The sequence below is a fragment of the Hydractinia symbiolongicarpus genome, chromosome 2 (assembly GCF_029227915.1).
Source record: "Hydractinia symbiolongicarpus strain clone_291-10 chromosome 2, HSymV2.1, whole genome shotgun sequence".
NCBI lineage: Eukaryota > Metazoa > Cnidaria > Hydrozoa > Anthoathecata > Hydractiniidae > Hydractinia > Hydractinia symbiolongicarpus.
Window position 1 is genome coordinate 5,565,240 of NC_079876.1, and position 72,089 is coordinate 5,637,328.

The 72,089-nt window shown below is 35.9% G+C and overlaps 2 protein-coding genes and 2 long non-coding RNA genes across 4 annotated transcripts; all 4 read left to right on the forward strand.

The window, feature by feature from the left end:
* Positions 1-17,426: 17,426 nt before the first annotated feature.
* On the forward strand, positions 17,427-19,309 carry LOC130626472 (uncharacterized). Its single transcript, XR_008981824.1, has 2 exons — positions 17,427-17,568; positions 19,079-19,309. It is a non-coding gene; the product is annotated as an uncharacterized LOC130626472 (long non-coding RNA).
* A 2,967-nt stretch (positions 19,310-22,276) lies between these two features.
* LOC130627706 (uncharacterized) lies at positions 22,277-25,663 on the forward strand. Its single transcript, XM_057441402.1, has one exon. It carries the CDS (start codon positions 22,277-22,279, stop codon positions 25,661-25,663), a length of 3,387 nt encoding a protein of 1,128 aa, XP_057297385.1.
* A 13,397-nt stretch (positions 25,664-39,060) lies between these two features.
* On the forward strand, positions 39,061-43,837 carry LOC130627797 (uncharacterized). Its single transcript, XM_057441407.1, has 6 exons — positions 39,061-39,103; positions 39,198-39,433; positions 39,496-40,031; positions 40,125-40,889; positions 41,424-42,043; positions 42,099-43,837. The coding sequence occupies exons 1-6, from the start codon at positions 39,061-39,063 to the stop codon at positions 43,835-43,837; spliced, it is 3,939 nt and encodes a 1,312-aa protein (XP_057297390.1).
* Positions 43,838-45,443: 1,606 nt separating this feature from the next.
* LOC130626484 (uncharacterized) lies at positions 45,444-47,545 on the forward strand. The gene is made up of 3 exons (XR_008981825.1): positions 45,444-45,525; positions 45,612-45,670; positions 46,128-47,545. It is a non-coding gene; the product is annotated as an uncharacterized LOC130626484 (long non-coding RNA).
* The last annotated feature ends 24,544 nt before the right edge of the window (positions 47,546-72,089 follow it).

Consider the following 72,089-nt stretch of genomic DNA (forward strand, 5'->3'; position numbering starts at 1 on the left):
TTTTTTATTATGAGTTTTAAATAATAAAAAAACCCCAGAAAGTGCCAAATTTTTAATATCAGCAAAAAACTTTTACATGTATTTATTCAATTTCTTTATTAAAAAATATGCCAGTTAATTAATTTGTTCCCTTAAGAAAAAAACTTGTCACATATCAACAATTTCAACAGTTGATTAAACATCTATACGATTTGTACCTTAAAAAGAGTGAACTTTTTCTAGAAAGACAGTTTTTTAAGTTGTTCAGTTATTAAATAGTTAGTTTACTTCTTCAAATAGTTACGTTTGAAATAGACTTTTCACAGCAAAGTATAACCAAATTTAACAATTTGCCGTCCATGTTGTCAAAGCTGATTTTTACCAAAAGACATATTTCCAGAAAGCTCATGGTATCGGATATTGTTCTCTATACAAAGGTAAAATTCTAAATAACTGCAATTACTCTGTTTTTCAAACATTTGATTTTTTAACATTTGCGTCTGATACTTACTAATTTCTTAAAAGTCCCAATCTTTACTTCTAAACACACAATGTGGTATGTATTTCTCAAACTGAACCCTTATTTATGTTAACACATAAATAATATTTATGTGTTAACATTTTATTGTAAAATTTTTAGAAACAAAACAAAACAAAAAAAATGGACCAGAAGAAATATCCTACACCTGATGCTCTTCCATGAACATATATTCAAAAGAAGTTTCAAATAGAACTTTCATAGCAATGCATAACTAATTTCGACAATTTGCCGTCCATGTTGTCAAAGCTGATTTTTACCAAAAGGCGTATTTGCAGCATGCTCATGGTATCTAATATTTTTCTCTATAAAAAAGGTAAAGTTCGATCGCAATTGTTGTGTTTTTTCAAAAATTTGATATTTTGAATCCTGCGTCTACTTCTTTCTAATATTCATAAAATTCCTAATGTTTACTTCTTAATAAACAATGTGGCATGTCTTATTCAAACCCATCCCTTTTTCCTTTTATGATGTTTAAGATTTTAACTTATTGTAAACATTTTTAGACAAATAAAAATAAAATCGAGCAGAAGAAAAATCCTACACCTGATTTGCAGCTATGAACATTCATTTAAAAGATTGAGTTTGTACTTGGTTAATTAAGCCACAAAATGCAATAGAAGGTATGAACTTGTTTTTCTAGTTTAGAATCCGCGATTTCCGTAAGTAAACAACTGACCGCTTGTTTGGCTTTTTATTATTCATGTATTCATTTTATTCTATTTAAGTGAGCATAGTTTCTTTAAGGCATGTAAGAATATGGGTAAGTTTTTAATTGGTGATGATAAATCAAGGGGTTTCTTTGTATTCTCTATTTCAAGAAACAGTGGAATAGTGAAAAAATTAATATATCAAAAACATTTTGCAAAATGGAGAAATACAAAAAGTGATTGTTAAAGCAAACATGTGTATATTATTTATAAATATTACTGAGTAAATGTGTACCTTTTTTTAGATCAAACTTTGCCTGCACATATAGAGATTTAAAGGTTTAAAGATGAAAACTTCAAAAGTTGCTATAATGAAACCGCTGCTAAACATATTCTTTTAATTTTTCACCTAAATCGTCAGCGAAACAATTCAATGTCTTTGCTGCTACAGGAAACCTCAAACCCATTGTATTAAGATGTTGATGATTGCTGATGCACATTTCTGTAATCACAAAACAATGTTGGCATATGGAATATTAGAGTGATTTCTAATGCTGGAGAGTTTAATCTGTCAGGCACTTTCACAGATCTTATGATGGCAGAGAGGTCGGAAGAATCATTTTAATCTTTTTGAAAGCAGCAATAAAGAAATAGTTTCGGCTACCTAATTCAATCAAAATCGTCACATAAAGCATTATCTAATCCGACTTAATGTTGGCGCTGTCGGTAGTGGTTCTTATATTGAAGGATATACTCTCATTTCTCCCAAAAATTTTAGTCAACAAACTAAATCAAATGTAAAGACTGAAGCAAAATCTCAACACGATTTTATTCAGGTAACTGGTTAAAAAAATCTTTCAGGTAAAACATTACAAAGAGAATAGGAATATTAGTAAGTATTGGTTTGTTGTGGTGTATATGTAGATGTATTCTTATAATTTAAAATCCGAAATAGAATTGAAATGTGTACACAAGCAGGAAAATATTTAACCTACATGATTGGAACATCTTAGTACTGCTAGTACTGGTACTGCTTTTGTACCTGTCATTTAGCTTTAAATACTATTAGTTACATAAGAGCAAACACTTGATTGTCGTGTTGTTAAGGGATTCATCGTTTGGTATGAAGGTATTGCTGACAAAATAGGTAGTTATTATACGAGAATGTCTCATGGAATATTTTTAGTTTAACGATAAAAGAATTAGTAATGACTTTATTTGTCAAATCTTATAATTAAAACTGAAAATCAGTTTCATTGAGGCGCCACTTCTATTGTGTTAACTCATTATTGCCACGCGAGCGCTAATCTTTGTGCCGGTTGATATTGTACTACGTCCAATCAATTTTTTTTTATAATTTAGCATAAAGTATATAAATAAATTATACCATGTTTTAATAAATTAATGGTAGTGTAAAAAGTGCAGTCCAACTTCATTGAGATATTGTTAAGTATCGTTATTGAGCGAGCTTGTTGCGTGAAGACGTTATTTGCATACGAAATATTTATCGAATGGATCTGATTCATACATTGCAATTTCGTCATACTGATTTACCTAAGTACCTGAAAAAATTTCACTAACATGTTTCCTTGATATTTTAAGAAAGAACAAGGAATTATAATATGATAGTGCCGAATATCAAAATATTAAGTTACTGCGAGTGATGATAATGCTAAGAGTATAGTACTGCACTTCATCAATTCTATAATTAAATGCTCAAAGGAGACATTCGTTCTGTCAGATCTATTATGTTGACTACTATATAGTGCTAAAGAAATGAATTAAATAAACAACTAATACAACGCTTTTAAGGTTTTATTAACAAAGATATTGCATTACAAATGCGCTGGTACTGTCGTTCGTTGTTTAGTGTTTAGTGTTTCTGCATCTACTGTAGATCATAAGGTGAAGTTAATTGATGAGATGCTTTCAGCTAATTAACTGTAAACAATTTAGTCGTGGTGCTTTTGGAATATCCAGTGTGGTAGCTCAATCCACACCCATTCGTGAAATATATCTATAGGTAAGAAATAACTAGCACTGGTGATTAACGTGGAAAGTTAAAGAGTACATGCAAACCACATTCCACAATATTTTTTTTCCAAAGGAGTTCTAAACAGAATATACTACAAGTAAAACAATCAACACCAAGTGTGACATAAATTGGGCCAAGTGTTAAAGTGTATCTATTTAAGATGAACAGTTATAATACGAGGTTACGTGTATTCCAGGTTGCTGATATTGTGACACTGGAATATAACTTGTGAAATGTTTTGCAGGCTATTTTTATTACGGCAAGATCAATTTGTTTGACTTTTAGTAACAACCGTAAATTGATAACTTATATGCCACAATAGCGGCCCAAAAAAGACTAGCGGTTGCGCTTCCAGACTTCTGAAGTCCGTTTTTTAAATAACATGGAACGTTTCTAGAATATATGTCTTTCTGTTAAATTAGTCATGTAAAATGGTGTACATCTCTTAATATAATCTGATACAACAAAGTAAAAATGGAATAGTACTTAGTAAAATATGGTATGAGAGGCTAAAATCTGACTTTTCCTGTTCTGCAGGTGGAATCCTAAAAAATCGTTAAATCTGGTTATTCACGTGTTCAATGTTTACACAGTGATTGAAATAAAGTTGTGTTCTAAGTTTAAAGTTTAAAGGATAATCTTAACGAAAGTTATTTTATTTTTCCGATTAAAAGATTTTAAGGGGTTGTTACGACTAATGACTAATATAAGGCTTTGAGAGGTATAGAATAGATAAATATATAAACTCAGTAAGTATCATAGCTATGCAGTATGGCAAAAATGAGATATTTAAAATAAACCGACCAGCGGATCGAATAGCCTTAGTGTAAGATAACAACTGGTTTGTTATATTATCTTTGAAAATCTTGAACAGTTGGGGCCGGACTGGCTTAGGTCTGTAATACTTCAACCCTTTAAGACTTTTCGCTTTCGGAACAGGGCAAAATCGTGCATTTCCCATACATCGGGGGAAGTAATTTTTCTCAATAGCATTTTTTATGAAGTGTGTTACCGCTAATGAAACTGTATCACTGACATGTTTTATAATTCTAACAGGAATTTAATTGTACCCTGTAGAACCATCGTTCTTTAACAAACCTTGTGTCTTGTGCACGAACTTTTTTACCAAGTGGAAGTCAATCTGACGAGAAAGAATTAGACGAGTCACTGTATCCAAGCACTAATGGCTGCAAGGCCATCCCTTGTTGCACTTCAGCTTTATCTGCTTCGAATACCAATTCTGTTGTCACTCCAACGACTGTAAACTGTCAACTTTTCCAATTCAATGAGCGCTATTAATGCATACAATTGAAGCGATAAAATCATCACAAAGTCATGCTCAATATCATAACGAACAGCAGCAATTTGTTTGTTTGTTTACCTGTTTATTTTTTTACTTTCTCTTGCATATAAACAGCTTGTTGGCGGTGCAAATACGACCAACGAAGCGCTAGTTTGAATCGACATTAAAACTCGACTTTATTGTTAATTCAGTAACTATCAATAATCCTACCATCGAACTTTAAGCCACAATTTGATTTTCATTATCAGAATGTTTTACTGATGTACGCATAAGTACGTTGTATTTTTTACTTTCCAATCTATATTCACAGCGCACAAGGTAAATGTATTATTTAATTGCAAGCAGCAACTGGCGTTAGTGTCCCTTTTTTTTGTTGTAGTGTTGTAATGATGTGCTAATAATAGTGTCTTCTGATCGAGTTCTATGATTAAAATGGTAGAAGTGATTTGTTCCTCGACGGCATGTAGAACGGAATATCAAGGTATTTATAATTGTATTACATCATAAAACCGGGTACAAGTATAATTTGTCTACTCTCTCACTAGAAACATATTAGGCCTGAAATATCACCCTGTCTGTTTGTCTTTTGTTTGCAAAATAGGATGGTAAAACTTCATCACAACACAAATTATGCACTTACGTACAGCGCCAATTTAAAATTTAATTTTCTCAATACTGTCCCTCACAGTCAATAACTGGTGTAACGCGCAATCAAATGCACTTCCTTCCAACGATATCCAACTGTGTCGGTCTGTATATTTACCATGGCAAAAATAACCATGTACCGTTCCACTTATTGCTAACACGCCACCGAATGTGCATAGTACAAACTAACGGAAGGAATTTAACTGTTTCATTCTGAACATTTCCCACGACAGAAAAAACCATGTACCGGCCCTCTCATTGGCAGTATGATTCTCCATGAGCTAAATATTAGTAAACAGACCAAGCCTCTATAAATGCAATAAACTACTATAAACACTGAACAATTATCTGATAATTTCAATTTCGCACGTTTGTAATGGTGCAATCGTTCTGGGGCCTGCTACTGGTATTAGTGATGGTCCCGAGTGGTGCCGAGATAGTGTAGCAGCTCAATCTAGATTTTATTTGAAAATATTTTATTAGGCCTTGCTATATTAAGCAGATATCACATATCGATCTGTAAAAATCGAAATCTATGTACTTGCTTTGCCATGCCAGAAGTAGCTACACCAAGGAAAAAGTATATCAGATATAAGTCATACAAAAAAAGGTAATTACAAAATTTCAACGCTGTAGAGTTTGTAACACGTCATATCAACTATTTGGTCTATTGCATACAGCAACCTCTTCCGAACAGCTATCAAATCACAAAAAATAAGAATCATTTCCGTATGATGTATATCTGCCGCAATATTTCAATCCAAAGTATCAAAGGAAAGGTTTTCCTAACAGACCTAAACTAGTAATCAATAAAAATCAATCATTTTAATTTTATGTATCAAGAAAACAGTGCAAACGTGCCGTGCATTCGTAATAGATGTAAATATTGATTTAACTTTGTTTACATTTACGTTTATTTTAACGACATCAACATTAAATCACCCATTGCGTAACGTTAAAAAGAGCCTTACCTTTTACAGTTTATAAAATTCTTCTCTAGATTATACACCGTGTATTTTATAAGAATAGTGAGTTTTCGTTTCAGCCTTAATGCTCGTAGCTAAATTATTCTGAATAAATTCTTAGCATGGCCATGGTCTGGAAATAAATAATGCCTTAGTATAGGGCTAGCTGAACTTCCGTGGAAGAATCCACTAAATGTCTCATGGAATTCAAGTCAGGGATACCAAACAAAAACATAGTAATTTGAATTTCTAAAACTCACAATCCAACCTCGGCTCTTCGTCTCTTTTTTATAACGGGACGGCAAGAAAAGGAAAAAGCCCTGGGATCGAGATTGCTCACAGTCTGCATTACTCTATATTTATATTCGTTAAAACAGAACGTTTGAAAATATAAGTAGGTGCAACAAAAAAGAAAAAACTGCATAATGTCTAACAAAATCAAAGGCGTCTGACTAACCTTACGTCAAAGACCAAATTCTGTTAAAACTTTGTCAAGCCAGAAGTACACCAGGAAAAAAATATATTAGACATTAAAAAATCCAACATATTTTGCTTATCAACTCACAAAATAGAAAAAGGAAAACTTGAATCATTGCTGTACATTGTTTATCTACCCCAATATTTCAATCCATAATATTAAAAGAACAGTTTGCCTAACAGACCTACACCTATAATCAAGAAAATCAATTATCTTGGTTTTTTGTAATGTAAACATCGATCATTTTTTGCTTTCTCCCAAATGGTCAATTGCAACATCATCAACGAGCTTTTTCTACGCAATTTGTTTTTTTACACGCGTTAAACAACTGAGCCATTGCGCCTTGAATAAAAAAAAATTCAAATTCTAAGAATAATCCTAATGAATTACCCCATTAAAAGGATTTTATAAGAGCTTTAAAGCGGTATGGGGCATAAAAATTTCACATACCTTTCACATAGGTATCTAATAGATAAATATAAAAATTCAGAAGAACAAAGCCATGCATCATATTATAGTCTTGACTATGATGATATTCCTCAAGTCAGGAGCAGCTGTGACTCAATTTTTTAACTTTTGAGATAACTCCGTTAATAAATTAAAAATTTTTTGTTGCAGTGACGAAAAAGTGCAGCCACTGCTCCTTCTTTTGTTTAGAATAACGACAACAACAGTGAACCACCACACTCTGTAGTTTTGAAAACTATCGCTGTTTTATAAGAATAGTGTGTTTTCGTTTCAGCCTCCATATTGTTAACCTTTTTTGCAAATAAAATCCTCATTTTTCTTAATATGTTTTTAGCATGACCATGGCCTTAATTTATATAACAAAGGCTGCTATAACTTGATAAAGCTAATGCCAAACGGCCAATTGCTTTAGACAGAAAAAAAGTTCAGTTTGTTTCATATACAATAAAAGGTAATCCTCTGATCGATTTTGTGCTTAATGCAAATTCTTACATTTGGAACAAACAATCAAGCTTAAACTTATTCTTAGAAAATTCTGAACTTCTGACTCATCGTTTAGAGTTTAATATTTTAAAAAAAGCGCTCACAGGAAATATTTTCCGGCTCAAGACACCACAAGGAATTTAATGGGAAAGTTTAGCTCCGATAGTTAAGACGGGTAAAATATTTTTATACACCTAACATCATTTTGCCTTCTAAATATTCAAACAACACACCTGCTTTACTTTCGCGTTTTCAGTAGGTATAAAAGTAAGCAACCTCGGTCACATAAAAAAGAAATGGCAAATATAGAAGAACAAATAAAGTTAAAGGCAACCCCTTGATGAGTAAACATTGGAATGCTTTGTTTCGAATAACTACAAACTAACTACAAAAGATATGAAAAAGAGACAACCTTTTTAACTTCGGTTTTCTTTCTCCAGTTAATAAACAACTAGTTTCCGTGAGATGCGGCACGCGCATAATAAACCGGGGGTAAAATTAAATTATTTAACACATTACGGCCACGGAGAGTGCTGTAGCATAAATGACAAATCGAGTCCCTGTTTCCTCGTTTGACGACTAAGTTTTTTTAGTAAATTTTAGCACAGCGTCATAAGAGTGAGCCGTGATTGCGTTTCGTGTCCAGAAAGACAGCATTCTTTAGTCTTCTTTTATGCCCCAGCCTTACCCTACTGCGGATGCTCCCCATACACACTCCTTTGCAGAGCCGAAACTAAACTCCATTTCTTTTTAATAGTACCTTGGCGGGATTTTTTGCAATTTTTTAATGGAATAAATAATTTTCATTTTACATTTGGGATAAAGTCGCAATATATGTAAACTGCGGAAGAAATTCTCGAAGACATTCTCATGAACTTAAACCTCAATCAAATTGAAAAAGATGGATGATATATTTTGCGTTAGACTTGCTATAACAAAGCACCTGGATTTTAAGATCAAACTTATTAAAATTTAACTTGAAGATGTTGTTCTATGCAATGTAATAATTTTCTTTTGTTATTAAATTTGTTCGAAAAATCTTAAACCGAAATCTCTGATATTCTGATAAAAAATGTCTTTGTGAGTAAAATTTCAATTTGTACTTACTCCGATTAGAATCTAGATCAGTTGAAATGTCTTGCACGTGATTTATTTGATGTCAGAAGGCTATTCTTACCAAGCCTGCAGAGAGCGTTGCAATCTTACCACTTAACAATTGTTGGATGATCATTCACTATTGCCGGGAGTGGACTAATGCAAGCCATGGCTTCATAAAAAAGTGATATATCGGTTATTTGCACAGAAGTCGTTTTCTCCAAAGTTTGCATGGTTTTGTAAAATTTATACCAATGTAATTTATTTGCGAACCAATTTTCGCGCCCTTGCGCACAAAGAACAAATTTTGTACAGTAATTACTTGCCAAGCATTTCACTTGAATACTTTTTGAGAAATAGAACTGATTGCGGAAAAGTGTTTTAAGCGTCGATTTTTTCTTTCTGTTTATTAAGAATCTAAACGTGTACGACAGATATTGTGATGAAATAAGTTAATAATGATATTACACAAGAATTTCCAATGCGCAAAATAAATTTTCTTCAGCTAAGTGTAACACCAATAAGATAATTCCGACAGTGGCAAGACATGGCGAATAAAAAGCTTGACTGTTATGGTTCCTCTTAACAAAATAATGTTTTTGTGCTGATGTATACAATTTCTTAACAATAGCAACCACATCCATAAGCTATCAAACATGGATGTACCAAATAGTAGCATGAGCAAAATCAATTAAAATTGTTTTATGTAAAATGGTTTGTTTTCCTTTGCACAACGCATACTTATTAACATAACTATTTTAAAAACTAGGGATCTTGTAATCGATAACACCAATAATTTTATTCATAGCAGTACTAACTGTCGTCCAAACATTACCATATACTGATGATATACGTACCTTGTCCTTGAAAACACTTATACAGAACACCACCAACACATCCTACAAACTTATCGAAAACAAACAACTGATTTAATCTCAACAATATCATAACCGTTGCATACAATTAAAGCGATAAAAAAATCACTAAGTCATGTCCGATATCATAACGAAGAGCAGCAGTTTCGAATCCGTTTACTCAGCCATCAGGTGCGCTAAGAAGTTGAATATGTGCTTACAATAGTTTCTGTAACATATCCAGGCTAACACCTTCCTTAATCATTCTTGTTCGATGATTTGTGTAAAATCACATAATGATTGTGAATATTCTGACTAGTTAGTCTTTAACAATCGCAATCTTATACACACAACCATGAGCATTATTTGTTTTTATTTCTTTGTTTTTTCCTTTATATGAACAGCTTGTTAGTGATGCAAATGCAGCCAGCGAAGCGTTAGTTTGAAATTAACATTAAAACTCTATCTTTTTCTTAATTTGCTAAAGTTTGCTAATTATCAATAAACCTGCCCTGCGAACGTTTAAATTGTAGTAGAGGTGATTTGCTTGTCCACGACGCTATTTATAGCGGACTATCAAATTAATTTAATTGTATCGAAATATCACCTAGGAGAACGATTATATCAAGTGTGTTATTTTCCCGCTGTATAAACCTGTCGCGAATACAAAAGTACTAATTTATTTGCGTCTCACATTCCAACAGATGTGTATGACAACCACTTATGCGCTTTCTTCCATTGATCATGTTAACAAAATGTTTTGTGCCATTCTCAGACGATATGTCGTCGCCTGATTTTGCAAAAGTTGATTCAAACAGGACATTTAATTTTTGTTTGCGCTGTTGCTTTGTTTCATAGTCACTCTGAGCAAAATAAGAGTTTAAGATTTAATAACAACACAATTTATGCACTTACGTACAGCGCCAATCTGCAATTGAATTTTCTCAATTCTGACCCTCACAGTCATTGACTGGTGTAACACGTCGTTTTGACTAACCGAATAAATCCAACCGTTTCAGTCAATATATTTACAATGGCAAACATAACCATATATCAATCCTCTCATTGCCAACACAGAACACAGCACTGCGCATAGTACAACCTAACAGAAAAAATCCACCCGTTTCAATCTAAACATTTCCTATGGCAAACAAAACCATCATTTCCAGTACAAAATTTTCAGGAGCTACATATTGTATAAACAGACTAAGTTTTTAAAATCGTTTTGCGGCTTTCCAGAAAAAAGGGTAATGTGGCCTACTTTTAATTTCTCCGTTTTTAGTACTGGCGAGGGAGCGCCATTCCAGTGTAACTTTATCTACAGTCCATTTAAAAATATTTCATTAGGTCGTGTTGCACTAAGCAGATATCACACATCGATCTAAATATTTATCCAATCGATGTGAAGCAACATTTTACGAAGCGCAGCACGTGGGCAATGCTACTCAACCAGCCATTTGCTAATATGGGTGCTGGAGGACTGCCCATTGCCGGGCCATCCATTTGGCGGTATTACTACAAATAATTCAGACCTTCATAAACTGTTTTTTATGATTTCCAGAGTAAGGGAAAGTAAAGCATACAGTCGTGTAGAATATTCTCAAAAAAACAAGACATTTTTTATTTAAAGTGTTTTGGCCCGTTCGAAAAAACAAAATACGCCGATGTAGTCGTCCCCCATAATAAATTAGCCTGACGCCAAAATGATTATCTTTTTCTTTTTAAGTGGGACATACCATGTTTTATATTTTTATTTGATAGGTAAAGTAGAATTTCTTTTGTCTTGCCTAATATGGTGCGGCAGTTCCGAAAAAGTTGGTTAATCCCTTGTTTTATGTAGGAAAATAACAACATTCGAATTTAATGCAAGCAACTTCCACAGTCAGTCTGATCGATATCCGAAGGTGGATATATCAATTTTTTTACTCTCTTTTTCTGACAATTTTTTCAATAAAGTCATTTTCCTTGGATTTCACACAAATTGGTTTAATTCCATGATTTAGAGATATACTATGTATACTTTTTCTTCCGTGTAGGATAATATGGCGTTGAAGATTCTAAGACGTCGAGACAAATATTTATTAGTCCATTTATATTCTCTAACTATGTTATTGTTTATAAGCATGGATATCATTTCTTTTATGAAAAGGCACTAATAGGAGTATTAATATTTGTTGGTCGCAGCATTCCTGTCTAACGAAACTGGACTTATCTCAAAGACTTCTGGTGACAAAAATTTGGTCAAAAAACCCGAAAACAATACAAACAACACAGATAAAGTTTCTACTTTCTTCTCATATGGAATCCATCGGGATTTAGGAACGTGAGAGGTCATATCCTGGACAATCACTAGTAAAAAAAGTAGCTGGTAAATGCATTGTGGCGGGGTATCTGTGTATTATCTCCCAGTTAGACAAATTAAGAAACATGGAAAACATACACTCAGCATATAATTACAATCCAGTCTTAGCCAACAGACAAAATACAACTGTTATTACAGGAAAGACTTACTTTAAGCGTATTTAAATTTGGGTAGAACTCCACCTGAATTTGCGCAACTTATAGGATCACAAAAGAAGTTAATTACTTTATCATAGATTAACATTAATCAACGACGATTTCCAATTCCAATAAAGAAATGAAGTTTAAAAAATTGGTTATCAAACTTTTTTGTTTCGCATGTGGTCATAGAATCAATTATACTGTTTTAAATCTGTTTTTTGATTTTTTCCGTGATATATTGGAGCACGTAGCCCCCTCTCGATGCACTACAAAAATATAGAAAGCGTGCAAGCTATCAGTTGTTTTAACAAATTATAGTACTTATAATTATGCTACTTGCTGACTTGTTTGTGTTTTCTAGTCGAAGAAAAAACCCAGAATAGTAAGTTAAGGAAAATGCGAAATTTAAATTTATCAAAAATACGACTCGGTAATTATGCATTTACCTATTTTACCTTGTTTTCTAACGTAGTAGTAGTAGAATTTATTTTCACCAACAATCTACAGTGAATCTCGTGTATATATGGGCCTAGACCTAAGAATACAAGTTTATTTATATACATATATAAACATAGCATAAAATGTTGGAGGGAGGCTACCATGATAGCTAAGAGCTAGGGGTATGATAAAATAGAATTTATATAGTTTGAGACAAACCTTATCTATATATAGTAGGTTACAAGAATATGAGGCTCTCTTTGAGCTTTTTATAAGACCATCAGTGTGGTGCGGGGGTGAGTGAAGTCAACAGCCCATGTAGAGCAAACAGGTACAGGAACTGTCTTTTGATACAACTTGAGTAGAAGAAAAACATTATTCATATGTACAGTGTCAGAAATTTTAAGTATATTAAGATTTTGAAGTGTATAAATCCGTTTTACAGAAGCACTAGGTTGACCCTAGATTTGAGAACAATAAAGCAGATGAGAATGAAAAATAACATAATAATGAGGACATCACGTGGTAAAAAATGTCTAATCTTGGCTATTGCATCGTAAGCGCATTTCAGCCTAACTGCAATTTTAGTAATTTGCGATTTCCAGCTAAGGTTTAAGTGTAACAAAACACCAAGGTACTTGTGTATTCACTGTGAGAAATTCTTTTCTCACCAATCTTAAATCTCACAGGATGATTCAGAGGCTTGTTGACGTGTTTAAAGATGATGTATTCAGTCTTACTAGCATTAAAAGCTATCATATTGGCGTTAAGCCATTGCCAGAGAAACTTCAGGTCAAGATTTACCTTCTTTGTGAGACTTCTGAGGGAACTATTTATGTGAAGAAGATTGGTATCATCTAAAAAATGATACACCTCTGAGAATTTTATTGCTGAATGAAGATCATTAATATATATCAGAAACAGAAATGGACCTAGTACTGAGCCTTGAGGCATTCCATGATTCACAGGGACCTTTTCTGATATGGTGTTATTAACAAATAACGAATTGTTGTCGCCCAGAAAGGTAAGACTTAAAAAGGGGAAAAGCTTCACCTCGAATACCATAATGGGATTGCTTTTGGAGTAATATATTGTGGTCAACGGTATCAAAGGCCTTCTACAGGTGAATAAAAATAACACAAGCATAATGACCCTTATCGAGCGCATCAAGAATTATTTGGGAAATGAGGGTGTGAGAAGTAGAGTAATGTTTTCGAAATCCACATTGATGACTATCAAAATGACTTGACATTTATATTGTGTAGCTATGTGTGCATAATTCTTTTTAAATTATATCTTTAAAAGAAGACCGCATTAAACACGATAAGACACGAAAGTCACTATTGTTGTTAATTTTTGATGCTCATTTCTTCGAAAAGTTCGGGGTTATTAGTACTAACCATTCATTTTTGTTTACATTGATCACATATTAGAATTGCTAATTTATATATATATAACTTTATTTCGAGATTTTGGGTACAAAACGTTTTTTAAGAACTTTTAAGACGCATTGTGCTAAAATTCAATTGTTATCAATCGTGTTTTTGCTAGCTCTATATTATAGGTGTTTTACGGCGAATTTAACCCTAACTCGAGACCGCATTTACCCAGGGTAATTTAGCCTTGCAAAAAAGCAAAATTTTATCCCGACTTTTCGCAATAATATTTGTAGAGGTGATGATTTTGCATTCTGAAGCCACCGTTAGCTACTTGTCTTGTGATGTTAAAGTAAGACGATCCAAGCATCGATAAAACTATGTATATTAGCTAAGCCATATAATCGGAGTGGTTGACTCCTTCTCCTTAAGAATCGGATTATTTTCATTCTTTTGGGTTGGAAGGACCTTTTCAAATTGCGTTTAATTAGGAACATACTCTGATTTGTAGATGTAAGTATCAATCTTTATCAAATATAGACCAACTCCTTCATTAAAGGAATTGCTAAAAGTATTTTTAGGTAAGGTTGCAAGTGATAACAGTTTCATCTACCGTTTTGTGCATGCACAACTTGGGAGGTGTCGTACTTGGGAGGTGTTTTTTGAAAATACAAATAAATAAATGTAAATGACCAATACCTATGAAAGCCAGGAGGGGCCAAACCAAAAATCTTTGTAAGAAACCGCTATTTTTCTAAATAATCAAAAAATCTTTTCAAGAAACCATCCTTCAAAATCAAACCGAAATCTTAAAAACCTTTTTCAAAACCAAACTGATAATCTTTTCAAAAAACCATCTTTCAAACCGAAAATCTTTTCAGGAAACCATTCTTAAAAATCAAACCGAAATCTTTTCAAGAAACCATATTTCAAAACCAAACCAATAATCTTTTTAAAAAACCCTTTTTAAAACGAAAATCTTTTCACAAAACCGTTTTCGCTTCGGTTTATGACCTTTAGACAAAATAAAATTTAATTTGTTGCGACACAGTAAACAAACATGGCGCCGCACTGTTCAAAATGTGGCAGCAAAGCTGAACCTACCCACAAGTGGTGCTGAAAATGTGGGGGCAACTAGAAAAAGATTTTGAGAATAGCAAGGAAGATGACGGTTCAGAAACAATAACTCTTAAGCAGTTTACCACAACAAGTGAAAACAAGCGAAACTGGCTGTTGCGAAGAAAAATAAAGATCACCAAACGGCTACTAAGAACAAGAAATCCAAAAAAGAGAAACCAGTCTTTATTGAAGTGGGTTTAAAGAAACGAGAGCAATCTGTACTAAAAAGAATCAGAGGTCGCTTGCCTGTTGAAGTATACGAAAGGTGTAATGTCATTGACTTAAAAGCAGCTGCTATTGAAAAATATGGGAACCACGACCAATATTTTTGTGCGCTAGATGAATATGTTTTATTTTATCCAGACATGAGTGAAGTTGTTCTTTTACCAGGTAGTGGAAAAAGTTTTCGTTTGGATTTATATAAATCAGAGCTTGGAAAGCCGTATGCCAAATGTGTATTTTATCTACGCTTAAACGCAGCATTCTTTCAACAAACAAATGATTCATTTGAGGATTCGCCTAAATTGTCAATGAAAAACATTCTATCGTCTCAGTTCGACAATGAATCAGATGAAGATATTCCAGTTGTTTCAAATTTATATCCGGAATTATTCATGGAAAGAAATGATGAGGACAATAATGCAGCTGAAAATAATGAAGATATTAATAATATGTATTTTTCAAGTAATCAGAGTGCCATATTTTCAAATTCAAATGCTGTCACTAATACATCCACACTTATAGAAGCTTCATTTTCAGAGAAACTATCCTTTCTTAAACAATTTTTTTCAATGGACACTGTGCCCATTGTTTTAAATATCCGTCGTCGAAAAGTATTTTCAGATGCTAGCTATGCAGAAACTTAAATTTATTTTAAAAATGGTGTACCCTCGTTCAAAGTAAACTTCATTGGAGATAACTTAACTGATGGAGATGGCCCAAACAGAGAAAATTTTTCTTTGTTTTTTGAAGATGCTAAGAAACACATCATGCATTCTGGAGCCTCTGGACAATTTACATTTCTACACAATACTGAAAAAATGAAAAGTGGAGAATTTTCTTTCTTTGGCAATATGGTTGCAATTGCTCTTATAAGTGATGTGCTGGCCCAAGATGTCTTCTCCCTTCTTGAAAGACTTATTTGACTCAAATGATGAAAAAATATTTCAACAAGTTGTGAGTATTTTTACAGAGCGATTTGATGCTGGTGTTACAAAACCATTTCTCAAGTTGGAAGAAAAAAATGCAATTATTGAAGATATATCTTATCACTATTGTTTGTCCAATTGCAGTGAAGAAATGCAAGCAGTGCATTAGGGTATTGATTTACTAGGATTGAAAACAATCTTACATGATCATTACACAGACAGTGTGAAAGAGTAATTAAACATTGTAGGCAAACAAACTTCACAAAATGTACTGTACTGAAAGTGTTTAAAAATGTGTCCTACACATTCAGTAATGGAGGTGACGAGATCGAAACTGAAAAAAGATCTAGAGAAGAAGATATAGTATACAAGTTCACAAACTTTGTTGACAGCTTAGATGTAGAGGACTTATGCTTGAAAACCATTGCAATCGATTCAGACAGCGATGAAGAAGAAGAAGATGCTTCTAATAAAAAATTGTTGAAAAAAATTTGACAAAAAGAATCTCTCTGATTTATTGCATACAGTTCTGCTCTGGTTCAAAACTGAAACTGTTTATGTACCCGGACAATGCTTCTCGTGGTAAAAGAACTGTTGTTAGTACTTGTGCGTTGGTGATTTCATTCCCTGTGACAGCCAGATATTGCGGAACATCAGAGGCTTTGAACGAGCATTTCTTTGACGACATTGTGTCTTCACCTGGTTTCGGAAAGTTTTTGCGAAGCAATTGAGCTTTGCGAGCGAAGCTAAATTGTGGAGCACGTTTGCTACACGCAAGGTATACCAAGAGAATTATTGAGATTCTCAAAATTTCGATAGAAAAAAAGTCATATAAAATCAGCGTAAAGAAATAGGACTGATATTTTTGCACATACAGCTAGGGTATTTTTTTTCTAATAAAACAAATAAGTTTGCACCGAGGGGTTAAAGTATAAGTTTAGTAAAAAATGCAATAAGTACGGCTCGTACCCCCCACCCCCGGATTTTGACCCCCCCCCCCCGTCGTTTGGTCCAGATTATACGTCCGCCGAGCTTGAACACACAAAGAGGAATATGCCGTGAACAAGAAACGGTAGTCGGCATATTAGACACGTATATTTTACAGACCCAAAATGTGCCTTATTTCTTTGTATTATAGCTAATTATTGTATAAATAATTAATTAATTATTTTGCAATTTTGCTTCTAATACTATTATAGTTGTATTTTAATGAAACATAATAGTATTAAAACGGTTTTCTTCTTTTGAAATAATTTATTGCTAGTCCTGTTCCTAATCGACTTTACTTGTGTATTTTAAGCCTTTTTGGTGCTGTGCTTTTTCTGGATATTTTAGTTGGATTGGAAAGCCCCTGTGTAAGGTACCCTTTTCTAAAGAAATATTGAAGTAATTTGTACAATTATAACGCGCCGAGCTGTGTTTTATTTTATTGTTTCTAAGAAGATGTAAGAATACAATATTATCAATTTTAATTGGTTTTATCCAAATCAAGGTAAGGCTTAATCACACGAAAGGTAGCTAGAGCTCAGTTTTGTATAAAAGAATTAAAAGTAATTTGTAGAATACATATGGAGAAGCTGTATTACTACCTAACTGATAGCCAGATATAGGAAAAGCTGTAGCTAGGGCGCAGACAAAACAAATAGCTCTGGGTGCTAGAGTGAGCTGACCAACCGTTTTTTATCACAGTTTTTTATTTATTATATAAGTAACCTGTTACAGTAATTAAAAAAAAATATCCACTTTTGCTATCAAACCAACAGCAATGTAATTGTCAATAGGAATTAGTTGTCCGTACACCCTCCCTGAGAACAAGGTATTAAAACATTAAAACTGTCATTAAACAGAACTTCAAGGATGCCCAAGCCGCACACGTCCTCTAAACGGCGTGGCCATCTTCGAGACTGCTTGTAATTTTAGAACAAGGGTGCTGATACGCTGCATACGCTGAAAAACGTGCAGGCGTTTTTGGGTAAGTTTAGCGTTTAGCAAAAAAATTGAAGTATTCACCCGAAAAAACCTGCATAGACCATAAAATAAACTATGTGGTAGTAAAGTTCTTAAAAGAACTGTTTTTGATGATTTTTGATAAAATTTACTTTATAAATAACTTTTAAACTTTATTAAATCCTTTCTCTTAAAGCATCTTTTTCCAACTATCGTCCACAAGGTATGTTACAAGGAATTGAATTTTGGAAATGCTCCAGGCAAGTTTGGGAAAGTGTGGGCGGTTTTGGAAGACAATCACAATTCAATTGGAAAAGTTGCCCGAACTCGCCATTATATATGTGGCCGTTTGCAGCTTATTGACACCCTCTTATTTTAGAATATTCTCAGGAATAATAGGCCAAGAGAAATTATATCAGAGTTTCTTGTCACCCACCCACGTGTGTTTAAGAACAACCACATAACAAACTTCATTACTTTTTAAATTATTTGTGTAAAAATTACTATTTAATTCACGATAAACCGTCCTATCCAAGGTGCTTTTCTATTAGTGCTGAATTTAATAATTGACATGATTCAGCATAGTTTTTAAAAGGGTCTGAGTCCAAAATATGATTGCCAAAGTTCAGCACTTGTAATATTTGTGTATTTGTGTACTCAGCTTCTAAAACACACACAAGAGACATTATAATTTCCTCTGGGTGATTACATTAATGTTGGTTGAAAAAAAACTGAATGATGAGAAGCATATGTTGTTGAATGGGTCCAGGACAATAAACTTATTTAATTTTCCTTGGCCTTGCATCAATCAAATTCTGAAAAAATAAACACTTCTAAAATGATTTTGTCAGATTTGGAAACTGTTGGTATGGTTGGAACTTTGCATATAAAATTAGTAAAATTGCCAAATTGTTTAGTTTTTTTCTTTTATACTTTTCCGAATTAGCCTTAATTATTTATGAGATGAAAAACAGTGCTTTCAATTCCATTGACTTGGCCATCCCTTAAAGGCACTGGAAGCTTCACTATATGAAAATGTTTTCTTTTTCTTTTAGATTGTGTACAATGGGAGTGAGTGATGTAATCTTCTAATGCGTGTGGTGAAAAGAAGGCGAAACCGTTATTGTTTTTCTGCCCAAATTTGAAGCTATTTAATAAATCTTGATAAAGTTAAAAAACTGTTTTGATTTGTTTGTTTTTGTTTTAATTGTTTCCCGTGAGTTTTCGAAATTCGTTCCAGCAGATTCTGTGGCTTCTACTGCCGGTATTTTTACGTGATAAAAATACTGTTTTGTTGTAAGGTCATTTACGAAATCGTTAACGTTAGGACCAACTTCTTCGGGTTGCACAACTCGATGTATTACATATCTTTCGGAATACTGCTAAAAGTGCAATTTTGTATTGCGCTCTTTACTTTTATCATTCTGTGGGAACATGCGGTATATACAAAAGTTTAACACGCGTTATTCGTTTTTGTTAGTTTCGCGTAATCTAATTTTCTCGCACATTTTAAAAAGAATATCCCACGCTCATCAAATACTCGCGCGGTCTATTCGCCAAAAAAACATGTTTTTGCGCAACGAATTGTTCTGCAGAGTGTTCATTTTCCTACCTCGTCCCCATGGTTCTTCTAAATGATATTCAATTTTGATGTATTTCGGAAGATGTTAGCGCCAAAGAAACAAGAAGCGCTAGGGACAAAGTATTGGATAGTTTAATTTTGCTTGCAACTTGCGAAATGCTTCGCAACCTTTTATTAATTTCTAGTAAATTTTAGGCATTTTTAGTTTTAATTTGATATTTTGTTTCTGGAAATATTAATTTTATATGTTACTGATCCTATTTTATTTAGCTTGAAATAGGAATCTGTTTTTATTATATATACATATATACTTGCATACTGGCTATCAATTGCTAATTTTTTTTTTTTTATGAAAATATTTTTTTCTGTCAACGTTCTGTTTTATTGTTTTCCTTGCTTGCTTCTGTTTCTCTAAGAATAAAAATACAATGTGCACAATGTGATAAACAGTTTACATTGAAACATATACAGTATTATCTCTCTGGAGTCTTTATTTTTATGTTATATACAAGATAATATATTTTTAGCTATCACAGAGTTCAATAACACATTTTAGTAACTTTCTTGCTTCCATCCAGTTTGTTGGAGGATGATTTAGTTGTTTTTTATTCACCACATAATTGAAATGCTCAAAAATATCTGCATCTGAAGCCAAATATGGTTCGGCCTAAGAAATTACATCCCTCTGCTGTATCAAATGATCTAGGTGATCGCTGCTGATTTTGATACCCATATCTTTGTGACCAGGTAATGCTGGAGCGTAATAAAGTACATCAGGGATCCCTGGTGTTGTATCATGCCTTGAACGCCTAATATAATGCTTGTTCCATTGATGTACAATATAGTTTAGCTGATTCTAGAAAAATTTTGAATAAACAAACCAGACACAATCTGCGTGAATTAGATTTCCAAGCATCAAAATACCTGTATCCACCAATTCTCTAAAGTAATCAATAACCCATACTGTAAAAGACTTTTTGCAATAACACCCCCAAGCCTCAATTCGCCGATTTGCTGGAGATATGACGTATCGATGGGCGTTTTTATATTTCGCCAAGTAGCATTGAGCGTCTGCCATCACGCAGTTCTCTGTACCGCAGTCTGTACGAAGCAGTTTAGGGCACAACTTAAATTCTTCAATTGATTTTAGGTAGTAATAAGCTGTAACAAAAGGATTGTTGTTGCTACGCTTTCAGTCATATTATTTTGCGCGAAAAACCATCTATACAACCATGTATTGGTAGGGCGTACGGTTTCAGCTTATCGTACCCGTCCACGTGCCAACAGGAATTTGGACCTTCTGACTTGTAAACACGGCGGTTTAAACGACAAGCCCTTTTTTGTGCTGTGCCGTCTGGATCAATACTTCTAAGTAGAAAACATTGTTAATAAGAAAAATAAAGCACTGCTTATGAATGCATTGTAGGAACAATGTCATTTTTAATTAATTTTCAGTTTCTTCGAAAAAAAAATTCCTTTTGCAAACAAAATTTCTTATTTCTTACAAAGATTTTAAACTTTTTTTTCGGATTTTAAGTTTATGTGCAAAACATTGGGTTTCTCTGGAAGAATTTCAGTTTTGTAAAGAAATATTCGCTTTTCTTAATAGATTTTGGGTTTTCCTCTAATATTTTAGGTTTTCCTGTAACATTTTAGGTTTCTTATAAAGTTTTTCGGTTTGGCCTCTCTCGGCTTCCGTAAATACCGTTAGAAAAGCAAAATTCTATTTCAGGTGATATATATTTCTTAGTCCGAAATCTCTGATGTTCTTAATAATAATGTTCTTATAACAAATACACAATGAAAACGGAGCTCTCTAGGACACTTTCGACTTATCGCCGTTTTTCACTTAAAACCCTAATTTCAAGGGTCTGAGACAGCACTGTTACCTCGCTATATTGATCCTCTAGCGCACTCACCGTTTTCCACCCAAACCCCAATTTCAAGAGCCTGAGACAGCACTGTTTCCTCGCTATATTGATCCTCTGCGCAAAGGGGTCAATACCGCGGGCAATTACCGCTGTGCTGCAGCACTCTCGTACGAACGCAATGTTGTCACCCTGGTTGGGGTCACAACATAAAATAAATGTCCAGCGTCCCAGAAAATTTTTTTTACAACATATAATAAAGCAATGAGTTTCTTTAGAAATGCAATTAGTAAATTATATAGCGCTGTCTCAGCGCCAGTGGCAGCAACACGTGATGCACTCGCAGAGAGATTGCAGAGTGTGCGTGAAACTGTTTCTTTATTATACCACAAGGCTAAGGAGAGGCTTGGTTACGGTCAAGCCCTGAGGAAGACTGTCGAAGACGCTGTTGTGGAAGAAGAACAAGTGGAAGAAGTGGATCACAGTGCTGTTGAAACGGAAGGTGGATTTGATGGTAATTATCGACATTTCCGAAGTGAGGGAACACCAGAAAGTCAAGTGGTGAGTATTGAACAGTACCTGGATCAACAGAAACAACACGTGGAGAAAGTCATCACAGACTTGCAAAACACTAGGCAGAATTGGAAGTTTCAACTGAATCTCGTGGTGGAGTTTGTGCACAGGGAAAATCCTTCTGCAAGTTCACAAAACCAATATGGAGTGAAGCTGTCACACTCATGGAAGGAAGCGACATCGAAGAATTGATCGAAGAGATGTATAAAAACCTGCTAAAACGCTTTGAAATGACATCGGAGAAACTCAAAAAAAGCGACTACATCTTCAACCGAATCACAGAAATGACGTATCACTGCCACATGATTGACCTCATGAGAGGTAGATCATGGTTCAAGACACCCGAATGGCTGCAAAAAAAGCACTGCATCATCAATCCCAAAAATGAAGACGAACAGTGCTTCAAATGGGCCGTCATTGCAGCCCTCCATTTTGATAGCATTGGAGCACATCCTGAGCGCATCTCGAAGCTCAAACCATTTGTTGAACAGTACAATTGGAGTGGCATCGAGTTCCCAACTCCCAACACACACTGGAAAAAGTTTGAAAGGCAAAACCCCAACGTGGCGCTGAATGTCTACTTTTCTGAAGAAGATTTTCAGGTCAGACAGGCATATGTTTCGAAACATAACACGACACGTAAAAAGGTGGCAGATGTGCTAATCATTCAAGAAGGAGGGAAAAAGCACTACGTTGCCATTAAAAGATACTCTGCGCTCATGCGCGGTTTATCATCTAGACATCGAGGTGATCATTACTGTCGAAACTGCATGCACGGATTCCGCAGTCAAGAGACACGAGACAATCACATGAAAGTGTGCATGGACCATGATTTTTGCGAGATTGTCATGCCTGAAGAAGGAACAGTCCTCAAACACGAAGATGGGCAAAAGTTGCTCAGAATGCCATTTGTCATCTATGCAGACACAGAATGTATCTTGGAACCTGTTCAAGGTTGTGATGGAGACCCTGAAAAATCACACACCAGAGACGTCAGCAAGCATGTGGCTTCAGGATATGCCTTCATGACCAAATTTGCACATGGAAAAGTTGAAGAATCATCCGACTGCTATCGTGGAAAAGACTGCATGGAAAGGTTTTGCAAGGGACTTAGAGATCAAGTCAATAGAGCTATCAGGCATCCACAGAAGAAGATTATCCCGTTGACCCACGAAGAGAAAGAAGCCCACAAGTCTGCAAAAAGATGCTTCATTTGCGAAGGAGTGTTCAAGAAGAACAACGAAGACATTACAATGCGCAAAGTTCGAGATCACTGTCACTACACTGGTCAGTATCGAGGAGCTGCACACAGTTCGTGCAACCTAAAATATCGCATCCCCAACGAGATTCCGGTGGTCATGCACAATCGCTCACGGTATGACGATCACATCATCATCAAGCAACTGGCCAGGGAATTCAAAAGCCACGAGTTTAAATGTCTGGGTGAAAACAGCGAAAAATACATTAGCTTCTCCATCAAGCAATCCGTCACATTTCAAGGAAAAGACGGCGAGCCGCTGAAGCAGATGAAGAAGAACAAAAAAACCAACCAAATGAAAGAAGTGGAAATCAACACGACCTGCAAAATCAAGTTCATCAATAGCTGCAGGTTCATGCAAAGCTCACTGTCAAGCCTTGTGGATAATTTAGCTGGAACCAACAGTGAAAGTGTCAGCTGCAACGACTGCAAATCAAACATGGAACTCATCGAGATTGACTCAGAGTACAAGGCGCAATTCAAGTGCCAAACCTGTTACTGCTCTTACAAGACGGTGGAACTGAATGAACGTTCCATGAAGAAGAAATTTTCCAACACATTGAAGCATGCAAAGGGCAATGACGAGCACTTTAAACTTTTGCTGCGCAAGGGTGTTTACCCCTACGAATACATGGATGCGTGGGAGCGTTTTGAAGAGACAGCACTTCCTCCAAAAGCACAATTTTACAGCAGCTTGAACCTTGAAAACATCACCGAAAACGACTACAAGCATGCTCAAAAGGTGTGGAAGGCTTTCAACATCAAAAACCTTGGGGAGTACCACGATCTCTACGTGATGAGCGACACGCTTCTTTTAGCAGACGTTTTTGAAAATTTTCGAGACACTTGTCAAAACATCTACGAGCTTGATCCAGCGTATTTTTACACTGCTCCAGGCCTCGCATGGCAAGCAGCTCTAAAAGTGACGGGTCAGGTGCTCGAGCTTCTGTCAGACATCGACATGCTACTGATGGTTGAAAAGGGGCTCAGAGGTGGTATTTGCCAAGCAATCAAGCGCCATGCTAAGGCGAACAATCCGTACATGGGGGAATTGTTTGATGTCAACCTGTTGATCTCGTATCTGCTGTACATCGATGCCAACAAACTGTACGGAGGTGCCATGTCACAAAAGCTGCCAACACACGGCTTTAAGTGGCGTGAAGACCTCGAAAATTTTACTCAAGCTTTTATAGAAAATTATAAAAATGGAGATGATGGCTATTTTCTTGAAGTGGATGTCCACTACCCGAAAAAGCTGCACAAACTCCACAACGACCTTCCATTCTTACCTGAAAAGATGCGTCTGAACAACGACTGTGAAAAGTTGACGTGCAATGTGTTTGACAAGGAAAAATACGTGCTGCACATTCGCAAATTGCAGCAGGCACTGCAGCATGGATTGGTTCTCACCAAGGTGCACCGAGTCATTGAGTTCAAGCAAAGTGCTTGGCTGAAGCCCTACATTGACTTGAACACAAAGCTGCGAAAGGATGCCAAAAATGACTTTGAGAAAGACTTTTTTAAGCTGATGAATAATAGCGTGTTTGGCAAGACCATGGAGAACGTTCGCAAGCACGGTGACATCAAACTGGTGACAACGGAATGGAGGCGCAAGAAGCTCGCATCAGTTCCAAATTATCACAGCACATCAAGATTTGACAAGAAATTTGTGGCAATGGAAATGAACAAAGTGAAGGTCGTCATGAACAAACCTGTCTACCTCGGCCTCTCCATCTTGGACTTTAGCAAACTCACGATGTATAAGTTTCACTATGACTACATCAAGCCGAAGTTTGGTGCAGGCGCAGAGCTTTGCTACATGGACACAGATAGTTTCGTCTACCACATCAAAACAGACGATGTCTATAAAGATATCGCAGGTGACGTTGAATCAAGGTTTGACACATCGAATTACAGTCCCGAAGACAAACTTTCCTTGCCTATTGGCAAAAACAAGAAAAAATTGTGCTTAATGAAGGATGAACTTGGTGGCAAAATCATGATCGAATTTGTTGCATTGAGGTCAAAAATGTATGCGTACAAGACACTCGAAGGATACGTGCAAAAGAAGGCAAAAGGTACAAAAAAGTGTGTCGTCAAGAAACAGATCACGTTCGCAGACTATTTGAACAGCCTGCAGACCTATCAAAATTTGTATCGCACGCAACTGAGATTTACCAGTCGAAAACACGAGATTTTCACTGAAAAGCTGAACAAAATTGCGCTAAGTGTTGATGATGACAAGCGACTTCAAGCTCAAGGTGGGTTCACCTTTGCACATGGAAGCAGTCCTGGATTGGTTTGCAAGCAAGAATTGCTCACCAGGGTGTGGCATCCCGACCATGTTAAACTGTTTTGAGTCTCGCGGGATGCTTCAAAAATTTATTTGCATCTCACACGTCTCAGTGTTTTCAAAATGTCAAAATTTTCTGTTTCAAACGTTGCATTCAGCATGGTCTTGATCACGAAAATGCATTAATAAAAATGATACTTGAACTCTTGTTGGTAATGTTGTACGTAAGTTTTTTGTACGTCTGCTGCAAGTTTTCCTCTGTAATAAAAGTTATGTCAGAACTGAATGAAATTTTAGACGTCTTAGACACACTGTCACCAGCAATGAGAAAGCGGGGAAAAGTCAAGCAAAACTTGAGTCTCGTCAACTCTCAGGGAAAAAAGCAGTGGACGCCTGAGTTGCTGGATAAAGCGACAGAGAAACAACTTGACAACCTGTTGAAGAAGCTCGAGACACAAGCGCAAGAATCAGCAGCAAAAAACTTGGTGTCGAAAATGTCAGGTGTTGACAATTTTCAGACCATGATGAGCGATATAAACACAAACTTTCTGATTCAAAACTCGACTTCAGAGTTGATTGGTAATGTAACGGAGAAATTGTTCACCACAGGGAACTCTCCGATGGAAGTTGTAGGGTCATACATGTATGAAAAGTGCGGGCTGTGGCTCGCTCCCGTCTCTCTGTTTTGCACAGTTTTCAACCATCTGAACTGGAAAAAATTCAGCGAAATTGCCGAGGAGCGTCAAGCGCAAATCAAACTGCGAAAGGATTTTCCGGATGAAATAGAACCAAGTTTCGCAGAGCAGAAGCCGTCTTGATGTAAAAAACGACTTACAAATAAATGAGTGAATCTAACCAAGTCATAACCAAGAAGAATGAGGGTCGTGTTGCTGCTGGCAAGAGACTTGCTGAATGGAACCGCAGGAACAAGGCCATGTTGAAGCAAGTACCTCCTCAGGTCGAGACAAGTAAGAATTCAAGTACCTCAGCAAGTACTTCGCAAGAGGGTCAGGAACCTGTCGCAGGTCCTCACAAGTTCAGTGCATATCTCTATGGCGCTGGAGGTATTGCCGTTCTTGCCGTTTGCGTGGCAGTTTATTATATAAAGCCTAGCGTCGCCGCAGGAGTACGCGTGTCAGCGGATCGCCTGGCGGCTCAGCAGCAAAAGCCTTCGAAAATTGACATTTTTCACATGCGATAAACCTTAATAAATGAGCAAGTATGAGAAAGAAATAGTTGATTCCTTGTGGGAAGCTGGTAGACTAGTATCCTATACTATTCTCTTGGCGCTAGGCGCGAAAAAGGCTCTGGGAGTTTCTAGACCGTGGGCCAAGATGGACATGGAGGACGGCTTGAAGCTCGCTGGCTATATGACAGGAGCAATATTATTCGACGATTACGCGATAAAACAAGGGTGGTATAAGCGTTCCATGATGCCTCCGAAAGTCTAGCCTTGAATAAATATGACTCTTATTAAAGACCCGCATACGACAATCTTCACCGGGCCTACAAGTTGCGGCAAGACGCAGCGTGTCCTGGATTTACTTGAGAACGAGTACAGGCATCATTTCGACAACATTGTAATTCTCTGCCCTACAATTCGCTGGAACAAGACCTATCTCGAAAGTTCCTCGCTGTGGAAAGATGACTACGTGTCCTTGGTGGAGCCCAAGGAGCAGCTGTTCGAATGGATCAAAAAACTGTCGTCGTTGCTGGCGGGCGAAGAGACGCTGTTCATCATTGACGATATGATAGCCGACGAGAATCTCGACAAAAAACGTCAATCCCTGCTGGAGCTTGCCATCAGCGGTAGACATCGCAAACACAGTCTCTGGTTACTCACTCAAAGCTACACGGCCATTCCGAAGAACCTTCGAAGGCAAAAAAAACAGCTATTCATGTGGTACCCCTCGGAAAGGAGCGACATGAAAATGGTAGACGAAGAGACCAATATGATCGAGGACTGGGAGACTATCAAGACTGAATGGAAAAAGTCCAAGCATGCATGCTTGTACGTAAGACTGGAGCATCCTAGAAGTTACAAGATTGTTGGTTAGACTCTTAACATGTAAGAAAAGATGGATGATGAGAGAGAAAAGATGGATAATGAGAGCGTAATTAAAGCTGTGTATCAAGCTCTTTTGAGAGCCTATGACAGACTGATGATGCAAATAGATGCAGTGAATGATGACGATGACACCAAACTGATAAACACGACTCGGGATATTGATTGCCTGCGGCTCCGTTCTGACGGCAAGAGTTATGCAAAAAATATCCATGGCTTCCTCAGCTTGGTGTTGGTTATTGGACCTCGTAATTTTGTGATATTTTGCGAATCACAAAATCCCTAGTTGAGCCTTGGCGTGTATAAGATTTGCTTGTCTTCCATTTTGAGATCACTAACCATTTCCTACTTGGAGCCAGATATTTAACAAAATGGAAAAATTGAAAATGCAGTATTGGATGGTAGACGAAGATGAGTACCAGAATGTTTTGAGAAAGACTGCGACGCTAGCCAAACTCTCGCGAAAGCGAAAAAACCACGCATACGTAGAGGCGTTTTTAAAAGGGTGGGAAGTCCTGTTCGCGTACGGAACCTACGCATCCGAAGGAGATGTAGACCCCAACGTTTCAGCATCTGAAGCCTGGAACCTGATGCAAGATCCTGAGGAAGCACAGGGCAAGACGAAAAGTTTCAAAAGGCAGATGATAAACTTTATGCGCGCTCTAAAATGGATGAAGTGCTGCGGGCGCCTCACGCCTGACAAAATCCAGACTGTCCATGAGATCATGATGCGCGGAGAAAAACACAAGAGCGGCAAACCCGTGCTGACGGGGAAATACAGGACGACTAAGGTATTCGCTGGTTTTCACGAATTTGCCCCTGTTTCTGCAATTCCAAGGTTAGTGACAGACGCCCTGGATCGATACTACTACTCTACAGAGACTGACGATCCGATATGGAACGCAGTGAGGTTGTTCATAGACTTGATTAATATCCATCCATTCGAAGATGGGAACGGGAGGCTATGTAGGCTCGTTATCTCACATGTACTTGTGGAGAGTGGAATGAGTCTCTTTCCAGTTTTACTTAGTTCGTTCCACAAACGCGGCAGGCGCCATTACATTCAGGCTGTTAAAAGGTTTGAAGAGAGACCGTCCTTACTTTACACGATGGTCTGCAAGTCTTTGGTGAAGGTATGGGATAATTTCGAGCAAAAATTGGCTCTACTAGATTCCTCGTTAAGCCTTGGCGTGTATAAGAAAGATGTCCTTGGTCAGTAATTTTTTCGAAGGCAGCAAAGTTCGTTCTTTATACATTAAGGAAGGAGGCCAGTGCCTCGTAGCCAAAGACGTGTGGAGAGCTGTCGGCTATAACGATAATCATAATGGTAGAAAAGCTATTCAGGCACATGTACCGGAGAAGCATGTAAAGCGGGCCTGGGAGGTTAAAAGTACCGCAGAAGACAAGGGTGTCGATATCGACCCCCTTCATCCAGACATGATGTTACTGACAGAACCCGGTCTCTATTGCTTCCTTTTAAGGTGTAAAAAATTCAAGGCAGAACCATTTTTGGATTGGGTTGTTGAAGAGGTGCTACCCAAAGAAATGCGAAAGCTTGCCGCAATCATCGAAGAAAAAGATATAGCCCTGGCGCTCCTTGCGGATGATCTCGATCAAAGGGACGTGACCATTGCCAACCTAGAGGACGACCTCCAGGAGAGGGACGAAGAAATCGTTGAACTACGAGAAAGACACGTCCCGCATCGGCATCAATATGACAACGTGCTATGTGTGGTTGACAAGAACCATCCTCATGATAAGCATCCCTACTACATGATCAGATATCAGCGTAGACAGCTGGGCAAGAGCATGGGTATACTGATGACAAAGTACCCCGAGAGCACTATACTCGGGAGATTTGACGATCCTAACGCGATACACACCTGGTGTCGGTTTAAGGAGGACACCCTAGGGTCTGCGAACTCTTACAAAAACCACTTTACCCTGCCCGACGGTGATACGCGTGAGTTGTTTTAGGGAATGTTCGACATTGACATGGCTTAGCCTTGATAACTACTCACCAAGGCTGTAGACGAAGCTTTCGTGACCACTTCAAGTGTTAAAAGATAGTTAACACTTTAAGAAAAAAAATGGAAAAGTACGTACAGAGTCAGCAATTTACAAAGTCTTACGATGTGACGGTACCGGTTCTGCGATGCTGTATCAAGGCAGGATCTACTACCGGTTATTGTTCACAGTGTTTGGAAACTTTTAGATTTAGAAATGGACCATACTACGAGGGTTTTATACATCCAGATGATGACGAGCTTTTAGACAGAGTAGCCTCGGGCGAAAAACCATGGGCAACAATTCCCTGTGAGGAGGAAGATGAAGTGCTCGAATACGATATCGAGGATCGCAGGGGTCTGCATATTGTTTCCGATGAGGTGAAGAAGTGGGGCATGCTCTGCTACGAGATTATCAAGGATAAGGACTTAAGGCTCTCGGATCTAGCAGATCTAAAGAAAATTGGTGACATACTCAACATTCAAATCGAGGATAGGCGCCTAGTTGATATCAAAGATCTTGATAGCGAGCCAAATGTTATCAAGGGAATCGTCTATGGCTATCCATTCTATACCCTACATCCTGATGATTATACCCGCCTTCATCCGATTGACGACTCTGAGGAGGATGACTAAGACTTTATGTTGGTAAGTATAAACGTGAGCCACAGGTTCACATTAGCCACGCTTATGGGTATCAACTGAGAGGTTCCCCCGTAGCGGGGGACTAATGGCTCGTGAAATTTACCATTTTTTAACATACTCCGGAGGCAGCTTCGTGTCTTCAGGAACCCGCAAAAGCTCTTCTTTCACAAACACACGCTCTGGCGCTCCTGCGGAGACGCTAGGCGACCCATCTGCAAGGTAGACATCGTTCGGTTGTCTGGTTCGTTGGCGATGCGGTCCAAACGGAACGTTTTTTTCGACCAAATCATGTCAGTTGCACGTCTTCTCTGATCTCCATGCTCTTCACCGGGTTGCAAAAAATATCGGTAGAGACCATCTTCTGAAAGAGGCTTCTTGTCAGGCTTATAACTCCCTTTTTGTGGAACTTCGTCAAGTTTGACTGCATCGATAGGTTTCATCTTGATTCCAGCGGTTTTGGTGTTGTTCATCTGATCGACAATTTTGTAGAGTTGCTTGACCCATATCGTCGAGACCTTACCCTCTTCGTTGAGCTCTTGAGCATCTTGAGCCTTGAAGAGACGTCTCGCGAGCTGCTTGTTGAAGTTTTCCACAAAGGCAGTGTGTCTATGATGGTACTTTGTCACCGTCCTGTCGATCTTGACGTCATGTTTTTGAAAGGTCTTTGTAACGTCTGCAAGGAACTCGGTTCCTGCATCTATCATGACAATCTCGGGCCACGTCAAGGGTCTGGCCTTGTCTCCGGGCTTTGTGTAAATGTCCTCGATCATTTTGGCCACTTCTGCAGCCTTTTTCGTTCGCAGGGGTCTCGCCACTTTGAACCTGCTGGCAATGTCAATTCCAGTAAGAATGTATTTGTATTGCGAGCCATACAGGCGATCATGAGGCATGCTAAGCAAATCAAATTGATGTACTGCATTTGGAACGGTAACGGTGTAATGAGGATGTTTTACCACCTTTGGCCCTGGAATGTGAACCTGCCAGAAGGCCTGGTGGGCAAGGTAGATTTTGACCTTTTTTATAGACAAACCACTAAGTTCAACAAGATTTTCAATGGCTTCGTTTCCGATCCAGAGATGTGTGGGCTGATAGTAAATACTGCTTAATTTTTTCGCTTCTTCTGGAGTAATGATATGTTTCGACATGTTTATTTTAATATTCGACATATCGAAAACATTTGAACTCCTGTGGAGACGTTACGCCCATTTGTACACTGCAAAACCAAGGAGGGCTAGTGATCCAACGATGAACGTCAGTTCACCGTCTTGTTGTTGCTTGCTGGGCGTGTAGAAGTCGGATAACTTAGGAGCCTTCTCGATCGTTTCGATGTAATAGTCTCTCATCTCTTCATCGAGCTCCTTCAAGCTCTCTCCAGCTTGCCTTTTCAGCTCTCGTTGATGGTTATACCAATCTTTTACCTGCCGATCTCTTACCCACTGTGCTTGTTGAGCAGCTTGCAGTTGCTCAATCGCTTTATTTTTTTTTTTACGCCCGGCCTCGCCATGGTCTGACAGCGTACTGATTAAGTAATTCGATCCGCTAAACGCGAGGGCATTGATTATAGCCCCACCCGTGAGTACTAATATGCTTGCCATCTTTATTTTAGGATTCTCGTTTAATATTCGACACTGTGAAAACGCCCATCTAAGATGTTCAGCTGAGCATCTTGAAGTAGGAAAACGTAGCATTTAATATCCCCCGTTGTTCCGTCTGCTTTCTTTGTCATATGCAAGGTTATACCGTCTGACAATCTCTGTAATGGCCTTCCCGAACCATGGAGACTATGATCAGGTGATGCTCGGAAATCAACAAACAGCGCATAACGCTCAGTCATGAACTGCCCAATTGTCACCTTTGAATCGTGGCTACCGAATAAGTTTACGATCTGCTCGAGGTGATCTTTCGGGAGCATCGCGTGCGTGTAGAGCTCATTAGGCTCTCCCTCGACAGTGATCGAGATTTTTTCGATCTTTGGGTTGTAGAAGACCTCGTTAGCACCCGAGTAAGCCTTCACTTTTCCAGGATCTACAAAGAGCAGTAAAACGCCTTTTAAACTTTTTGCTGGAGTATCAATTTGCAAATTGTAGCTGGTATCAGCCTTTTTTATTGTGACAACCTTGCTACGAAGTACCCTTTCATAGGGTAGCGCCAAACGACTATACCGTGACATCATAGCGCTCGCGAGACTCTCGTTATTAACCTTGTCAAACTCTAACGCGATATTAGTGATCTTGTACGCACTGTCTGCGGGCTTAGCTGCCGTGCTTCCTGAAGACACCGTACCACCATCTTTGATAACGTCACCATATGATGCAAAATGTATAACGAATTGCAGCCTATCGTGTAGCCCTGGCTGGTAGAACGGCAAGTCTCGTGTCAATTCAAACATTTTACCGATAGGGATGCAAAACGTGCTGCCATAAGCTGCGACAATCGCTTTTTCCTCGTCCGTTCCTACATAATCAGTCGCTTTGACCTGTAAGGCGCGGATTGTACCATCATTAGGGTTGATCCCCTCTAGGATCAAGTTGTTTTCCCGATCAAACCTGGGCAACCATAGGTCCTTGTAGGTAGCGAGCACCCTGTAGTCGCTAATATTTTGCACCTCGTTGCTATTCAAAGTGATACGAAGATTTTGCACCAAGGATTTACCTATATTGCTGACGATAGTGCGCTTCGTGTTTGTTCCCGTAAGTTCCAGATCGAAAAGTAGTTTAATACTGCCTGGGAAAATTACATCGTTCTGCCCCATGTTGGGGATGTCAACATACAAGTCCTCGTTCTGATTAATCGTACTAGGCACATGACTTACTTTTACACGCTGCTTCTTCCCTTTCATAGCCATCATTGTTTCCATCTCCGCGTAGGGATCGAGCTTAGTTCCGAATATGTTACTCATGCTTTATTATTAGCTGATTTTCATTTCAAATAAATGCCGATTAATCCAATATACGAAGGAGACGACTTTACGACAGAGGAAAAAATTTCAGACGAGGATTTCAGTAGGCATGATGCCAATTTAACGCCCGATCGCCTGGCGGCTCTGCAAGAGCATCAGCAGCAAGATCAGGAACAATCCAGCTCAGCACGAGGCGACCTCACTGACACCACGACAAGACAGAGGGAAGAGCTACTAAAATCAAAGGTCGACGATCTTTACGAACAGCTTGGTGAGGAGCTGGGGCAGCCAATCGCGAGATTTTATAACGAGTTTGAGGTACAAGGAAACCAGCTTCTTTTCGATGGTATAGAGATCACTAAAGCAAGCAAAGGCACTAAAGCAATGGCTCAGAAACTCCTTAACGAGATTGTTCACGTTGATCGCCTAGCGGCTCAGCAAGAGAAGGCCGATGATATTGGGATGATGCCGCTGCTCGAGAACGTCCTTGATGAAACGGAGAGCCTGATCGAAGAGACTCCTTTTGGCGCCAGCTTCACAGAGCGTGAAAGAAGAGGGCTCAACCTCGAGCTTCAAACACTAAGGGGTAACCTGAAGCACTTGAAAAGCAAGATGATCTTCTACGACAGCGAGATCGCCAAAGCAGAAGCCAAGGTGAAAAGGCTTGAGACGAAGAAAGCTACACCTGGAGTATCAGAGGAGCAGCTAGCTATCTGGAACGAGGATATCGCGAGGGCCAATGAAGAGCTAGAACGACTCCAAGATCAAAAGGAAGCAGTACGAGAAGCACACGGTTTACTTTCCTCAGATACCCAGAGCCAACTGAAAGCAATTAAGGAAACGCTAATGAAAATCACAGAAGACGATAAATCTCTAACTGAAAAGCTTAGAATCTTCAAGGAGCAAGGGATTACTATAGCAAGCATCGTCTCGGCTGTTGGTCTACTGATTTCCACCATCGTACTCGCAGTTACAGGTGGTGGAGGTGTTGCAGCGGCAGGAAGTGCCGCAGGGAAGGGTTTTATACAAAAACAGCTGGAAAGGCTTGGAAAATTTTTGAAATACTTAGCAGGTAAGGCAGGTGCAGCGCTACCAGGGATTATTGGCACGGTTGTCTCGTTCTTTTTCAGAGTGGCTGCAGAAGTGGTCGAATATGTAGCCAAACATCTATACATGATAATCGCTGCTGCCGTCGCTCTTGTTGTGGCCTACGTTGGGAAGGGTGGCAGGAGGTCGTAGATGATCTAGTATGTTGACGAACATATTAGATCGCCTTGCGTCTCAGCATGAGCACCCTTATTTAAGCCATAGATATGCTAAGATGAGACCCACCCCCGCAGTAACCAAGGTGGCCTTGGTGTCCTCGTGAAGGTTTCCATCTCCTAGATCTGACCGAGGTATCTTTTCAGACCCCCCGGTTAGGGACCTCGATAGCCCAGGTGGTGACCTGACTCGTTTTAAACCCCGAGGCTGTGTGGGCTTGTTGTTTAGGTCTAGCCTTAGCCAATCATCGCACTCGCCGGCGCAATCAAGATGTTGTTGTTATACCCCACAATTTTACCAATACGCAGGTTCATATCGGATGGTAGCATGTACACGTGGTGCATCACGGCAAAATTGACGGGGGTCCTGGCATATTGAAGCACCTTTTGAAACTCTGTGATATCGTGGCCTACGTTCTCCTCACGTTGTACCATGGCTTCGAATTTCTGTAGTAGTATCTGTCTCGCTGCAAAATTGTCAGCATCCGAACCTATAAGGGATGCCTTGGCATCAGCTTGGGACCCTAGTAGTAAAATCACGTAAACACGAATACTCTCGCTAAGCTTCGACAGACCTTCCAATGTCAGGCCTTGGCTCGTAGGCATGATAAACTTGGCCCAATCACCATCTACCTGCGGCCACCATCTACCATTTGTGAGCGAGGACATGAGAGCTTTAAACATGTATTGGGTATTGGGGTCGGCACCATATTCACGACAAATCTGGGCATATCCAGATGTAGAGTAGGGGTTCTCGTATTGGGAAAAGCCGTCATCGTATGGCATGGGTACCTTCATTCTCGCTAGGATACGCCGCATGTGGTAATAGACGTGGAATTTAAAGATACTGTTGATGAGAGGCACGGAGCCATTCAAGTGTTTGGCGGATATACCTAGGGCGGTACTAGCGCAATGACAAGCGAAATTAACTTGTATATTCCAGTAGCCAAGGGCTTGACCGTAACCAAGCCTCTCCTTAGCCTTGTGGTATAAAAAAGAAGCAGTTTCACGCACACTCTGCAACCTCTCTGCGAGTGCATCACGTGTTGCTGCCACTGGCGCTGAGACAGCGCTATATAATTTACTAATTGCATTTCTAAAGAAACTCATTGCTTTATTATATGTTGGAAAATTTTCTGGGACGCTGGACATTTATTTTATGTTGTGACCCCAACCAGGGTGACAACATTGCGTTCGTACGAGAGTGCTGCAGCACAGCGGTAATTGCCCGCGGTATTGACCCCTTTGCGCAGAGGATCAATATAGCGAGGAAACAGTGCTGTCTCAGGCTCTTGAAATTGGGGTTTGGGTGGAAAACGGTGAGTGCGCTAGAGGATCAATATAGCGAGGTAACAGTGCTGTCTCAGACCCTTGAAATTAGGGTTTTAAGTGAAAAACGGCGATAAGTCGAAAGTGTCCTAGAGAGCTCCGTTTTCATTGTGTCAAATTCTTGACATATGTATCTGATCCTGAACATGATTTATTTGTTGTCAAAACACTTTCTCAACCAAGCTTGCAGAGACCGTTGAAATTCTTGCTACTTATTAAATGTTGGACTTTGATCATCCCCTATCAATGGGAGTGGGATAATACAAGCCATGGCTTTATAAAAGAGTGACATCTCGGTTATTTTGTCCAAGGTTTGTATGCTTTTGTATTTTAAAATTCATAATTACTCATTTATTCATTCTTTAGTCAAATCCATATTTTTAGTTAATTATGCGCGTACCAATCTTCGCGCATTTGCGAACAAAGAACTTGGTTAGTGCACAAACATAGTATGGAAATTAAGCGCCCATCATTTTACGGCAATATTTACACGCGTCACGACATTTCTTTTTGAAACCCCCAATTTTACTACTTTTCCTTGTCATTTATCGAAGATATAAGCGTGTACGTAAAATAGTACGCACGAAATACGTTCATGATGCTATGTTACAAAAATTAATTCGCGCGAAGTACTGCGCGTAAAACGATAGGAAAATCATAAAAATCAACACAGATTAAAACAAAAACATCTACAACATACTTTCACTTAAATTAAAAATAACAAGTCGTTTCATTCTGAACAGTATAATTACCGTGACATGCAATTCAACCAACAAAACTATCACAGCATGTAAAAACATGACAAGCAGCAGTTTAGAGTCATTTTACGGTTTAATTGCCTCTCTCAACTTTAGATCAGCCCCTTAGGTCCATGCTAGCAGGCGAAAAAAGAGATATGCACTACGGCCGAATCCCCGTAAAATTTTCTACATGATAACGATTAGCAAAAAGAATATTGCAGAAGTATCTAGAATATCTGTAAGCACAAGTCGTTTGTAGTTATATTATTCTTTGTTTTTTGCAACATATCCATGTTAGCATCAATGAGTATAATATTGTGATAAGCAGGAGGAGGGTTAAAGGTGTCTACCATATGTAATATCCGACAGTATGGTGGCACATATTTTTCATTGTTCCCAGGTTAACAATGTTTAAAATAAGTAGTCCACTCACAGATAAGGACGATAATTCTATTATTATAATGTTGTTTTTTTATTAGTTTTCTCTTGTTTATTTGTTTGTTTTCTCCTTTATAAATAAGAGTCGGTTAAGTTGTGCAGGAAAGTGCCAGCTTGTAATTAGCATCAGTTAACAATTCACCCGTTGTCATAACCGTTCCATCAGTGCTAACAACGAGTTGTGGAAGGTCATTAGTTTTACCTCTTCCTACGTTTGTCTTAACTGTACCGCAGCTTTATCAATAAATAAATCCCTAGAAATTTAAACTCATACATTAAAATTTATACCCGGGTCAGACAGAAGTCTGTCATATAATAATTGCTCTTCTTCTGTAATTTTTATTGTTAAAAGCTTTTTTACTGACCATCTTTTGTCTGCCTTAGAAAATGTGGCATAAAACTTTGCATTTGTTTGCACTGTAATTTTGTGTTAAAATCAATAAACTTAACTGAGTTAAACTTCCGAGTTAAAAATCGAGTAAAATAAAATAGAGCAAAATTTTCATAACAACACAATTTTTGAACTTATGTATTGCGCCAATTGCGCTACTATACTTGAGATATAATAATTTATTAATACATGCAATATGCGAATTGAATAAACCCTGCCATTGTCAACACACTTACATAGAGCGCCACCAACTGCACATATAATGAATTAACAGAAAGAATCCAGTCGTTTGAATTTGAACATTTACCATGACAGATATAACCATGTGTTGAACATAGAAAACGTCAAGTGCACATCCTACAAGCAAATAGAAAACATCAAATACTTTCGATTTGAACATATACCATGAACAACTAAGAGAGGACATCAAATTCTTCCGATTTGAAAATATACCATAACAAACAACCACACACTGACTTCCTTTTCCCAATACACCCCTCTAGGACAAGGCGCAAATATATATTCTGTAAAATAAAGGAGAACAACTAGTTAAAATAAGAAAAACATAGTATTTATTTATACTTTACTATATGACGTACATTTTCACGTGTTATTGGAAATCTTAGATGCATGTTAAATGATAAACCAACTGTCGGGACATTATGTCCATTATGGCTTCTAAATCCACTGTTAGTACTACCATTGCTGGTGATAGTCCAAGCATTACCATGACAGTGTAGTAATAAGAAAATTTTATCTGCGGTTTGTCTCGTCAATATCAACTTCAAGTAACATCACTGATGCTTGAATACTTTATTATTTTGACTATAGACTTATTTAAGAATGATTCACGAGAAGAATCGTGCCCCCATTATTTTTTGCCCTTGCTGTGCGATAAACCATAATGTCACATACTCAAAGATTCAATTTCAACCAATTTCATTGCAAGGTAATGAAACATATGTTGTGGTTACCATGTTTGTTTATATCTTCCCCAGTCCTCTAGCTGCTTTTATTGTGTATTTATATTCTTGCACAAAATATAGTCACGTTTTAAAATAAAGTTTTATTTGTATCCAAATTTACCTGGAAATTCATTGGAGCCCTAAGAGAGATACTTTGCTTATGTATCTATGGTTGTATTTAGTGGTTTTTAGTTGTATTATATTTATTGGTTTGGTTAAAAGTTTGGTGTTGTTTTGATTTTAAAAATGGGTGATTTCGCGAAGTACAACAAAGTTAGAAAGTCTGTTGTTAGAACTGCAAACAATTTAATTACAAAGGGAGAGACAATTATATCGTCATATACCGATAATGTTGCAGATGTTCGTCAAATTGAGTCGATCCGTGATACTTTGATGGAAAAAATAGCGAAAGTTGCAGAACTAAACGAGTCGATAATGGGTTGCTTGACAGAGCAGGATGATATCGACAAGGAAGAAGATTCTAGTACGGAAGAAATGAAGATGTTAAAGGATAAACTACGTCTGTTTGAATCATTTTTAGTAAAACGATCAGCCAAAAAAGATTTTTCTGAAGCAGGAAGCACTTTCAGCCACATTAAACTAATAAAATTGCCTCCCTTACATTTACAGCCCTTTGATGGGCATCCGGAAAACTGGTCGACTTTCTGGAATAGCTTTGAATGTGCCGTACACACTAATGACGATATTTCCGACGTTTAAAAAATGACCTATTTAAAAAATCTAGTAGAAGGTCCCGCTGCAAGTTGTATCGCTGGGTTTAGACTTAGCAATGAAAATTATAAAACCGTCGTTGATTTACTGAAAGAGAGATATAATAATAAGCAGTTACTTAATTTCAGCACATATGAAAAAATTACTGAAACTTGAACAGGCGAATAACTTAACTAACATAGAAACATTGCGTAATGTATTTGTCAACGTTGAGACACAAGTGAGAAGTCTGGAAAATTTAGATGTCACGTCTGAAAATTATGGTCCGCTATTAATACCAGTACTTATGTCGAAACTTCCAGAAGAGCTTAATTTAATTATTACTCGTCAATTTAACGACAAAGATTGCTGGGATATGAAGTTAGTTTTAAGAGGGTTAAAATCGGAGATCGAAGTTCGTGAGAAATCTGCTATTCTTTACAACAGCCACACGATAACAACCCGTTTTCATCATTGGCATTACCAGTTCACTATTCACATCAATCGAACCGCGATCTTCCGCACAATCAGCATAATTATCGCAATCATCAGAATAATCAGAATAATTATAGATGCATATTTTGTGACAAATCGCATAAATTACAGCAATGCCGAATAATCACTAATTTCGACGCAAGGAAAAACGTGTTACGTGACAAGAAGAGATGTTTTGTTTGTTTAAAAGGTGGACATTTAGCCAAGTCTTGTTATTCTAAGATTAGTTGTTTAAAGTGTTCGGGTAGACACCATGTTGTTATTTGTGATAAGAAATGGGACGTTGACCAAGGTCGTAGAGATAAAGATGAACCGAACAAGAAAAACCAGAAAATGTTGCTGGTGCCACTTCGTTGGTTACAAGCTCAAATTCGTTCGACATTCCGAGTTCCGTTATGTTGCAAACCGCTAAAGTTAAAGTTGTTAATACTACTGATCCTTCAAAAATTGTTCGATAACTGTTCCCACTTAAGTTACATATCGCCAGAGTTATGTGAAAAATTGCAATGAAAGGTTGTTGGTAAGCGTGAGATTTGCATCCGTATTTTTGGTAAACCTTCGTTCAAAGAAACTTTAAATAGGGTGCAGTTTTCAGTGATTGGTTTAGATGGAGATAAAATCAAAGTTGATTGTGACGTGAAAAATATTTGTCATCCTTTAACAGGACAGAATTTGAAGAATAAACACTTGAAAGACTTACGTTTAACTGACAGTAACTGCAATAATAGAGATTTGGATGACTTGTTGGGTGCTGATAATTATTGGAAATTTTTTTATGGTAGTATAGTTCGGGGTGCGGATGGGCCAGTTGCTTTAAATTCAATGGTTGGCTACATTGTAAGTGGGCGCATAGGGTCGCGTAAACGTAGTAGAAGTGCAGTCTTGGTAGCAAATGTATTGAAGATTAGGGCTGAATTTGTCGAAGATAAGTTGGATAATCAGTTGGAAAAGTTTTGGTCCTTCGAAAACGCTGGTATCGAGAAACAACCAGCTGTTAAAAATTTTTGTGAAAATGTTAAATTCAGCGCGCAGACTAAACGTTATGAGGTGCGGCTGCTTTACGATGTGCTCCCTGATAATTATTGTGTTTCTTTAAAGAGACTTGAATCATTGAGGCATAAATTGAAAAATAATCCCTTATTATTGCGTAATTATAACAGTATGCTCAAAGAACAGCCTGAACAAGGTATCATTGAAAGAGTTACCAACAACGATTGTGCCAAAAGACAAGTTCACTATTTACCACACCGACCAGTCCTTCGTTATGATAAACCAAGCATCAAAGTACGCATGGTATTCGATGCAAGTTCAAAATCAGTGGGACTGGCTTTATTAAATGATTGTTTGTATGCTGGACCATCTTTAACCGAGCCTTTATATAACGTCTTATTGCGCTTTTGATCTCACAAAGTAGCCTTCATTACTGATATCGAGAAGGCATTTTTACAAATTAGTTTACATTCAACCGATCGTGATTTTGTTCGTTTTATTTGGTTTAAAGACTTACATAATTTATCAGAACAAAACATTGAAGCTGCAGAAATTGGTATTTATAGATTGAGTAGATTATTATTATTATTATTATTATTATTGTTATTCCGAATATTTATACAGGATATAGCCACTTCAGTGATTGAAACACTGTTATCAATGTGGGTCCTGTGTTCGGAATGTATACATTAAGTTTACACCGGCATTACCTACCCAATTTCCCTCACATGGCATGGGTTGACCCGTAGCTGTAGTAAAGACACTTGCTAAACATGCCCGCGCTGTGGACCGAACCACGGACCTTGTGATTACGAAGCGAACTCCATAACCACAAGGCCACGCGCTATAATAGTATTGTTTGGTGTAAGTTCGTCACCATTCCTCCTTAGTGCCACTCTTATTAAGCATGCTGAATCATTTAATCATGTTGATCCTTTGTTTGTACAGAAGTTATTGAGTTCACTTCACGTTGATCATCTAATTTCCGGTGGCGCTACTGTTAATGCAGCACATGATTTTTACCAGAAATGTAAACAACGTCTCGCTGAAGCAAATTTCAATCTGCATAAATTTCATTCGAATTCCGAAGAGTTGGAACAATTAGTTACCAAACCCCATGTTGCATATACCGGACATGTTACCAAAGTTCTTGGTGTTTTGTGGGATAAAAAGAAAGATTCGCTCTTATTCACATTCGACGACATTTTATGGTTAGCGAAGGACATAGCGACAAAACGACAATTGATTAAATTTACCGCTTCCATTTATTACCCTCTTGGTCTTATTAACCCTATTGTTATGCGATTAAAAAAACATTGTTTCAAAAAAACCTGTGTAGGTAAAATTGGTTGGGACATCGAGTTGAGTGGACAGGTTTTGGACGAGTGGCGAGTTACGCACAATGATTTTAAAAGTGTTTCACATTTGAATATACCACGATGTTACGATGGGGAGAATATTGTTGATGTACAATTGCATGGTTTTTCTGATGCTTCTTTGAAAGGTTACGGTGTGTGTGTATTTGAGGTTCGAACATGCTGATGGTAGTTTTTCTACGAAATTAGTGACGTCTAAGTCGAGAATCGCGCCAATCGAACCGGTCACGATACCTCGATTGGAGCTGTATGGTGCAGTGATCTTAGCGAAGCTGGTGAAGTATGTCCGTGATGAGTTGAGTTTGGTTTATGATATTACTGTGACACGGTGTTGGATTGATTCGTCTATTATTCTATATTGGATTAAAAATGTTAATAAGAGGTATGAGGTGGTTGTCGAACGGCGAGTTGGTATCATTCGTGATTTAGTTTTACCGGACAGTTGGTTTCATGTGGAGTCAAAGGCAAATCCTGCGGATATTTTGTCGAGAGGTTGTTTGGTATCTGAGTTGGTGAATAACTTATGGTTTTCAGGACCTGATTTCTTGCGCGACACTAACATCTTAGCTTCGAGTTTTAATTTCAGTAATTTCAAGGTTGATGATGCGACTTGTTTAATTGTTGGTAACGACAAATCAGAGGAGAGCACCGAAGAAGAAGTTGATTTAAATTTTATGAACATTGCACAATATTCCAATTACACACGTTTATTGCGAATTACCGCATTGGTTTTACGATTTGTTGGAAACCTCAGAAAAAAGCGTCTTAAGGAAGAATTGGTTTTACATACATTTGTTACAAAGGACGAGCAATTGCATGCAGAAAAACTGTGGATTAAATATGCTCAAAAAGATATAATTCAACTTCCGAGTTACAAACAGTTACAAAAAGATTTACGATTTCAAAATATTGATGGTATTATTCGTTGCAAGGGACGCTTAGAAAACGCTCCTTTAGACTTTGATACTAAGTTTCCGATATTTTTACCGAAAAACAATCCTTTAACAAAGCTAGTCATTTTGCATTATCATGTTCAAGTTTTGCATAATGATTTGAAAGAAACACTTAATGCCATCAGATCGAAATTTTGGATTCCAAAAGCACGAAATTACATAAAGCAGTTAATCCGACAGTGCCATTTATGTCGTTATTACGAAGGGAAATCTTATGCGTATACTGTTTCACCAGCATTACCGAAATCACGACTATCCAATCATCATCCGTTTAAACATACTGGTCTCGACTATGCCGGATCTTTATATGTTCGAAATGTTTATCATGGTGGAAGTATGTATAAAGCTTGGGTGTTCTTATTTACTTGTACCAGTACCAGAGCTTTACACTTGGATTTAGTTCCCAATGCTTCGTCTTCAGGTTGTATTCGTAGTCTTCGCCAATATTTCAGTGAACGTTGTATTCCCTCTGAAATTATTTCTGATAATGGTAGTCAATTCATTGCCGAAGTTACGCAACGATTTTCGTCAAATCGAGGAATTAAATGGCATTTTAATTTAGAAGCCGCTCCTTGGTGGGGAGGGATGTTCGAAAGACTTGTAAGATCCGTTAAACGTTGTTTAAAGAAGACTTTACACAATACCAGATTATCGTACGAAGAACTACTGACTGTTCTAGCTGAAATTCAAGCAGTTATTAATAACAGACCGCTGACATTTTTGTATGAAAACATAGGTGAGCAACCATTAGCACCTAACCATTTACTCTTTGGGAGAAAAATTAATTTGGAAGCCTCGCATATTGATAGCGATGAAAATGAAAAAGATTTGTGTCAACGTTATGATCATTTGCAGCGTATCATAAACCACTATTGGAATCGATGGAAATGCGAATATTTGACAGAGTTACGCGAATATCACAGAGTTGGAAAATCACGTGTTGAAACTTCTGTTCGAATCAAGATGTTGTTTTAATTGAGAAAGCAAAGCAACCGAGACAAAATTGGAAAATGGAAGTCGTTGAAGAGTTCGTACCATCACGTGACGGCAAGAAACGGGGAGCTGTCGTTAGATATGTTCTCAATGGAAACACACATACAATAAGAAGGTCGATAAACAAACTTTATCCTGTTAAATTAGTGAAAGACGAAGCTGAAAGGAAAGAAGAAGTAGATATTACATTCATTGACGAAAATGATATCATAACGGACATGTAAATAAGAAACATTGAAGACATTATGTTATACATTTGTTGACACTTTTATAGTTTATCACGTATTTGTTATATATAGGAAATTTAGGCAGCTAGGGGGAGGATGTGGTTACCATATTTGTTTATATCTTCTCCAGTCCTCTAGCTGCTCTTATTATGTATTTATATTCTCTCACATGTTAGTTTTAGATTTCTTTCTTTAAAAAATAGTCACGTTTTAAAAGAAAGTTTTATTTGTATCCGAATTTACCTGGAAATTCATATGTTACCTTGCAATAATTCATAATTGCATTCATAATCTGGCGTGGAAACCTTACTGAATTTTTATTGACAATATATGAAAAAAAGAATAATTAAGTTTTCTATATTTTCTTGACAATATATACTCTGTGCGCTTATTTGGACCGAACGATTATTTGGCCATTAAGCGCTTATTAAAGAGTTTGCAGAATAAGCATTCTAGTACTTACAACTATTTTTGAGATAAACATAAAAAAATATTTTTTTATCATATCAACAACAAAAACACTATCAAGAACAGTGCACAGTACACATTGACCTGTAATGCAGCGTTATCGTATTTGTTAAATTAAACATTCGAAAATTACAACATAACGGATAAACATCATTTTGTTTTTGATCAGTTTTCGCAAACCTTACCCAAATAACAAAAAATTGTTATCTCCCTGCAGATACAAAGTCCATTTACTTTTAATTTAATATAATAAGGTGCTGAAGACTTGTTCTTACATTACATAAGAAAAGAAATGATAAGATAATTTTTTTTATTTTTTATTAAGAATTTATAATTTTTTTATTTTGTTGTGCAGAATTTTTCCATGGCAAAAAAAAATTTAAAACATCCTCTTTTGATATTACACATTACAGTTAGCCAAAAATAACGAGAACTCAGAATTTCCCTGGAGTGCATAAAAATAACGATAACACATTTTCTAAATTTGGGTATTCGCAACTGTTTTGAATAATAAACAAATATTATAATCTTACTGGAGCAATAAGGTTATTGCATGTTAATTTAATGTTGTATTCTTAAGGACAGTTTTAAAAGTCAGTGTTATACAACAAATTCGATTAACGTTTTTTATTTTGCTGTGCTGAATTTTTTGGCAATCGAATCTCAAATTACCAATATCCTCTCTTGATAATATTGTAACTTATAGATACAATACATTATTAAACAAAAATGATGAGAAGTTAAAATCTCTCTGGAGCAATAAAGCAATAAGGTATGTTTTTAAACAACTACATAATCTCTTACGGGAATACAATTACGCCAATGCTGTTTAGAAATCCCTTAATTTGTTTTATGTAAAACTAACCAACAAAAGCATATTTATCCAACATGTGTAAAAAAAAGTATTTTCAATGTTACACAAGAAGACGTTGAAAATGTGGAGAATTTTACATCTGATTTTGAAATGAAGTGTAGGTTAGCTGAGATATTTAGTTAAAAGCGTGGCAAACATTTTGATAATTTCATTGACAAACTGAATTTCATTAATTTCTCTGTTATAGGTACCATCAGGAGAAAACTGATGTTATTCAAATACAAATATATATGAAGACACTGTGCGGTATGAACGATTTTTTTACTACAATATGATTCTGATAACTTTATTTCTGATACTGTTTTCGACTTATTTCTTTTACCTTCACTATGCGCTATTGAAGCTGTCTTATAAATGTTGAATCTTTTTACAGTAAGGCGTTGTCGGTTATTTGTTATTTCATAACATTTAAATGTGTTCTTAGCAAGCGTAGTCTGCGTTGTTATAATAAGTTTTCCTTTGCTGTTGCGAGGTTTTAAGTTTCAGAAAACAAAAGCAACTTCGTAATTATGCCACTTTTCCAAGTGCCAAACGGCGGAAAAATTAACCCTGTTATCGGGCGTGTAAAATCGCCCAATTTGTATAAAGCCGGTGTGTGAAAGATCTACCTGTTTAAAGTTGGTAAAATTGGTGACTTAAACGTTTTCCACAAAAAGATCACTGCGGAATGATTTTGTCGCATTTGTTTATTTTAATATTTCAGGAAATTCTTGTTTCGAGCGTTAAATATCACAAATAGAAAAATATGTTACACAACTCCTACAGCATTTATAACCTTCGTCAAAGCTTGTCATTGAAACAATGTTTTTTTTCATCTTTGGAGTTCGTTTTCCGCAACATACTACGTGCTTCCAACGATGAAGTTTGTTATGACTATATGGTGCCAAGTTTAATAAATATACAAACCAGAAACATTCCTTAAATTAACTTTGTTTTTAGTGTTTTCTCATGTTACCTTCTTCAGGTTAACAATAATTTTTAACTAGGTTTGAAACTTCGTGAGAATTTAACATATGGGGGTTTAAAATAATGTATGATAGATTTATTTTGATTGTTCATTATGTCCATTAAAAAAAAGGTATGCTGTTTAATGCAATGCATTGTTTTCTCATGGCTAATTTAATGTTAGGGTGTTATCTGCGGTAAAATCTAAGTTTTTTGTTGCATTTTTTATGGGCATCCATAATGATGTTAGCTAAGATGGGTCCTGGTTAAGAGCACATGGTCACGCCATCAATTTGATAAGTAACTCTGGTTCAGTAATTTCGATGTTAGGATAGGATTATTTTCAAAATCTAATTTCACTGCTATGCAATAGTTTCATGAAGAGTTACGTTAGTAAATAAAGTCACCTGATTTAATTTTGGGTATTTCTGAAAGACCATAAATGCGAACAGGAAAAGAACCAGAAGAATAAAATTTACGAACCTGGTGATCGTTAAAGTTCTTTTGTTTGAGTGTTAGTAAAAACTGTAACGAAGCTTCTCTCTTCAAAGAAGTATCATTTTTAAGTTTTATGAATTTTATTTCGTTATTACTATGTTTGATACGTTTTATCATACATCTTTCAATCCAGGGTCACAGTTCCACAGTTAGAGTGTAGCTTACGTAGTGTTCGATGCTGAAGAAGGACACGTGAAAAAGGTTGATAGTTGTAGACATAAGAGTTAGTGAGATGTGAAAGTTCAGCTTTTAAGAGGTTTTTGTTGTTGTTGTCATTAAGGTATGGTATCGAGAAGTAAAGTTCACATTTCAGCAGGTCGCAATCTTCTTGTGAAAGCTTGCGAGATTTCAAGTTAAAATGATAGTATCGACAGAAAAAATGCGAAGATCAGCATTACTAGTGAAGTTACGAAGTTTATTTTGGTTGCATTTGTAAGCTTTATGTCCAGTGTCTTTCTAGACAACTTTAGAGAAGAAGTGAAAATTAATTTAAGCTGGGGCTTAATAAAATGTTGAAGAGTTTTATATTGTGAAATGGTTCCTTGCTTTTTTTTGAAAGATAGGTTTTCGTATCTATTTTGCAAAAACCTTTGTTTAATTTCCATATGTAAAATTCATAATTACGTTGCCTGCTTTGTTGCAACGATCAGAAGTCAAACTTTGTCACCTTTCAAAAAAATTTATTTCAAGTTGTTGAAAATAACAGAAAGATAAGTATTATTTAGTTCTTTATCAATTTTATTCATGACTCAAGTTCTGACAAAATATATAAAATAAAAATTCCAGCTAAGTCTTCCGATAGGATATAATTCAGTTTTTAAAAAACTGCTCTTAATATATGTCCTGTGAAAAATAAAATTATAAAATATTGTTATTATACTAGTCGATAAAGCCCGGAAAATCCACTGAAGCAGGATAAAATTGAAAAATAAAAAATAAAAATAAAAATAAATTTTGACGTCAGCAACCCATCTGCAAAAAAAATTGAAAAATTAAAAATTAAAATAAAAATAAATATTGACGTCACCACCTCGTTCCCAAGTTATTTGGCCTCAAAATTTTAGGTGCACTGTAATGGCTTCATTAATTTAATATAGGATATTGTAGTGTTATTAACGTCGCGCCGTAACGTCAGAAAATTTAACATATTAGACATAAGTTTTTCGGCGACATCAAAGGAAAATGACGAAATTTATGACAGGTCAAAATAGCTTTTAGTGTTTCTTACAAAACTTGGTAAAGTATCCAATTTTCGAATTTCGATTGGCAAGTCATTATAAATCTTTGATCCCATAAATTTAAAACCAGTTCTATTTACTTCAAGTCTCACTCTAGGTATTATCAGTAAGTAATTGTTGTTTCGGGTGTTTCTACTGTGCAATCATATCACGAAGAAATCTTCAAATTTGCTACACACTGCTTTGTCCAAGCATTTTCTGACAAGCATGACAGCATGTTTCTTTATTTTATTCATAATTGGTACTTGACGTTTCTCTGTCACCTTAGCAATTCTTCTATTAAGCGATTAAAGCTTATTTTGCTGGCCGTTGGTAAGATTCAGGTTTGTAGTACAGCAGTAAAGAAGCGTTGGCAGCAGTATTCCGACATAGATTTTAGTAATGGCATTGTTCGTTGGATTTCAATGAGAGTAGTAAACGAAGCTTGGCAGACATTTTCGTGTAAAGACTTATAAAGTAATGGTTCATTGACAAAGTCTGGTCGAGAACAGTCCCAAGATATCGATATTCGGTGGTTGCGTTAATTAGCTTTCCGTTGATTTCCAAGTTCAAGGTTGATCCGTTTTTATTCAAATTTTTGCGAGTGCCGCATATCATCGATTCGGTTTTTCCAGCCTTCAGATTTAATACAAGTTCGTTTTCAATGAAGTACCTGTGTACGTTTTTCAATTCAGCGTTGAAAGCGATCTCAAGTTGCTGACTTGTTTTTCGTCCAATGTATAACACGGCATCGTCCGCAAAGTTTAGTACTCTAGAATGTTTCAAACAATTTTCGAAATCATTGAAGTAGATTAAAAAGAGACAGGGTCCAACAATGGACCCCTGTGGTACACCAAAAGAAGGGGGTTGGGCTTAGACCATGGACCATTTACTTTACAAATCTGGGCGTGGTTAAACAAGAATTCTGCGAACCAGTTTAGTGACAAACCTTTGACTCCATAACTTCTTAGTTTTGACAGGAGAATGGAGTGGCTTAAAGTATCGCAAGCCTTCGACAGGTCAACGTAAAGCGCACCTGTTAAATTCCCTTTGTCCATCTCCTTCCTGATTTCCTCTGTCAGATAGAGTGTAGCTAATTCGGTGGATCGTTTTTTCCTGTATCCGTATTGGTTGTGTGTTAAAATTTCATTTTCTTCAAGATAGTTCACAAGTTGAACATAAACAGCTCTCTCCATCATTTTAGATATGACCGGTAGAATAGAGATCGGTCGATAGTGTGACATTTTGTCCATTTTCCCACCCTTGTGGAGTGGGATGACTTTCGCCAACTTCCATTCAGTTGGCATGGTGGCTGTTTTTAGCGACAAGTTGATGATGAACGATAAGGGACTTGATAACGCTGTGGCTCCGTCTTTTAAAAGTCCTGATGGTATTTAGTCATAACCTGTAGCTTTCTTGCGGTGCAACTTCTTCAGCTGACTTTCAACAAATACATTTGAAACGTAAGTGAACGCAAAAACAGAATTCGTACTTTCATTCACTTCACTTCGCTTACCCCATATAAATTCCTTCATTGGCAGTGCAACAGATTTAAGTTTATTTTCACATGTGGAAAAATATGAACAAAAACTACCAGCTTTTGTTAGGTTTTCTGCAGCCGATGTACATGTGCCATTGTTTCCCGACTTCCCTTTTGTTGGAAAAATGCTTTTAATAATAATAATAACTTTTAATAATTTTCCAAAATTTTCTTGGGTTATTCTTGTTCTCGATAAGGAGGTTTTTGTGAAAACTGTTCTTTGCATATTTTATCATGTTATTGCATCGGTTCTTTAGGTTTTTATAAAGACGCCAATCAGCCTTCCTCAAGACAGTATCTCTCCGAGACATAAGTCTCCTAACCTTCGTACCTAACCACGGGCACTTGCCTGCCTTCACTCTCTTTTGTATGAGCGGCGCGTGTTTATCGATTACGGTTAACAAAATATTTTTAAAATAACTCCACGCACTAATTACATCAGTCAATATGTACAGATGCTTCCAATTTTGTTTATTTAATTCTTTTAAAAAATCATCGTGGTTGTAGTTGGTGTAATTACGACAAGTAATTACTTTTGGTGGAAGTTTTTGACCAGTGTGTCTTCGAACGCAAGCGACGCAATCGTGATCGCCAATACTCAAGGGTATAACTTTTGTGGAACGAATTAGCGAGTGATTGTTTGTATAAATCAAATCTATAAGGGTGCTTGTTTCTCTTATTGTTCTCGTAGCCGCTGTTACCAACTGGTTAAATTCCTGGACAGCCATTAGCTCTTTAAATTCTGAATGATCATTTTTATTTTTATAGTTAACATTAAGGTCGCCCATAATGATAACTTCTAGCGATATGTCGTTAACGGTCTCAAGCGTATATTGAAAATATTCTTTCCACTTCTTGTGTAAGTGAAGTGAATTGTCCGGGGGTCGGTACATACAGCAAATTAGATAATGCTTCGCTTTTTCCGGGCGTATTTCGATCCAAATGTTTTCTAAAAATTCACATTCAAGGTCTTCTTGTCGTTTCCAGTTTATATTCTCCGATACGTATATAGCAACACCCCCCCCCCCCCCTTGGCCAGTTTTTTGTCTCTTTTCTACAAACTGGAACCCCAGAATACAAAACAAGCTATCGCTTTCGTGTACAATATGTCTCTGAGAGAGATGAAATTGAGTTTTTCTCTCCGAAAATAAAGCCGTAAGATTTGGTAAACAATTCGTCAAACCTCTACAGTTTTGGTGAAACAATTTTACTCCTTTTCTGAAAGTAAAATCTGTTAATCTACCAACATTTCCATCGGCTTGTGGTCCTGGGCACGTTTCATTATCTCCTGCTATCACTAAAAGTAGCGGTAAAAAACAAACTGCGTTTTACATAAGCTAAATTCCTGCTCTTTTGATACTGCCATAAACAAACAAAAGAAATTGCAGCATCCACTCGTGTTAGATTTGTTGAAACTTCACTATTTGTGAACAGTGGCTTCTTTACAAGTATACCAATAATTAAAACAACAAAAATCTTTGTCAAGAGCCAACTTGCGTCCGCTCTGGCCGCCATCATCATAAAAGGGCCAAATATATCAATCTTAGTAAATTAGTAGAGAAAACATTATACATACGGAATAATATTAAACTGCTCAGCTACTGCGGGCGCATTAGGAGCTGCTGGTGGTGGCGGTGGCGGGGGTGCAGCTAGTGCAGTCGCTGCTATTGCCGGTGGAACTGTCGATGCAGTTCATGGCGCCGTTGGTGTAGCTGGTCGTGGTGGTTCTGGTGATGCTGCTAGCTCTGGGGCAGCTGCTGGTGGTGGTGCAGGTGCTGCTTGTGCTGAAACCAGTGCTGCGTGACCTCCCCGTAGAGCTGGTGCTGGTGTCGGTGCCGCTGGTGCTGGTGCCGGGAGCAGTTGCGGTGACGTTGACAGTGACGGTGCTGCTGGCTGTGCTCTATTAGAAGAACAAGAAATATTTTTGTTCATGTGATTCAAAACATTTTAAGTATGCATGCTGAAAAACTTTTGGTGTTCCTTTCCATTCTATTCCACGGAAAATTTTATTGAAGTGGAAAATAGCATTTAGCTTATATCCCTTAAGTACATATACTTCCACTTATAATCAGATTAAGGAGGTATTAAAAACAAGAGTAGAAAATTAGTTCTTACAAAGTATAATTCTACCAGTTTAGTCTGCCCATCTCTTCACTTTATTGTTTTTTTTTTTCGTAGGATTCAAAACGCCACAAAAATAAAAACATTTTTTCATAAACTGGATTTGAAATCTAACAATAAACTATCTAAGTCCAGCAAAGAAAATTTTCATTCAGGAGGTAGCTAGCTAGGTGGATAAACTTCGGTTCAATGCACAGTCACACAATGAAAGCGATCGCAACACTCATTCTGATCGGAGCAATTAACTTTAACAACCCCCGCATTTTTATATAAAGGCGGCTAGAACAGTTTGACCAGATGATGCAGGAGAATTAATATTTTTTTGAACTTGACTTTGATAAGCATAAAATATGCAAGGGATGAGTCAAGAAAAAAATAACAGATTTGATAACAATGTCAATTTTAATAAATTTTCTCTGTTTAGTATAGTTAAGGATTTCGCAAAGTTGTATTTCATCCGTTTACTTTTCCAATTATCTCACGAATAAAAGAACTAATTTGAAGAAATAAAACAAGAATTTGTTTAGTATGCTTGCACTGTCAGTTCTTTCATCTCTGACATTACAATCAATTATTCGGCGAATAATTTCCAAACGTACGTGTTACATGGTGACAATAAAACTTTCTAATCTCGGATGTCATTTTTAATCCCAATGAATCTTAAGATTAATTATGCGTAATTCTTTATTCCTTCTAAAGTGACACAGCTGAATTTGTAATAAACAAGCACATGTTGAAATGAAAACTATAATTCAAATTGAAGGGTCATATATTTGAAAATACATTTTTTTAATTTTCAATTCAAAACTATTTTCCTTCTAGCTGGTTCTCGTTTTTTTATTTCTTATGAAGTCAAAAAAGGAGCAAACATTTTTTAAAAATTTTGAATCATAGCAGAAAATCCATAATTTAAAAGTAAATGAACGTACTGTCAATAAATTACCGTACTAGCTCTGCCGCTCGTGTTGTTACAATTTCTTGTAAAGTGTAGTCCAATTGTGCATTCAACGTGCATGGTTCAATTGTGCCTTCAACTTGCGTGGTTCAATTGTACGTTAACGTTTTTTAAGAAGTTATTATCTGTACCATTCTGAGTTCATGGATGCTACAAAGGTGAGAAATATTTTTATATGCATTTTATATATTTTTATGCAAATATTGTTCATTGTAAACCTATCTGATGTAGCAGAAAGTCTCCTTACAATACCTTTCGTTCTGCTCAAAATAGTCGCGCACAGCTGAATTCCGAACGTCCTGCATGGTAATTTATTACGCTGACGGGCAGACCTGTCGCTTTTTTTCTTATTTCTTCATGTCAAATTTGTTTTTTGATGAAGTTCTTTATGAAAAACTAAGTATATTATAACTCTGTATTTTTTTAGATCGATAATAAATGACTCGTTGAAGGACAACACAATTCATTCAAGACAATTATATGAAGGACTACAGTTCCTTGAGTGATGGTAAAACATATTCAAGAATATATTAGAGATAATGTTTAGTTGCTCTTAATTGACTTTTATGGGACAGTCTTGATGTTGGTTCAGCTGAAATTATTTTGCAGAACTGAAAGGAAATCATCAACCAATTAAATGAAGCAACCTATTTTTGTATCAATGTCTACTGTCAAAAATTCAAAAATCTGATTTCAGATGACATTGTTCTTTACTTACTGAATTTGAACAAGTTTTCTTACTTTGTGGAAAGATAGAAGATCAAGACATTTTGAGATCGTATTGAGATGAAATGTTCATTATACATTCAATATGGACAGGCTTTCCTGGGATTTTACTCTGAAGAAATACGCTTTAGTCAGCTAAACAACTTAATATTATAACTTATAATTTTTTTGGTTTAAACAAACAGTGTCCATGAACTGAGAGGTATATTGTAGAAACTTGTAGACTGATATAAAGTAGACACCTCTTTCACAAAACAACGTACTGCTTGGGCTACATTTTACAATCGTAACACCTGAGCGTGTGTTATTATGTAGTTTGATCGTTCACCAACATACAAATATTTTTATTTTCAATGATCCTTTAGTCATTTTATCAGCGTTTTATTAACATTCTAAAAATGCGTTGGTTCGTCTTTGGCAACTTAAGTTTAGTAAACAAAAAAGCGAGAAATAGCGACACATGCTTATAACATTTTTTCTGAAAACATTGTCAATGAGGTCATTGGGATTAAATTATGTCGCATAGCTAATTAAAAGCTTTTGGAAATATCCCATTGTCAACAATCTAGAAAACTATGATAAATAATAAAAAATTGAACTATACTTGTACTAAAGCCTTAATTACGAAAGAATAATGGAGTCAGCTTCTGAACTAATTTAAGTCAATAAGATATAGAAAATTGTATCTCAATAAGCCAATCTTCCATTTTTTTCTATAACAACGCAACGCATGATTTCCGTGCTTCTAACTTAAGCAAACAGAAGTGTTCCATTTTTATTGCTTTGCTCACTGCGCAATTTGAAATAAGATGGATAAAGGCGTATAATTCTTTTGTGCATTAGTTTAGAACACTAATTTCAGTTTTGTATTTTTTTATCCAAATGTATTAGTCAAATTCTATAATTAGTGCTCCTTTGTTTTAGTCATATTAAGAGATGTTTTTTGCCCCAATTGTGTATATAGTATGCTTTGCTCCATCATAAGCATAACAAATTAACAGATACGGTCCAATAATCTTCATTGTAAAAGAGCGACTAAGCAATACAACGCGTAATCAAAATTAATTTATTACATAGAAGCAAAAAGCACCACGGAGAATTGCAGACTAGCTGACGTTTAAAACTTGAGCAGTAAAATGCTCTACTCTTTGAGGGTTTTTCATAAATTAAAAGTGGCGACAATTAGCTATGCTAATAGCAAAAGGCAGTAGACGGTGGTACTTACATTTCATTGTCGTAATGGTTGTTGTGTTGATGGCCTTGGCAGGGGTGGTTTTAGTCTTAGTTATGGCGGTGGTGGTTTTAGTCTTACTTGTGGTGATGGTGGTTTTAGTCTTAAGCGTCAGCGCTGGTCGTGGTTGAAGCGTCAGTGGTGGTCGTGGCAATAATGATAACTGTGTTGGCGCTGTTGATTGTGGTGGAATGAAGTGAAACTTCAGAAAGGGATGGGTTTAGATGGAGTAGAAAAAATGTAGGTGGCCGTACGGAGAAAATGGGAGCATATAATGGTGTTGTTATTAACTTAGTAGAATCAGTTTAATTTAAGTTTAAAAAAACCTTAAAATCTGTAGTGCTATTCGCATATATTCTTATGATTATAAATTTTTGCTCCCTGAAACTTGAAACTTTTTTCCCGTATTTATTTTGCGGAGTTTATGATCATTTGATTCGAAATAGCTATGAAATTAATTACACATCATCAATTAAACAATTTCGTACCATCTTACATGCAATTCTCTTCTTTCTACTTTTGATTCTTGTAATGTAATGAATTGGAAACGGAATGTGAGCATGCCCTGATCTGTTCCTTGTATCAAGGCTCTGATCCATTGCTAAAGTTAAAGAAAGAAAGTTAAAGGTGTTTTAAAAATTACTTTTTTCTGGATTCTTTTTTCCTTTAAAGAGATTCCTGGGATACATACGAAGAACAATATCTAAAAATTGTAAAATGACGAACCTGAGGTTTTACTTTGCGCTTAAGATGTTAGTTGCCTTGTCATGAAGCTCTGACAAAGTTAGTTAATAAGCAATGTGTAAACTAGACATGTTAGAGATATGCGTGCAGCATTTGTACTGCAATATAAAGCTTTATATAAGGATGCAACACAACAAAATGCAAGGTATTGGTAAAACGTCCAATAGCACTCAAAGTATCCTAATTCATAAAAAATCTAACGCCTCGAAAATTCAATAACGCAATCACGCTGGTCCCGTAGTGCTTGGCCAACCAACCAAGCCTTAGGATAAATAACAATGGTACGGTGGTATGACGGGGTCCAATGTGTGTGTGTATAAAACGGCGAGGAACAACATGGGGTAAAAGACGTGGTTGTGGTGGTGGCCTTTGTATTGGTGGTGGCGATTGCCTTGGTAATAATTATGATAGTGGTAGGATTGGTGGTGGTGGTGGTTTTGGTTGCGGTTGTGGCCAGGGTGGTGGTGGTGACCTTGGTAATGGTTGAAATGGTGGTAGCCTTGATAGTGTTGGCTGTGGCCTTGGTGTAGGTGGAAGATGGCATCGATATGTTGAATCATCAGCTTATGTTAAAGGGTTCTAAGTGCACGAATAGGAATTTTAGGAAGCGATGGAGTGGAATGTTGTGAATCGTGGGTGGCCGTAAGGGGGAACGATAGGGGAATATGGATATCGTCGTACAAATAGGGTGATTATGGACGGTAAGACGACTGATACAACGTAGACGAAGACGAAGACAGCAATGATACACCACAATGAGTTGACGGCACAAAATATGTTAAAGAAAAGGAAGAGGAAGGCAGGGAGGAAAAGAAGTGAATGAAGGTGTTTGAAGAAGTAAGAATGTAGAGGAGGTGAAGATGAGGACGAAGAAGGTGATAAGGAAGATAAAGAGACGAAGTAGTTGAAGATGAGGAGGAAGAGGTAGAAGATGAGAAAGAGGATGAAGAAGTAGATAAAGGTGTTTAAAAATTGAAAAATGTAAAAAAAGATGTAAGGAAGAATATGAAGAAGATAATGAGGGAGATAACGAGAAAAAGGACGAGGAGGGGGAGGAAGAATGGCCTGTCAGAAGAATCATACAAAGATGAGTTAAAAACAGAATGTAAGCGTGTCCTAGTCTGTTTCCTGCGTTAAAATTTCTGTTCCATTGCCTAATTAACCTTATTTAGGTTGGGTCTGAGTGACCTTGTCAAAGGTTTGGGGGATGCCCTGCACCTATAATTTCCAAACTACTTGCTTACTTTGAAAAATACTTAGCACAAATGTTAACTGACATAAAATAAGTAGCGACAAATAGTTTAGTTTTGGTCAAGTGAAATTTCGAAATTTTCGGTTTATTTCTGAGCCTAGAATATTGGATATTTAGTCTTTTGTTTTCATTACAGGTCTACCTATTGTTTTATTGAGGTGCCAAAATGAATATTTATTATTATCTTAATATCTTATGTTGACTATGGAAATTTCAAAACAGGTTCTATATAATACCTAACACCATTGTGATCCAATGTTATTCAGGCCAACACTTATGTAATAGGGTGCCTATTGTGCCAAAAGTGTTAATTAAGCCAAAAATAGGGTGTCAGCAGATAAAAATTACAAATTATCGTTGAAAACCTTTATAAACAAAAATTATATAAAAATAATGTTAGATCAAGCACACTTGTTACAAATGTAAGATGGTTGTTTCTTACTTTTGCAGGTTTGCATTCCATTTTAACTTTATCAATTCATCTTTTTATAATCCTTTTGTCCTCTGATGTTGGCAATGCAAACATGACAACGACTGCGGTGGCTGGGCGTTTGTTCGGCAGGATCTTCTTGCTGTTGATTTTCTGACACTTGAAGAAATTCCTTAATTTTGTCCACCACAGAACTTTGTAAGCCAATTGGATTGTTGAGTCGATTTTTCATGTGATCTGACATCAAAGATTTGCCCAGTATTCTTATATATTCAAATGAACTGATGGATGAACCAGTGACTTCTTTGAAAAGTATTAGCGAATTTGTTCGAGCAGTGTCTAACTGGTAGGCGAAAGAATTCATTGTCCATTTTTGAACTTTCTTGTGTACTTTCCTATTGTCATATCAACAACATCAACTCCACCTTTTGTTTTATCATAGAAGCAAATGCTGTTAGGCTTCATCCTTGCTTGTAGAAACTTCGCCATGCGTTGTGGAAAACAGCAAGATATTGAGTTTTTCTGATATTTTCTTTACTACAAAGGAAGTAAGCAATATGTTACTGCGATCTGCGATGTCTTCTCAACCACTCTACGGTTAGCGCGTAATGTACCAACTACGGTAATGTGTTTCTCAAAACAGTAATCAGTAATCAATATACTTAATAATTAAGAAAACGATCCATTGAAGTATTTCGACCAGACAAATTTGTGAATTTTTCAAGGTTGTTCACTAGATATTTTGTACATGTTGTACGTGTTCCAGTGATATAGGATATACTGCCAAGCTAATCTGGTTTCTCAATGTATGGAAGAGTGAAGTATGTGCACGGTCCCCTGTTATCCAAAATACTTCGATACAGTTAACCGTACTTGGCAGGTTTATTAGGGTTATACTGTTTCAATTTCACATGTTCTCTGTACAAATATAGAGTTTCATCAATGGCTAGGTGTTCGGATGAAATTCGGTTAATGGCACATTGTTTGTTAAACTTTTCGAATATTTCCCGAAATGCTGCGAACCGATTTTTCGGACGTTTGAGCAATACTTTATAAGTAGTATTTTTTGACATTTTTATTTTAAATGATCTGACGTAACCAAAAATGTGAAAATAAATATTTTAGAGTCAAAGGATGTACAAAAGGGGAACTAACTGACGTCATCTCCTGAGTGGGTAACAAGGCAGTACTATAAACTATAAAAGGACTAATTATCTAACGCTGAGTCAACAAAACCTTTTTATGTGCAGACGAATTGATGACGGTATTAAAATATTCCTAAACTCCATTCTCTGTAACCGATTTAAGCTCTACACACTAGAAGCAACAGCTATATAAATCTAACAAAAAATGTGCTTTGGCAGTCTTTACTGACGTCAAAAGATTTAACCCTTATATGAAAATTGCAAGGCACAATGAAATCTCAACCTGTTAAGTTTTAGGGTTAAATCATAGAGGTTTTGTTCTTCCAAAGTACTGGCAAAAGGAAAGTTAAACTTTCTTTTCGCAGGATACACAATATTAGTGAAAAAAAACACAAACACACACACAGACACACACAACGAAGATTGCACAATACCAACCTTGACACCAAACGGTTTCGCCCCAAAGCCTTAACTAAGGGGTGTCAGGATTCCAGGCGGGCCACCTCTAATCCGAGGTCCACTTAGTCATCAGGAGACCCTTCTTATCTTCGTTAAAAACACATGATCAAGCGTTTCAAGCTATACACATAACAGAAAACGGCTAAAAAACCCTAAAAATGAATCTTTGTTTCTGCACTGCTGACCCCATCAAAACTCTCCATAACAACGTATATTTTTTCCATTGTTCTCCTGCCTGTTAGTTATCAAATTAACATACGACAATATTTAATAAAGTCTCATCGCACTCTTCATGAATCGCTACAGTAGCAAAAAGAAAAATATGTTTCAATTTGTTTACATTTATTTTATGTGTAATCACATATCTATTTTTATGTGCATTTGAAGATAGCAAAAATACACTTGAAGTTGTGCATGATGCAATCAAATAATGAAGATTTTAATGTATTAGAAATTTTGTATTTCGTTAAGTTGAATGTGGTGAAAATACTTGAAGTGCCAATATGAAATTTCTCTTTTAATAATAAATCTTTTGAATCATGTTATTAGCCCATAATTTCATAGCATCAATTTTAATTATCAATTTTTCACTCTGCATAATCGTAAAATTGTTTCTTGCATAAACTACTCAACCAAAATCAATCGTAAATTAGTCTGCTTCATGTAATTACTACTGCAAACGAAACTTTTCTAAAGTAGTATTGTGTTAAGATTTTATCGGTATAATTCGGATTATTTAAGTTGCATAAGAATAGATTTTCGAGAAAAAAAAATTCTTTGTATTAAAGAGCTTGTGTTGATGTTCCTTTTCTTGACCTTGGACAAAAATAATGTATAATATATTTTCTAAGGTAAATTGATTTTGATTATAGGAACTTTAAACATAATTGATAGGTGAATGCTAATTTGTTCTTTCTTTGTTCTTTCTCTGAACAAAAAATAATTTCTTGAGTTTTAAATATTATAACTAGTTGAAATGTAACAAGGTGTACGTTTACAAAACAAATAGCTTAAAGGATTTTCATTTCCACGTTTTATTTTTTCACAAATTAATTGTTTTTTGACTTATTTACTTTATTACTATTATTTATTACTTTCTTTTCAAAAAAAATTCACCCCAGTTAACATACATTTATATTCGAATTCATTCGAACGATTTTAATGGCTTTGGTATCAAACAGAAATGCTGATAGTTATATTAAAATTTCCCTCTACATGCTTCCTGAAAAGCATGAAAACAAAGCGACAGGAAGATCCCCACGTTTAGAAGTAACTTTATTTCACAAAACTTAAAAAAGTTTTATATAGTAAAATTTGCCATTATATAGCTATAGTCGATGGCCCGTTGAAAAATCCACGGGTCCGCCCATCCTTTTTATACCACTTACCCCAGTGTCGAAACGTCGGGGTAAGCCAAAGTCAAGGTGTGACCTGATATTAAGAGCCGTAAACTGTGCCACACGATCAGGTTGAGCGCTTTAGTACAGGTATACAGTATGTCGTAAATTAAGTGAAGCGCATACGGCGACTGTAACATATTTTATAAAAAATATTCCCCGCAACGATAGCTGAAATAAAAACACAGTTTACAAACAACAGTCGGTACCCCATCATAGCAAAAACAATCAGTCAATATTATTTTATTTTGCGGAATAAGTTTTTGTGAAAGTTAAAGAATTTATCGTGACACTGGGGTAAGCGCTTACTACAGTTAAACCGTGTTGCACAGGCATATAGGAATAATACGCCTTTGGAAAAAACTTTCTCACATATTCTCTGTTAAAAAAAAAACAACAGGACTGAGCGGTTAGTCCAGTAAACATTGTTGCACATCCGTACAGACGTAATTTTGTCACATTGGGTTGACCCCTTAGTACAGGTAAACCACGTTGTACATGGTGCATAGGCGTAACAGCCTTTACCAAAAACAACAGTCTGTTGTTAACATTGGGCTAACCGCTTAGTATAGTTAAACAGAGTTGAACAGGCGTATAGGCGTAATACCCCTTTCCAAAAAAACTTCATTGCAACTTCGGTTTTAATGAAAACACGGGGAACAGCCTGTCATTACCGGTTCAGCTAAAATAATCTGTCAGTCATTTTATTTAAACAAAAAGTTTTTAGGAAAAAATAAAAAATGTAGCTACCTAGCTAACTGCATTTAGCATAACACAAAATAAATGGTGGGTAGGATAAGAAGCTCTTATACCATACAGAATAGTAATAAGTAAGGTTCTAGCTAGCTAGCCTCCAAAATCTTCGTTCCTAGCCAAAAATCCTAAAACTGGTGCGTTTAAGATCTGTACGTGACTAAAAACGTGACAATATATTTATCTTAACATTTTAGAACATAGAAAAACAATATTACGAAAATAAAAAGCTTATAGGAGACAAAAAGGTGAAAGAGACTTACAAACAGCACTGACCCACTATTACTTTAAAAACAAAAATGGCCATCATGTTTCGGTCCTCATGTTTCTTTGTTGGCATGCCCAGGCCGCGAAAGTCTTGGATTGGTTTTTTAAACAATGAAGCGTTTTGATTGGTGTATTATGTGCGAGCGGTCAAAACAAAGTCAGTAAACTGTCCCATTTGTTTTCTGTAGCTTCTAATTAAGATCAATCAATAATAAGATTTGCGATTAAACAACCCCCTGGTTTCTAAAAATCGCGGAAAGATCAAAGGAATATCGGTTAACCGTTTGAACAGACAGACAGACGGAATACGGCTATTATTATAGAGATCAAAATTTAAAATTTTTGTCGCAAACAAAAAAATTTATTATTCGAATTTAACACCCGTGCACAAGCAATTTATCAGTGAATTTTTTGTAATTGTGCTGAAGTACATATAAATAATGTATACAATATTTACTTATTCCATTCTTGGAGAGTTCCTCTAAGTTCTATTTTAACCCAAAACCACTTATAATTTTTTCCATAGTTCTGCTGCTTGTTAGTTTTTAAAATTAAATTACCATAGTATTTAATACTCGCAAGTTCTTAAGTTCTGAAAAAAGTAGCAAAACGTTTTAGTTGTTTCGCAATTTAAAGAGACCGATTTATATATTCGTAATTTCTTTACATTCGTATGAAACATTCACGTTCCCTTTTATGTATGCATTATGCATATGTCGTAACTGTAAAACAATAATAGCGGATGTTTTATCATACAAATCTTATTAAGCAATTACATAACACATACGCTGGTAACGTTCACGAGGAAGAATTTAAAGAAGAAGAATAAAGTGAAGTGAGTGGAATCAAAGTGGACGAATCCGGGGGAGGTTTTTTCTGTACCATCTGGTAGTTGTTGCTTCAGAGTCTAAATGTAAAAACATATGTCGTTTTGATTAACAGGAGAGTTTTATAATATAATGATGAAAGATATATGGAGTATGGTACTTAGTAAAATTAAAAAGTGTCAAAATATGTTCCACGTTTTTTTAACTAAGCAAAAGATTTTTCTATTGTGCGCTTTTTCATTCTCCTTTTTCCTGCAAAAGTAAGTACAGTCAGGTAACAGATTAAGTATTTACATAAAGTAGTTTAATTTTTTAAAACAAGCTATGATAAAACTCGTAAACACATTGCATCTGCAATTTTAAACTTAGCAACATCTTAAAATTTAACCATTTTTGTGACAACATACAATTCGTGTGCGCATAAGAACTGTGTACATCTTGGGGATCAGTATAATTATATTTCTATATATTTCTATATATCAGGGCATGAAGGGCATAAAATGCACAACAACAACAACAACATTTTGTGCAACAACTCATCTAATAAGCCCACTTCAATAATAATCATCCATATTTATGTTACTATTAAAAAGTAGCAAAATTGTCTTGTAGAATACAATAAACATGCTTGGACGAGTAACCTGTACACTCATACAGGGAGAATGCAATGTGAGTAACAATAAGCTATGTTAGACTCATGTGACAATTGCATCCCCAATTTTAAACGTAGCAACATTCTAAAATCTAGCCACTTTTTTGTGACAACACATAATTCGTGTACGCACAAGAACTGTGTACATGTTGGGGATCACTGTAATTATTTCATGTATTTTATGTGGTAGATCATATCTCTTTATATTACCACAATGAAAAAGACGCGTTTGCATCTACATAATCTTAGAGTTAAGATAAAATATCAGGCACAATTACGCATGACATGAATATCACAATTACAAAAGCTTTTCTAAAACACAATAGCCTAGACACAGACTGTTTTCGCACAACATCATGCGTTAAACTGGTGCGCCAACGATTCACCTTTGCATTTAAGGAGGAAAGGAAGGAGATGTGCAATAACAAAATGTTTAACTTTAAAATCCCAACTCAATTGCAATCCCTATTCTGACCAGAGAAACAAAACTTCTTACCAACCGCTCTCCTATATTTTTTCGGTATTTTATTTTTTCTATGAAAGTGTCAAAATACGAAGAGCTAGTATGTATTCTATTAAAGTTATTGCTTGGATAGTGATTTGAAAATGAACGGAATTTACAACAACAAAAACATTGCTCAATAAAAAAACCCGCAGCGCAATTGCACATATCATTCTTAGCGGTCGACCAGTTTCGATATAAACCACTTCGTAAATTACGCCTCAAAATAAAATTAAGTTGTGTTTTATGTTTATTTTGGCGAATTTTACAGTTGCTTTACATTATTTGCAATAGTGTCACATGCAAAACATACTCGCAGTAGCACCTGTTTTTGGTAATTGTCACATTCTGTCACAAGAATGCCACATACATCAATTCTAGCTCAATACGCGAAGAGACACTAAATTGCGTACTGGAAATTTTATTTTTTATAGTTACTTATAACTTATTATACAACAAGATTGCCTCTACAAAAGTACTAAAAAATCAACGCAATCAATTTTGTTTCTGTTTTTTGTTTTGTTTTATAATATTTTAGTATTAAACTTTTACTCACAACGAAAAACCCAATTACATAAGTTATTTGAGTGAATGTTGGCGTATTTACGCGTTTAATATATTTTTGAATTTTTTTGATTGTCACACACGCGGACGTTGTCTTAATGCAAAAGAAGCAATTAAAAATTAAGCAGGTCTCAATGGACAAATATACGATGCGCCAATAAATGAAAGTTCTTGAATCCTGCGTGGTGTATTACAAATTGGTACCCAAGCAAGTCATCTTTGCCATCCGCAGAAAGGATGCAAGATACACACGAGCACCAAAACAATGTTCTGTAATAAAACCTTAAAGGTAATTGCAATTCCTGTTCTCATCCGAGTAATCAATATGCAAGATGCATAAGAACATGCTGTATTAAAATAAAACCCTCAATACTATTGCTGATCTATAAAACCATATCAATAACAACTGCCATCTTTTCACGTTTATATTTTTTAAACGTGAAATTGCGCTTATACGTTTTCTGCGCTTTAAAAGTTATAACCTAATTTTTTTTCTAATTTTGAAAAGTACTGTGACATTAGATCGCATTGTACATTATAGTTTTCATGTAACTAGAATGCACATTTTTTGTACGTTTTTGACAACATTTGCATAAAATCTAAAGAAGTTTTATGACAATACTTGACATACCCATGATGTTCTTCTACCAGCTTACTTGCTCCGTATCGTCGTGATCTGTTATAAAAGAGTGGAAGATCATTTCACGTATCGAGGTCTGACATGTAAAACAATCAAATAACATTGCAACGATAGGATTATATAAATGAGATACATCATTACAGAACTTACATTTTTGTAAGTATTAGCGGAAAGTAGCCCAAGTACTTCATATTATGTATGTATGTTTCTTTATTTAACGTTAATTCGATCAAATAAAACAAATAGGCAAAGAAGTTGATCAGAAATATGTCTTGCGGAATAGAAATGAAATAAATTGCTTGTGGCCACGTCTAGGAAATAAAACAATTAAAGTACTTTGTCGTAATAATGCTATACACGTGGATTATGACATAACCGGGCTCACATTGTCGTAAATATGAGTAACAAGTAGCCAAGTACTTGATGATTTCTACACGTCAGAGATTACTTTATTCCATATTAATCCAATACTATAAAACAAGTAACTCAACTTGATGCTTCTTGCGGAAAAGAAATGAGATACTTTGCCTGTAGCCAAGTTTAGAAAATGAAACAACTGACATAATGAGAATATACAAGTGCAATATGTCATAACGAAACTTACATTAATGAAAATATGACTACTACTTCATGGTTTCTGCACAGCAGGGATTGCTTTGTTTCATTTTCATCTAATACTAAAAAACAAATAACCCAACTTTATTCCAAAACAATTCTGAAACATTTTAAACAGAGGCAAAGAAGTTGATCAGAAATGTGCAAACTAATATGTTTCTTGCGGAAAAGAAATGAGATAAATTGTTTGCAGTCACGTCTAGGGTCTAGGAAATAAAACAAAGTACTTAATGGTAATAATGCTATACAAGTGGACTTATATTGTTGTAAATATTGGTGGTACAAGTTGTGCAATATAGAGATTACTTTCTTCTATTTCATATCATGCTAAAAGGAAAATGGCCGAACTTGTTTGTAACGTAATTCAAAACATCAATGTATTTACACGCAAATATTGTATTTTTTAATGTGGAACATACAATTAGAAGAATTTCGTAGTTCCTGTACTGTGAGTACGGCTTGGTGAGTTTGATCAGATGATACAGGTGAATTAATACTTATGATACATTATGAAATTTGGATAATGTTGGATAAATAACACATGATAAAAAGAAATGAAATATGGAATAGATAAGTTAGCAAAAAACATAAAACAAACAAATAACAGAGCACAGAATGAAATTTAATAAATTTTTACTTTTCTTATCCTCTCCAAAGCCTTCGAACCCATCCACTTAGCTCCGTAAAGCATGCCTTACACACCAAACATTGTCTCCGCTGTAGGGACCGGGATAGGCTGCGAAGCTTTTGGAGTCGATGTGGGCCGAAACTAGATAGAATAAGGTGAAGAACAATGAATAGGACGGCGACGCGTTACACTTAACGACATAGAACGAACAAAATTACGCGACGGCACAAACGACACTGGTGGAGGCATCGACAATAACAAGGATGGAGACACTGATGGAGACACAGAAACCGACGTAGACGATGAAGAAGACCTTATTGGAGACACTGAAAGAGAAGAGGAAGGAAGATTATGAAGCTGAGATAGAGATAAAGGTGACATTGAAGAAAGATTAGGCAAAGGATATTGAAACATTGAAGAAAATGGACCATGAATGGGAAAAGGAGTTGAAATACACTTAGGTGCAGACAAAGACTTAGAAGAACAAAAAGAAGATGAGGAAGCAGGGCATACAAACATTGAATCTGACTTATGTACGTTGAAGCAAGAAGAGGAAGATACAGGACAAGACAACCGATTACATAACACATCTGACGCACGCAAGGTCGACGAGGAAGAATATAAAGAAGAAAGACGAAGTAATGAAGGAAGTGGAATTAACGTGGACGAAGACGGTGTATGTCGTATTGATTAACAGGGAAGTTTTAAAACAAAAAAGTTTTTTAAAAAAAAGGAAGTCCAAAGGAATGATAACAGAATAAGTATTTACATAAAGTAGTTTAATTGTTTAAAATATGAATCCAACATGCCTAAAAACCAGCATATAACAAAACGGGAATACTTGGCAGGAAACGGGAAATAATACGAATTTGTAAGAATGGCATCAATTCTATAACACAAAAATATATTTACCGGTACTGCAGTTAATTTCTGTCAAAGTTCTTTCCAAAGAAAAAAAAGATGCGATTTAATTAGAGATAATACCTTTTGTAATTATTATTTTATGACTGGATAATTTTGTGCATCCCAATCGCATAAATCTACGCGTTCTCTTATTAATAAGAAATAATCACAGAAAATTAAGGATTAAATAAACAATAGTTAAAAAAACGTTTTTAATAAATCATTTGTGTTGCAAATTAAAAAAGCTTATGTTTTTAAAATTATGCAGCTTTAAAAATTCATATAAAATATAAAGCCGAGCGTATTTGAACTAAGCATTTCACACGCTGCTACCTCTCCCAGCTAATATAACTTCTAATTATATTATTATTCTGAACTTCAAAAAGCGCTAAAGGGGCACCGAAACGATTCAATAATCTACATCCCTGCAAATTTTGAAGAATGGCGTGTAATAAACGAGGTGCTAGAAATTAAACTTACTTTCTCATTCACTTTTGGAGAACCTGTTTATAAATAATTAATTTTTTATGTTGAATTTGATCTTTTTTTATTTTATTCCCTAAATCAGTATTTTTTGGCGGTAAAATAAGGTTCCCTCTGTAAAATATACAAAACATCTTTAAAGACGAGGAAACAGAGACAACACGAGAAGCTGTGTTTGTTAAAAAATGCTATGTTACTCGCGGTAAAAAGGCAATACCTCTAAAAATATTTTAAAGTCAATGTTGTTGCTTAGGCTGGCTTTATGTGCAATAAACACGTATGTTTCTATAAAAAATTCTGAAGTTAGTTCAAAAGGTTTGAAATTTATCTTGTTATAAAATTTGAGTTAAAAGCAAACAAATACTTATAACATATCGAATAAATCATGAACATCCAATAGATGTAAGGTTCTTTTCTGTCATTTAAAGTTGTATTAAGATGCCTAATAATATATTTAAGTTCACCGCCATTAGCTTGACTTTTTTATATATTATAAATATTTCTTATTTATTTCTTTGACAAAGTCTCAGCCAATATAATTTCTACGCTAATGAACTTACTTCAATATTTTGTTGTTGTTCGATTTGTTGTTTCGCATTATTTAATTCTTTCAGAATCTTTTTATTGTTTTCCTGCAATTTATAAATACAACAGTAGTTATTCTGAATGTAAAAATAAATACTCTGTATACGTATAGTTTAAAGCATTTAGCTATTTGTTTGTTACTAACTGTATGTTAACATCGTCTTTAGCGCTCTAAAGTCGATGATCTTATTTTTTTGAAAGCTTTTTGTTAAAAAACAAAAAAACAAAAAACGTGTATTATCTTGCTTGGCAATATAATTAAGTAAAATTCTAATGCATAAGCGTTGACAAAAAAAAAAAAAAAAAAAAAAAACAGAATTAAAGTTCGTGATGCTCAATAAATGTAGCAACATTTTTAAGATTGGGGGCACAGCAAAAAGATAATTGCCTCACCTCCATTTTCTTGATTTGGCTTTTTAAATTCTCTTCTATCTCCTGTAATTCAAAGCGATAAAAACTTTATACTTCCACACTTTGTTGATTGGTGTAAAATTTATATATAACGTTCTATTTCAAACAACAACTTAACGTTAACGGATATTCACATAGAAAAACACAGCCATATGTATGGAAAATCTCTTGAGCTGATTGGTAAGACTATTACGGAAAACCATACTTAATTATATATTCATTTTCATCATTTTATCCAATGTTATTTTTATCATTTTACCCAAAATTAACGTTTTTGTATATAGCTAAATTAAAATTTGAACCACTTAAGTCTTACACAAGAAAATCCATAAATTTTAAGCAGAGTAAATTAAGCCGGCATCGATCAGTAAAACAAGCCGGCAAGAATTTCAACATAGATTGTGAACAGAAAATAACCAACCAATCTTATTTTTGGAACATTTTGAATCTTAGTGTGTTAATAAACGTTGCAATAATCGGTAAAAGATTTAGTCGGTCGAAAATATAGTCAGTTAAAATGGTTTGTTGGCAAAAAACATCGGTACAAAGTATTAGTCCCAGAGCTAAAACTTGGTCACTTTTGCATTATATTTAAGATGACTTAAGTTCTTTTTGTCCTCGGCGATCATGAACTTTTTCATCGCCATTAGCCTAACCTTTTTGACAGTCACTAAAGCCAAAAACCAACAGCCGTTTCGTAGTCCCTCGTAGTACACACCAAACATTGTCTCCGCTGTAGGGACCGGGATAGGCTGCGAAGCTTTTGGAGTCGATGTGGGCCGAAACTAGATAGAATAAGGTGAAGAACAATGAATAGGACGGCGACGCGTTACACTTAACGACATAGAACGAACAAAATTACGCGACGGCACAAACGACACTGGTGGAGGCATCGACAATAACAAGGATGGAGACACTGATGGAGACACAGAAACCGACGTAGACGATGAAGAAGACCTTATTGGAGACACTGAAAGAGAAGAGGAAGGAAGATTATGAAGCTGAGATAGAGATAAAGGTGACATTGAAGAAAGATTAGGCAAAGGATATTGAAACATTGAAGAAAATGGACCATGAATGGGAAAAGGAGTTGAAATACACTTAGGTGCAGACAAAGACTTAGAAGAACAAAAAGAAGATGAGGAAGCAGGGCATGCAAACATTGAATCTGACTTATGTACGTTGAAGCAAGAAGAGGAAGATACAGGACAAGACAACCGATTACATAACACATCTGACGCACGCAAGGTCGACGAGGAAGAATATAAAGAAGAAAGACGAAGTAATGAAGGAAGTGGAATTAACGTGGACGAAGACGGTGTATGTCGTATTGATTAACAGGGAAGTTTTAAAACAAAAAAGTTTTTTAAAAAAAAGGAAGTCCAAAGGAATGATAACAGAATAAGTATTTACATAAAGTAGTTTAATTGTTTAAAATATGAATCCAACATGCCTAAAAACCAGCATATAACAAAACGGGAATACTTGGCAGGAAACGGGAAATAATACGAATTTGTAAGAATGGCATCAATTCTATAACACAAAAATATATTTACCGGTACTGCAGTTAATTTCTGTCAAAGTTCTTTCCAAAGAAAAAAAAGATGCGATTTAATTAGAGATAATACCTTTTGTAATTATTATTTTATGACTGGATAATTTTGTGCATCCCAATCGCATAAATCTACGCGTTCTCTTATTAATAAGAAATAATCACAGAAAATTAAGGATTAAATAAACAATAGTTAAAAAAACGTTTTTAATAAATCATTTGTGTTGCAAATTAAAAAAGCTTATGTTTTTAAAATTATGCAGCTTTAAAAATTCATATAAAATATAAAGCCGAGCGTATTTGAACTAAGCATTTCACACGCTGCTACCTCTCCCAGCTAATATAACTTCTAATTATATTATTATTCTGAACTTCAAAAAGCGCTAAAGGGGCACCGAAACGATTCAATAATCTACATCCCTGCAAATTTTGAAGAATGGCGTGTAATAAACGAGGTGCTAGAAATTAAACTTACTTTCTCATTCACTTTTGGAGAACCTGTTTATAAATAATTAATTTTTTATGTTGAATTTGATCTCTTTTTATTTTATTCCCTAAATCAGTATTTTTTGGCGGTAAAATAAGGTTCCCTCTGTAAAATATACAAAACATCTTTAAAGACGAGGAAACAGAGACAACACGAGAAGCTGTGTTTGTTAAAAAATGCTATGTTACTCGCGGTAAAAAGGCAATACCTCTAAAAACATTTTAAAGTCAATGTTGTTGCTTAGGCTGGCTTTATGTGCAATAAACACGTATGTTTCTATAAAAAATTCTGAAGTTAGTTCAAAAGGTTTGAAATTTATCTTGTTATAAAATTTGAGTTAAAAGCAAACAAATACTTATAACATATCGAATAAATCATGAACATCCAATAGATGTAAGGTTCTTTTCTGTCATTTAAAGTTGTATTAAGATGCCTAATAATATATTTAAGTTCACCGCCATTAGCTTGACTTTTTTATATATTATAAATATTTCTTATTTATTTCTTTGACAAAGTCTCAGCCAATATAATTTCTACGCTAATGAACTTACTTCAATATTTTGTTGTTGTTCGATTTGTTGTTTCGCATTATTTAATTCTTTCAGAATCTTTTTATTGTTTTCCTGCAATTTATAAATACAACAGTAGTTATTCTGAATGTAAAAATAAATACTCTGTATACGTATAGTTTAAAGCATTTAGCTATTTGTTTGTTACTAACTGTATGTTAACATCGTCTTTAGCGCTCTAAAGTCGATGATCTTATTTTTTTGAAAGCTTTTTGTTAAAAAACAAAAAAACAAAAAACGTGTATTATCTTGCTTGGCAATATAATTAAGTAAAATTCTAATGCATAAGCGTTGACAAAAAAAAAAAAAAAAAAAAAAACAGAATTAAAGTTCGTGATGCTCAATAAATGTAGCAACATTTTTAAGATTGGGGGCACAGCAAAAAGATAATTGCCTCACCTCCATTTTCTTGATTTGGCTTTTTAAATTCTCTTCTATCTCCTGTAATTCAAAGCGATAAAAACTTTATACTTCCACACTTTGTTGATTGGTGTAAAATTTATATATAACGTTCTATCACAGCCATATGTATGGAAAATCTCTTGAGCTGATTGGTAAGACTATTACGGAAAACCATACTTAATTATATATTCATTTTCATCATTTTATCCAATGTTATTTTTATCATTTTACCCAAAATTAACGTTTTTGTATATAGCTAAATTAAAATTTGAACCACTTAAGTCTTACACAAGAAAATCCATAAATTTTAAGCAGAGTAAATTAAGCCGGCATCGATCAGTAAAACAAGCCGGCAAGAATTTCAACATAGATTGTGAACAGAAAATAACCAACCAATCTTATTTTTGGAACATTTTGAATCTTAGTGTGTTAATAAACGTTGCAATAATCGGTAAAAGATTTAGTCGGTCGAAAATATAGTCAGTTAAAATGGTTTGTTGGCAAAAAACATCGGTACAAAGTATTAGTCCCAGAGCTAAAACTTGGTCACTTTTGCAGATGGTTCAAGACGAACGTCTTTCTTGTTTTTATTTACATTGCTTCGTAAGCATAAGAAAAAATTAGATAAATGTTAAAACAGTAGCGCCACAATGATCAAAAAATCACAACTGTTCGTCCGAAGCCTAATTTATAAAAACAGGAGTTTTGAAAATGAACCAAATGTAAATGTTATCTTACTGGCTTATTTGTACGCGTGTTTGCAATTTCAATGAACTTATAGAACTCTTTTATACTGGGTACTTATAACGATTAGTGAAGTATATTATGGACGGATGATGAAAAAAATATTCTACATTGTCGCTAACACAAGCAGCAAAACAAGTAAACATGACATTTTAGAAAGGCTATCACACTTATCTTGGTTAGTCATTAAACTTAAAGTTTCTTTAAGGTATCTCTAAAAGAACTGGTGCAGTTCTGTACAGAGCTTCAAATCATTATTTTATAAAAATTACCTCCACGCGAGCCTCCAAAGCAGAAACTCTCTCCTCTTGTGTGCGCATGTATAATCTCAGCCATTCTGGTGCGTTCTGAAAATAAGATAATTGGTATCAATATTACTAAGAAATACATTTATGACGCAAATGGTTAATTTATTGACTTT

What these genes read in the sequence shown, in the direction of transcription:
- LOC130627706 (XM_057441402.1), top strand. Translation starts at nt 22,277, where the DNA reads ATGACATCGGAGAAACTCAAAAAAAGCGACTACATCTTCAACCGAATC.
- LOC130627797 (XM_057441407.1), top strand. Translation starts at nt 39,061, where the DNA reads ATGACCTATTTAAAAAATCTAGTAGAAGGTCCCGCTGCAAGTT. An exon ending in AGAAGGTCCCGCTGCAAGTT is followed by an intron (nt 39,104 to 39,197) that starts GTATCGCTGGGT and finishes ACTTAATTTCAG; the next exon opens with CACATATGAAAAAATTACTG. An exon ending in TGCTTCTTTGAAAGGTTACG is followed by an intron (nt 42,044 to 42,098) that starts GTGTGTGTGTAT and finishes CTACGAAATTAG; the next exon opens with TGACGTCTAAGTCGAGAATC.